The 60049-nt window shown below is 37.6% G+C and overlaps 1 protein-coding gene across 1 annotated transcript; it reads left to right on the forward strand.

The window, feature by feature from the left end:
• Nucleotides 1-677: 677 nt before the first annotated feature.
• LOC139716876 (nuclear receptor subfamily 1 group D member 2-like) lies at nucleotides 678-59693 on the forward strand. The gene is made up of 9 exons (XM_071628403.1): nucleotides 678-792; nucleotides 35035-35126; nucleotides 49421-49565; nucleotides 49772-51076; nucleotides 51820-51825; nucleotides 52435-52568; nucleotides 56285-56414; nucleotides 58293-58403; nucleotides 59500-59693. Exons 1-9 carry the CDS (start codon nucleotides 678-680, stop codon nucleotides 59691-59693), a joined length of 2232 nt encoding a protein of 743 aa, XP_071484504.1.
• The last annotated feature ends 356 nt before the right edge of the window (nucleotides 59694-60049 follow it).

Here is a 60049-nt window from a genome sequence, read left to right on the forward strand (position 1 = left end):
TTTTCAGCAAATGTAAAGTGATTTTTTTTAAGCCGTCCATTGTTGCAAGATATGCAATAACTGAATGGCAGTTAGAAATGTGGGACATAGTCTGCTTCTTGCTTTGTACAATTGAATTAATCAGTGATAATGTGGACTTAACTATTAAACTCACTTTGCTGGAGCGGAGAGATTGTAGAATTTGAATGGGGGGATCTCTTCCTAATGGAACCATACAGCTACATGTATATAACCATGAATGATCACAGTCATAGTGACAATCAAATGGAATGTTCACATTTAACTCACATACAATGTAAATCATGTTGATTGTCATCCATTAGTAACATGTTTATATAAAACGTGTCAATATATTTCATATAAATTTGTTTTACAGGAGTTAGTGTTCAAGTATCCCAATAACTGAAAAGTGACAGCAGCTAGGTATTTGTCTTTATATCCATAGTATAACTTCACATTACTTTAGTCTTGCTTCACAAAGAAAACCAAAGGAGAAATTTTCTGCAAGTACATCTCTTGCTTGTTTGTCTTGTTACATTGTGTCTGGCCTTCACAAACTTCAAATATAATTCTTCTTTTGACAGTCTTTTACATCTGAGGACCATCGACTGTGACTGAAGAGAAAGGGTTGCTCTACAGTTCTCACATTAGGAGCATTTTGCATTGCCATCATTACCATGGCGATGATGGAGGGATCTCTGGCAGGGCCATCCACGTCTTCATCTCTTGGAGCCAAACGCAAGCTGCCGGTGGAATGGGAGCTGCGAGACAGGACAGAACCAGGTGCTCTGGGTGAGTTGTAGCATAATTTCCAATGTGCATCTCTGATTATTCATGTTTAGCAGCAAATTCTTAATGCTGGGTACAATTGTACCATTGCTTGCTGGTGGGGCCCAAGGCAGTAGAAATATGGATACTGGGTCAGAGTTGTATGTGTGTGTGTTTATTTTTGTATTATTGTTGGGTTTGTATTTCGGCTATTATTCTTAATCATATTGAATTTATGCTTGTACATGTATAGTTTCACAGGTTTGTGACCAGTACATTTAGCATTATGTGGTCTGATGAACAATTTGTACTGCCTCAAATTGCCCCATAAAACTTTTGATCTAAGTAGATACCACTTCTTCTTTTTTGGCTAAATTCCTGGAAAAGATAATGATGATACATTTCAAACCAAACAGTATCATAAAGAGACATCATCAAGAAAACCATTGATCAGCTTCCACAAGTTTCTAACCTCAGCTTGAGCTGAAATTAGCTCCTACAGTGTAGGTTTGAAGTGACAAATTATGTCTTAACCTACATATAGTGTACAAGTATGACAATTTGATTCACAGCTAAAATCTAATGTATGAATGAAAAAATCATGATGTGGTTTATATTTGTCTTTCCTAATGATGCCAATGACACTAAATGAAACTGCAAGTCCTTTCCTATCATATTTTGATTTGAGATCCACTTGTGAAGGAGTAGTGTCACTGTGAGATGACATTTTGAGATAGATCTGTAATTCTGATACAACATTGAACATTAGTGAAGGAAGGTTTACAGTGAAACTTCCATCCATTCCCAAATTGACTTCATATTTAGAAAACTAACCAAAAAGGTACATTTATCATATTTCATTAAAATTAGGTATCAATGAGAAGTCATATAATGGATGATTATCATATTTTGCCACAAAACAGTGATACATGCACTGGTGGTGCCCACATACATGTACTTAATGTATACTGTAATTGGAAATAAACTGATAATGTTGCTGCCTGCCTCTGTTGGTTTGCATGCATATGATTGTAAGTACGATATGTTTGTATTAAGTGACTCAACAACTACAACCCCTCCACTTGGAAGTCATGATTGCTGTGTGTACGAAAATGCAGTGATCTGGTGGGAATGATGCAATTTCTGTGTTTGGCGGTGGTAAGGCCACACTATGTTTAACAGAAAAAAGCAACGTTGAGTTCAACAATAAATGGAGGGTGCAGCCTACCTGTGGGTTTATCGACTCTCTTCTGGTATAGAAACGAATTTCAGGGATACTTGGGCAGTTGATAAATGAAAAGCTGTTTTTATTATGGAGTTAGAAATGCCTTTCTAAAATGCCGAAATAAAGTGTGACCTCAAACGCGTTTGAGCCAGAAATGCATTTCTGTGGAGATGATTAACACACAGAGTCAATATGAAATGTGTTTTATACCTCAGACCTACCCATGCCAACTACATGATCTCTACTCTTCGGGTCATACGTTGGAATAAAGCTGTGCAGTGACAAGGCCTTCCTCTTGACTTGCCATAGAGATGATAAATCCAACAACTCAAGAAATGCGATGTGCAAACACATTTTGATAGTGGTATTGAAACATGCTTCAAACATGGGAAAGATAATAAACGCAGCCTGTAATGCCACCACAGCCAAATCTGGTCTTTCCAACCCAGCAAATCACCTGCTTAACCAACACATGTAGTCAAGTATGGTACCATGCAATGTGCAAAGCTTTTAATGTCAACTACTACTGTAAAACAAGGAATGTTCGCATGCATTTTAATTTCGCAAATTTCGCAAGAGCCAAGATTTGTGAAATTAAAATGCATGCAAAAGTTCTTGTTTATACTATATGCATTGAATATGTTAGAGGCAACTCGCGAAAAAGGCCGTTGGCTCCGATTCACAAAAATTTCATGCCGCGAAAATATTGTGTTTTACAGTAATTGCTGTTGTTTCCATGTCAATTTTGAGGAGATTAAAAGTCTTAAACACAGAGTGTACCAGGAACAAGTGAGTTTGCATAGCCATAGTGGCGATTGTAAGACTATAGCCTATGTACCTTGCATGCATCATACATAACACTATCTCATGCAATTCATTGCAGTGTTTCCAGTCCAACTATGATTGCATGCATGGTCTTTTTCATACAAGTATTTTTCTCAAGTTTGATACTCAACAATTTCATCAACATTTTGTGCACACGTGCTCAATTATCCTTCACATTTCAAGCTCAATTCATCAAAATCCTGACTGGAAACTTTCATCATTACCCACGCCGATGAAAATCGGCAGGGGGTTATGTAAAGGGTTCCGTATGTTTGTTTGTTTGTTTGTTTGTTTGTTTGTTTGTTTTTTTGTTTTTTTGTTTGTTTGTTTGTTTGTTTGTTTGTATGTTTGTTTGTTTGTTTGTTTGTTTGTTTGTTTGTGTACAAGATAACAAGAGAACGGGTAAACGGATTTGCACGAAATGTTCAGGGAATGTTTGGATAATGACAGGAAAGAATCGATTAGATTTTGGTGATAATCGGTTGACCCTTGCAAATTCTGTGTGACCTGGAAGTTTTGACCCCATGGTATAGTGACCATTCCGAAAATTTCCCGTTTCTCACTTTGCGATTTTCCGCTACCATACGAAGACATAAACTCCCCAACGATCCGACTTCGCTGCTCAAATGTTCGTAAGAATTCCGAAATTTACGTTTAGGCCTATTTGATTGACTATGTCCTTCTAGCTTTATGAAAGTTCGTTCTCCGTCATCACAAACTGGCCCGTATTTTGATGATTTTTCAAATTAACATTGATTGTTTTTTTCGTTGGAGGAGCATTTTGCTCGGTCGCAGTCACACTGCACGATATGCGTGCTCAATGTCAATGCGTGTGCAAGGCCGCTGAAAATGCATCGCGCTCTACACTGTTGGTGCAAAATTGCACCGGGGACGTTGCGGCGCTCGTTGGTGGCCGAATACTGGTGCAGTAGACATTTGCATTCAACCCTTGCATTGAATAATTCCCGTAGACACTAATCATAGGGGTAATTGCCTAGGGGGTACGTAAATTTTGTTTTTCTTTTTTGCTTTTGTGGATACCATCAAAGATCGTACAGTCATACGACCTTTGATATTTGATGATTTTTCAAATTAACATTGATTGTTTTTTTCGTTGGAGGAGCATTTTGCTCGGTCGCAGTCACACTGCACGATAAGCGTGCTCAATGTCAATGCGTGTGCAAGGCCGCTGAAAATGCATCGCGCTCTACACTGTTGGTGCAAAATTGCACCGGGGACGTTGCGGCGCTCGTTGGTGGCCGAATACTGGTGCAGTAGACATTTACATTCAACCCTTGCATTGAATAATTCCCGTAGACACTAATCATAGGGGTAATTGCCTAGGGGGTACGTAAATTTTGTTTTTCTTTTTTGCTTTTGTGGATACCATCAAAGATCGTACACTCATACGACCTTTGATATTTGATGATTTTTCAAATTAACATTGATTGTTTTTTTCGTTGGAGGAGCATTTTGCTCGGTCGCAGTCACACTGCACGATATGCGTGCTCAATGTCAATGCGTGTGCAAGGCCGCTGAAAATGCATCGCGCTCTACACTGTTGGTGCAAAATTGCACCGGGGACGTTGCGGCGCTCGTTGGTGGCCGAATACTGGTGCAGTAGACATTTGCATTCAACCCTTGCATTGAATAATTCCCGTAGACACTAATCATAGGGGTAATTGCCTAGGGGGTACGTAAATTTTGTTTTTCTTTTTTGCTTTTGTGGATACCATCAAAGATCGTACACTCATACGACCTTTGATATCATCACACTCTCGGCTTGCTATAATCAAAATATCCCGCAAGAAAACGGCGTATTTCTCGATTTTTAGCGCTTTTTCCGCGACCCGTCGCGTAGACAATACTCTTAAAACTGGACTTAATTCGCGCGCGCTTGGAAAAGTTCCGATTCTGCACTTTTGACGGTGGAATTTGGGATTTTCGATGGATTTTTGGAGGAGACTTAAGGACTTTCCTGTACGTGAATGAGTGTTAATACCGTATGTGTAATTATGTGATTTGCGTGTGATGTGACTGTAGAACCAAAGATCGTACACTTCAGTGTACGATCTTTGGTAGAACTCACTGGCTGGTGATAAAGCACACTGGCAATTAAGTGGCCGAATTCTGGTAGATGACCGAATGCACATTATGTTTACCCCGACTTTGTACTTAGGCGTGGGTCTGCCGCCTTTGACGGCCCCTCTCTAGTTTGGTTTGTACCCGGTAGGCCTAAAACTTCTAAGGAAACACACAAGATGTACATAAAAAGTCAACAAGCTAAACATGCAGAAATACAAATTAAGTTTGTTGTCAAAATCCAGGAAAGTGAAGAAAGTATTGATTGGAATAATTCTTTGTTTAGTCTCCTTGTACAATGTGTGAACATTGAATGACATTTCACCTATAGAGATTACTGTTCATATCCCCTACCCCCAAAAAAAGAAACAGCAATAACCTGTTCCAGTAGGCATGCCAGGTCCCAGTTCATTCTCCACTGTGAAGATGAAACAAAATCTGTTGTACATCATGACGTGGGCAGCTCTTAGTCTCTTGCGTCACCATGATGGCATGTTTGGCTCCAGTGTTGCCCCCTGGGTGCTCCTCTGTGCTTGTGCCAATTTGAATGGTACATTCTTGGGACTGGAGCATTCAATGAATATTACTACTGTAACTGTATGGCAGAAAATGAGTGATAAAAGGTGTACTTCTTTGATGTACAATGTAGGTTTTCTTTGGTAAAGGAATCAGAAAAAATGTTTCTTCACTCTGTGTATCTATCATTGTATCTGCAACATATCATACAATTGATGAATAAATGGTGGTGGTGATGGAAATTGTCTTAAAAAAACCAACAACTTTTGACAGGAGTGTGGTGTTGCATGCAACCTCTGTTTCACCATGGAGCTACAAGTGTAGCTCCATGGTTTCACAGAGGCCCCATTCAAAATCTTTCTGTTCTATCAATAATAACAATGATAAAGGTCATGGTTATGATGATTATAAGATAATTATAGATAAAATAAGCATTTTTATAATCTAAGTTATCGTTAAGATTGTAGCCGAAAACATTCAGGCTTCTTGCTACCTTGTTGACTAAAAGCTGTGAAATGTCTTTAATCTCCTCTTGAAATTACCTTTTGTCAGCTGATTAAAGGTACTATTACCGAAATCACTTTACACTTTTGATCTCAAAATATTCCAAAAACAATTATTATCCTGGCAAATCATGTCAACCAGACAAGTTTCTTGGTAAACCTTTTCAATAAATTGTATATTGCAAGCAAATCCCAAATGATGGAAGACAGGCCTAAATTGAGCCCTTCTGAGAAAGTCCTATACAGTGTTTTACATTTAAAAAATAGATTAGACTAGACCATGTTTGCCAATATACAGTAAATGTACTGACAGAGCTCAAGACCATTTAACAGTACAGGTGTACAGTACAAATGTATGTTTCATCTGTAAAGTTACAGTTATACACTCTTGTAGTGAAGCAGACTTCCCTCAAAGTGGAATTTATTAAACATTGTGGGTATACTAGTATGTATGTTACAGTATACAATGAATGATTCTGTATCCTACACTCAACATTATGGGACTTAGTTACAAATTTGCAAATCTGAAAATTGTCTCTTTTTTTTCAGGGGATGATGTAATTTTTGAAACCTTACTAGTTTCTATTCATTGCAATGTACAGGTACAAATGTGCAATAAACATCAAAATCATGATCTCCATTCATCAACTGTGTCTCCAACCCAGTGCCATGTTGAAAATGTGTTGTGGATTCATATTACTGAACACTGAAAGACATCCTACTGCCATTCCAACTCTCTCTCTCTCTCTTTCTCTCTCTCTCTATCATCATCATCATCAGCTTCCTGTTCAATCAGGAGCGGAATTCTGCATGTTTTCGTGGACTTCCTCTGCCATCTCAGTGAAAATATGATACATGTTCCTGTGCAAATCTTTTTCCAACCAGCAGCTATTCTCATCATGTTACCACTGCTGCTTTTGGACCCCCACTATGCTTTACAGGTGCATGAATGTATTTGTAATAACCCACGGTTGGAGTGTCATTGGTATGTAGGCTATGATATTCTGCAAAGCATATCAAAGATATTGACGTTTAGTCCTATTGTAATGCAAGTGCTTCATCTGGTGTCTTGAGTTACAAGAATGAAAGAAACAAATGGAAAAATGAAAACATATGTTGTTATAGTTACATACATTGTAGCTTGAAGAGAGAGAATAGTTTTGGCTTCAAGTTTCCAACTTTTTGTGAGATGATAAGAAACCTCATACGGAATATAAAAGAGCATACAATTCTAAGAGGAATCTAAAGTTTATTTGATGAAAATCAGTTTTGAAATAACTGAGATACATGTGTATCATAACACAAGCAATCATGAAAGATGGGACCACCTCTTGATCACTTCGTTTAACTTTTTTTTGCATATATTAGCCATTTCAAAACCAACTTTTATCAAATAATCTTTTAATATCTCCTCGAATTGTATGCTCTTTGATATTTCATATTAAAGTGGTTTATAATTGTTTCACAGAAAGTTAAAATCTAAATCCCCCATCTCAACCAAAACTATACCATCCCTTTAAACTCAATTCTTGTTGGAAACTCTTCTCATAATTTGTACAAGTTCGTGTTTACAGTGCATTGATATGTTGTGCAATGTTCAGTGTACTGTGTAGGGCCTACATATGTAGTATACTCCATGCAATTTTCATGCATTTCGTGAGATGTTATTTGAACTATTGAAAAAAAACATGGTCATGATTAAGCTTCCATGGAAATTCATGACAGAATCTGGCATTCATGACAGAATCTGGCACCAACTGTCAGTTGGTATCTTTGGGTAAAGAGTTTTGTTGCAGATAAATATATTTTCATGTTCTGGAAAAGGGTTCCTACCCCAAAAGTGATAATTTAATGGGAGAGGAATGTTTGAAGAAATTCCGGAATGCTTGTTTTTAGTTGTGTTTCATGGAACTCTTAGAATATTGAACAGGATATACAGTGTATGTACAAGTATGATAAAGTGTACATAGACTGATTTAGACACACTTTAGTTCATTATATCACCTTGAACTTGGGTGATATATATTGTAGATATGTAATCACATGATGACGGTTTATGAGAGCCAATGCATAGTACGTTTGTACATGTACAGTGTATTTTTGTTATATGGTCCCTCTGAACGTACTGTAGCTCAAAGGAGGGAGAACCCTTGCTCAGGCTGTATACAGTATATGAATAGATATACAGCAATGTGCTTGTAGTATCGCAAGTGTTATTTGTTTAATTTGTATTGTTGTTTTTAACGATACCATACCATGTATGCACACAACCCAGTCATGTATGCACACGACTCTGTAATGTATCGCTATGTTCAGTAGAAGCTAACAACATGGAGACCGTGTTTGGTCAGTCACAGTAAACGTGAACCAGAAATTCAGCTGATGTGTGATCAGTGTTGTTTATTGTGAACATTCAAACATTATATTGGCGACGAGCAGAGTGAGGATGAATCTTCCACAGTTTGAGCGATTTTCTGTGCACGATGAGCCGGCAACTGTTGGAAAACGATGGGCAAAGTATGTCAAAAGACTGGATAATTTGTTCACGGCATTTGCTGTTACAGATGCCAAGCAGCAACGAGCGCTTCTCCTCCACTACGCTGGGCCGGAGGTTTCAGATATTTTTGACACGTTACCTAATACAGGTGAGAACTATGAATCAGCCAAAGCAGCACTTGGAAAGCATTTCTGTCCATCAGTAAACGTTGAATACGAACGTTTTGTGTTCAGGCAGTGTAGACAAACTGAAGATGAGACTGTTGATCAGTATTGTCACAGATTACAAAAACTTGCAGTTTCATGTGAATTTGCCGACAACAATGCTGAAATTAAGTCGCAGATTATTCTTGGATGTCGGTCACAAAAGCTACGCCGACATGCATTGCGTGATACAATCTCGCTGGACAAACTCCTTAGTACAGCACGGGCATATGAGCAAGCAGATCGCCATGCTGCAGTAATGGAAGGTGCAGAAGCTACCGCTACAACCGTCCAAGCAGTCGGGACTCGTAGTCGTACTCGCCCAGTGCACCACCAGAGACAGTCATAACAACAACATGCAGCAAAGACTGAACACTGTACATGCCGCAACTGTGGAGGTGTGTTTCCACACCGGAACAAACCTTGTCCAGCCAAGGGCCAGACATGTCATGCGTGTGGTAAGCAAAATCATTTTGCTAAGTACTGTTTGACTAGTAAGAAGAACAAAGGTAACGTTGCTAAGCATGTCCAAGCTACTACCACTATCAGCAGTGATACAAACCCCCCATCCATGACTACAGACCCAGAACCTCCCAGTCATGCCAGTACAGGCCAGTATGAACACTACCAGTTTCATATCGAGGCAAAGCCACTGCCTAAACCGATTGTAACTGTACACGTCAACGACACCCCCATCAGTGCTGTCATCGATACAGGGGCATCGGTCATGATGATGTCTCAGCGGACATTCACACAGCTCAGGCCGCAGCCACCTTTGGTTGCGCATTCTATTCCTGTGTATGGATATGGCAATTCAACTCCCCTTCATGTTAAAGGTACCTTCACAGCAACGATCAGCTACAAGTCGTCATCTGCTACCACTGAAGTTTATGTTACCTCCCACGATGGTGACACGCTATTGAACTTTGCAACGGCCACTGCACTCGGTCTTGTAGAACTCGCATATGCCACATCATCAGCTTCGCCTAAGTCGGTCTATCCAGATCGTTTTACTGGCATAGGCAAACTGAACAATTATCGCTATCACATACAGGCGGACACATCAGTAACTCCTACAGCCATTCCTCATCGTCGGATCCCGTTCCACATGCGCGGTAAAGTGGTACAGGAGCTTGATCGATTGTTGGAGAACGATATCATCGAGAAAGTCGAGAACTCACCAACGCCGTGGGTCTCGCCCATCACAGTCGTACCCAAGCGTAATAGCGAGGCCATTCGCATCTGCGTTGATATGAGAAATGTCAACACCGCCATCAAACGCGAACGTCACATCATTCCAACTGTTGATGATCTTATCGCAGCCCTCAATGGAGCAACAACATTCAGCACGTTAGACTTAAATTCAGGTTATCACCAAATAGAGCTTGATGAAGAGTCGCGTCAGTACACAGTCTTTTCTACACATGTTGGGCTGTTCCGGTACAAACGTCTCAATTTCGGTCTTTGTTCGGCGGCCGAGGTTTTTCAGCACGCAATACAGTCTACTTTTCAGGACCTACCAGGTGTGCTGAATATCAGTGATGATCTCCTTGTTTTCGGTCGCAGTCAAGCAGAACATGACGCCCGACTTGATGCTGTCATGCAACGTCTTCGCAAGGTGAACTTGACTCTCAACCCCGCAAAGTGTGTCTTTAGCACAGATCGCGTAGTGTACTTTGGGCATGTCTTCACGGCCAATGGTATCAGCCCTGATCCGCGAAAGGTTGACGCAATCAACGCTGTCACAGAGCCACAGAACGTCTCAGAGGTACGCAGTTTTCTAGGCATGGTGACATACTGTGCTCGTTTCATTCCAGACCTTGCGTCCATCTCTGCTCCTCTACGACAACTAACAAAGGCTGACGTGCCATGGTCTTGGGGACCATCTCAAACATCAGCCTTCAATCGCATCAAGGAACTTGTCTCCAAACATTGTACTATGGGCTATTTCAACCCAGCAAATCCCACAGAGGTTATCGTGGATGCAGGCCCCCTTGGCCTTGGGGCCATTCTTGTCCAGCATGACTCGCGAACACAGTCGGTCATCCCTATCGCACTGGCTAGTCGGTCATTGACGCCAACAGAGCAACGCTATTCGCAAACAGAAAGGGAGGCACTTGCCATAACATGGGCTGTCAGACACTTCCACATTTATCTGTATGGTGGATCATTTGTTGTTACCACAGATCACAAGCCACTGTTGGCAATGTTCAACAACGCCAATTCAAAGCCACCCATACGCATAGAACGCTGGTTATTGCGGCTCCAAGCGTACAACTTCCAGGTCCAATACCATCCTGGAAAACTGAACCCAGCTGACTATATGTCGCGTCACCCACGTATCGCCCAGAGCACAGGATCATCAGCAGAAGAAGAAATCGCTGAACAACAAGTCTTGTTCATTGCAGCACACGCGATTCCCAAGACGGTCACGTATGAGGACTTAGTATCTGCAACAAGCACAGATGATGTCCTTCAAAACTGTATTCGTGCCATCCAGAAGGACAGCTGGAGTGACCTAGCGTCTGCAGATGCGTCATTACAGTCTGAATATAGAAGCCTGCATGAAGTACGAGATCAACTCACAGTATCGGATGGCGGTAGCATGCTTCTTCGTGATCATCGTATCGTCATCCCACGCTCTCTTCGACAGCGTATCATTGACATAGCACACGAGGGCCATCAAGGCATAACCAAGACAAAGGCTCTGTTGCGTGAGAAGGTGTGGTTCCCTTCCATAGATCGTATGACTGAACACACAGTTCGCGATTGTTTGTCTTGTCAGATGAATACAGTTGAGCATGCCAAGGAACCCCTTAGAATGACTGAGCTTCCGCAACAACCTTGGACAGAAGTCAGCGTAGACTTCGCCGACCTTCCTAGCGGTGACCACATGTTAGTCGTCATTGATGATTACTCGCGTTTCGTTGAGGTAGAGATTGTTTCCTCTACTGCAGCAAGTCTGGTCATTCCGAAACTTGACCGGATCTTCTCAAGCTTTGGAGTTCCCACTGTGGTCCGTACTGATAACGGCCCACCGTTCAACGGAGCGGAATTCAGCCAGTTTGCCCACTATTTGGGGTTCAGACACAGGAAAGTTACACCGCGTTGGCCTCAAGCAAATGGTGAGGTCGAACGATTCATGAAGACACTCAAGAAAGTCTATCGCTGTGCTATCGCGGAACGCAAATGTTGGAAGCAAGAAATATACAAGTTCTTGCGTAACTATCGTGCAACACCACACTCTACTACAGGGGTCCCCCCAGCGACCCTTCTCTTCGGACGACCGCTACGCATGCGTCTTCCAGAAGCACCATCCAAACAGCATCGCACTGACCTCGATGCTTCTGTTCGCGATCGCGATGGAGACAAGAAACAACGCATGAAGAACTATGCAGACAGCCGCGGCAAGACTCAAACATCTCAAATCGCTGTTGGCGATACGGTGCTTGTTCGTAGAGATGGAATAGTTCCAAAGCACCAGTCGCCATATCTTCCGCAGCCATACAAAGTTGTGAGAAAGCGTGGATCTCGCATTACAGTTCGTTGTGCCAATCATTACATCACACGCAACTGTTCGCGTTTCAAGCTGTATAGCGGTTCAGTCCCTTCCAATCGTCATGATGATGATGATGATGACATCGAAACTGATATTGCTCCAAACGCACGTGATGTTCCATTGCCAGCAGGTCATTCACCACCTGCTGTACCACGGCGCAATCCCCGTCGTGAGCGCCGTCCTCCATTACGCTTTCGTGATTTTGTGTATTGACTTTTGTCAAAAAGTGAAATAACGCTTACCTGATGATACAAAATTGACACTAAGAAGACAAAAGTGTATTCTACTGCTTATTCAAATTGTTTTTTTTTTCGATGATTTTGAAAGTGTCTAAGAGTGGCAGACACATAATGAGATGATTTTTAACTTTGTTTGATTTTTATGTTACTCCACAATCATATTTTGTATAAATTGTGTATATCTCACGAAAATCACAATTCGGATGACATTGTGTGACCAACCATTTTATTTTTTTTTGAAGTATGTTTACCAGAACATATAGTCACATTTTTTTATTGACAGACCACATTATTGCAAAAGTTATCATTGACAGTATAATATTGAAAAAGAGTAATGTGTTTTACTGAATGGATATTAAGATGTGCATAAAGCAACTATGCAAGTTTATTTTTCTTCACACAGTTATAAAGCAACTCGGTGTTAGTCCACTCATGGTGATGATAATAACCTAACCACCTTTCACATTGCATTTTGTTATTTTTTTCACAAGGTGTACCCATACTGTGATTTTTTTTTGCGCACTGTTATACATGTAGATGAAAAGTTTATTGGCAGTACAGCCATATATTATTTCTGTCAGTCACTCATATCAGAGACCAGATGTATTGTACATGCATGGATTTTCATATCTTGTGGGTTTCCATCATTATACTAGTGAATGATATATGGATTGTTATGTGCCAAATGGTTTTAAATAGTTTTCCAGTGTTCATGGTTCTTACGTTACATTTGTCAACTTGACAAAGAAATTTCATCTGTGTTTTGTAAGGTCAGTAGATTAGATGACAAATACATACCTGTTTTGTATGATTAAAAAAAAAAAAAAAAAAAAAAAAGGAAGGAGAAGTAGCAGAGAACTATACTATGAGTGAAAGGATAAAGGTCCCACTGTAAAATTAGTTGGTGATATGTTTTATTTGGAGTTTTGAAAGAAACCTGTTTATGCAGCCTTGAGTTTGCATGAGGTTGACTTTTGTATTGTGCATTGTTACTAAGATTTAAAGGAAGAAAACACAGTTCAGTGAGACTCAAGAAGTTAAAAAAAAAAATTATTTATGGTGTATGTGTATTCAAAATACATATTTGGTAATGAACACATATAAAAAGAAAAATAATGACAGGTTGGATGTTTTGATCAGCAGTTTTGGTTTATTTTTGAAAGTGTTTTGTCATTAATTACAAAGACAAAATTATTTGGGTTTTGGTAACTAAATCTGTTGAGTACATTCTGGCAATTAAGGAGTCACAAATAATAGTCAGTTGCTCCTTAGCTAAATTCCTTTTTATAATAAGGTTTAACATTCTATCCAAGGTGAGGAGGAATGTAGTATCGCAAGTGTTATTTGTTTAATTTGTATTGTTGTTTTTAACGATACCATACCATGTATGCACACAACCCAGTCATGTATGCACACGACTCTGTAATGTATCGCTATGTTCAGTAGAAGCTAACAACATGGAGACCGTGTTTGGTCAGTCACAGTAAACGTGAACCAGAAATTCAGCTGATGTGTGATCAGTGTTGTTTATTGTGAACATTCAAACATTATAGTGCTCTAGTTTCATTCTTGACCTACTTCTTCCTCAATTCCAGGTAGTGTTCAGGAATCACATTCCCTCTTAAATTGCATTTGTGGTCAATACGAGCATCACATCCTGTGAGATTGACATTATACATGTACTGCACATTGGTTACTGGGTGACATAATTTAAAGATCAAGATCTTACCTTACAGTCTGTACACAAACATCCAGATATTTAGCAAGAAGTTTATTTTCGCATCAGCATTGACTCTGAGTGGAAAGGGAATGGGACAATTTAACTCTTCATGAACAAATCTGATACATTGTAGCTTGTCTCATACAATGTACAGTACGTGTACAATGTTGACCTACATATAAAACGAGGCTCTAATCATTTGTGACCCGCTGCAACAAAAGGATCCGAAAGTCGAGGGAGGACAATTTTCTGAAAATGACATGACATTTTTCCCTCACTCTTCCACTGTAATGTCATATATTACATGACTCATAAAAGTTCCTGGTTGCGGAGATATGGGTGATTTTATTAGCGTATGTCGAGTGGTTTTAGAAATCAGCATTTCGAGAAAACTGCCTTCAAAGCTTTCCTTATGAACGCTATCATGATCAAGGGACAGCAAGACAGTTTTCACCGTTTGACAATAGAAGGTACACTCCTAGCAACCTCCGCGATGTTCATTCAAGCTTAGCGCCAGTGGTCTATGCATGGCCAATTAGTAACCAGGATGCCATGCACTGACCAATGAGATCACTCCCTCGTTGCTAGGGGCGGAGTCTAGCTGCGGCGCTAAATCCAAATCCTCAGACACATTTCTGTTCTGTTGAAAGTCGGAAAATCATGGCCCAGAAAAATGCTATTTTTTAATCTTTCCTTTGATCATTTAGCTTCGAAATTTCAGCAGATAATAGAAAATACATTCGACTACAAAATTATGTAGAAAACAGAAATCTGAATGTTTTGATGGAATTTGATGATCTGACTTCAAACGCGATTTTCTCGGCTCACCCGTCAGCGACTTTAGGATCCTTTAGCTGTAGCGGGTCACATTTTATGTGTAGAGTTAAACCCATTTTGTTTGTAAGTGATATTCATGGTATATTATGCCACTGACATTGTATTCTTGTGTCAGGGTAGTATTAAACTGTTTTAGATATTGGGATGATCAAAATGTGATAGCACTCTTACCTCTCACACCTATGGTCAGCTTTCAGTGCATATGGTAGCTTTTTCGCTGGAAACAAAAGTGGAGCTCTTCTCTGGCTGACGAAGGCAGTGCTACTTGAAGCACATTTTATGCTTAGAGCAGCTGTCTCACATTGCTGAACAGGGTTTATTTAGTAGAGGCTTAGTGTAAACAGGTATGTAATGTATGTCTTACTGTAGGCAATGATGCTATACAGTGGAGTCCTTGTTCAAATGTACACGTATTTGGACCTACATTGTATGTATACTACACGTACACAGAAATCTATGAAATAGACAGAAGGTGTACAATCTATATTGTAGTGTATCTTGATATCGCTTTATAGCTTTTCTTCATCAATTTTTGTTGAATGGCAAAGAACAGATGTCAGTTACTACAAATTGAGACTTTTTTTAGACTACAGACATCAAAGACTGTTGTAGCTCCTCTTTTTTTTTTGCAGGATGTTTCTAACTCATTGAAATACCTCGTGAAAATTTGCATTTTATTCGAAAACAAAAGAGCATCCTTGTCAAATTTGAAAGCAGAGTGGTTTGGTTGGGAAAAACTTTTCATATATCTTATTCTGTTTCACTGCAAACAGCATCTGATTTCCTTGCATTCATTATCAGTTTGATAGTGAAAAAGTACTTACATTTACTTCGTCTAAAGAATATGGAAATGAGAAATTATGATTCGCTCATTGTGCTGCATGATGTGTAATTGTATCGATATTCTTAGTAGTAGAAGCAGGGTGGTCCACAACTTGAAATTTTAGCATGTTGCAAGCTCAGAATCTGAGAATATTGCAGAAATTGAATATGCGCGGAGCGCACACGATGAGTACATAGTACGCAATATTTTGCTGCTTATCTCTCTTTGTGCTGCTTACATTCAATGTTCTCTCTCATGTTTTGCACACAAATATCTAAAGTACCTGGTAGTTTGATGTTTCTGATGATATGCACATGTTTTGCACATTTTTGAATACTTTTACTTTGAGCTTGTTGCAAATTCTTGAGGATGTTGCATAGCATGTTGCTGGCTTTTTAGGATGTTGCACAAGAATTTTAGCACGTTGCAGCGACATGCTAAAACCCCTCGTGGACCACCCTGGTAGAAGTTGTGGTGCTAACAACATTTAATACATGTACATGATCATTTAGTGATAATGGTTATCATCAGTTTTTATGCCTCCGCCACGAAGTGGTGCTGGAGGCATTATGTTTTCGGGTTGTCCGTCCGTCCGTCCGTCCGTCCGTCCGTCCTTCCGTCCGTCCGTCCGTCCGTCCGTCCGTCCGTCCTTCCGTCCGTCCGTCCTTCCGTCCGTCCGTAATGAATTTTGTGGACAAGGTAACTATCAAAAGCTGTTGAGGTATCCTAATGAAACTTGGCATGTATGTGTATTAGGGGGTGAAGTTGTGCCTATCAACTTTTGGGTGCACGTGCTCAAGGTCAAAGGTCAAAAGGTCAAGGTCAAATACATAAAATTTCACTATTTCCACCATATCTATGCAATGCCTGAAGATATTTTCTTGAAACTTAGTGTATACATGTATTACCCAATTTAGATTCTCTGGTGAAAGTTTGGGTCATGAGGTCAAAGGTCAAAGGTCAAAAGGTCAAGTAAAAGTATTAAAACTTCTTTTTTTCTCTGTAAATTGGAAAATTGTTCAAGGTATCTTCATGGAACATAGTATATATACATGTACTGACTGGCACTAGAGAATGTAGGGTTCATGGGGTCAAAGGTCAGGGGTCAAAGGTCAAGTGCAACACTTCAAAATTTTACTATTTCCCTCATGTTCATGCAATGCCAGCAGGATTAGTATTTTTTTTTTTACACTTGGTGTTAGCATGTGTAACCTAATAGAAATTCTCTGGAGAGTTTTTTTTCTTTTTCTTTTTTTATTGCCTCAAAGGTCAAAAGGTCAAAGATCAAGTGAAAGTGCTGAACTAACTTTTTCCTCCATATCTCGGAAGTGGCTCAATTTATCGTGAAACTTACTGCATATCTATGCATGTTCTACCTGAAAGTGATTATCTTATGAATTTTAGGGTCGAAGGCCAGATGAACATGGTAACAATTTACTATTCAGTACAGAAATTGCACTTTATCTCCATACTGGTACCATGAAAATTACTCAATGCATAAATGTATGAATGGGTCAAAGTCAAGTTAAAGTCCTTAAATCCCCAAATACATGCTCTCCTATTCATCCAATTAAACCAAGTTCAAGGAAGGTGAACATTCAACACATTTCTGACAAACTTGTCATTTCAATATTTTGCCAGTTTTGTGAAAATGTAATCACACATTGTCCACATGTACTATCTAGACCTATTAGGAGAATCATGCATTATGGCGGAGGCATACCAGTCGCCATAGCGACATTTCTAGTTCTTATTTACAATTTGAAATTATATTTGGTCAGTCATTTGGTGTGCCAGTTTGTCTTTTTTTTCAATCTTTTTAGTGAATACTAAAAGATGCACATGTCAGATTTTTTTTCCTCTAAATTTGTGCTTACATTGTGGATTATTGTCCCCAGTCTATTATTATGAATAGTTTCTTGGCTGAAATATTCTTATTTTGATAACATTGAAATACACATTTAATGATTAGGAAATGTGCATGTAATATAGCTTTAGTGCAGATTTTATTAAAAAGTGAAAGAACACCTGCAATGTGATATGTGTAGTGTTTGGGTATACTTTCAGTAAACTAAAGGTGATGACAGTTTTTTATCTGTGTCCATAGGTGTATCTTTGTGTGTGTGTGTGTGTGTGTGTGTGTGTGTGTGTGAGTCACCATCACTATCATTATTACCATGACAGCATTTCTGCAAAATACTGTCATATTTTTTGTCTGTTTTATTTTTTTATTCAGTCTTCTAGTGCATATTTATATTCTAAGTGACATGACTTGCAGTATGCTGTAAAAGTATAATGTAAACCGTGTATGATTGAGGTACAGTCAAACCTGTCTATAGCGGCCATTCAAATGAAACAACAAAAGTGGCTGCTATAGACAGGTGGCCGCTATAGACAGGTTGACGGCCATTTTGAATGTCAATACTTGCACTTTGTAATAGCAGAAAATACCACGTGCTATTCTTAAAAAAAAAAAAAACCAACAACAACCAACAAATAAGTTATTGCATGTGCAGCTTTTATGGGTATTTTTGTTACAATTCACTTCTTTTTATTTTTTATTTTTTGCCTGCTTCTGTTTTTTTTTTTAACTTTAAAAACAACATTTTGTGCCTGAGGAACTGCTCTGGTTCGTACCGGTTTGCATGAACGGGATTCACGTGTGCTGAGTTCGATGGAGATTGATAATGTGTAAAACTTACATAAACAACAAGCAATACCCAGATAAGTGCAAGTAGCATACTGTCCTTATTCAAAGAGACTTAAACAATAATTAGTAGGCATTTTAGTAAAATATTCTGAGATGTTATTAGGAGTTGTCTTTGCCTTAGTAGCATCTATTCAGGGTGGCATAACTAAGCCTCGATCTAATCTAGTCAAGTTAGTGGTAAGACAGCTCTTCATGGCAAAAAGCTGCATTAATTTTGTCAATCGTGTCTGTGTGATTGCGACTGCGCTAGGCACAGTAGAATTCACGCAATAAATGTTAAATCAAAGCAATGAACCATTAAATCATGGCCGATACAACGGTTCAGCTAAATTTTTGTGGCCGCTATACGCAGGTAGATATTCACCAGGGGATACAAAATGAGTGGCTGCTGGCCGCGTTAGGCAGGTGGACGCTATAGAAAGGGTTCATAACTGTACAGGAATTTCGTGCGGGGGATTTTTCAGTGGCCGCTATAAGCAGGTGGCCGCTATAGAGAGGTGGCCGCTAAGACAGGTTTGACTGTACTAACTCGCCAAAATCTTTTGCCCTCGTGGCCTAATTTGCATAAAGTAAACAACTTGTTGACACAGAGCCACTGAGAAGTGATGCAAGACAATTGCAATATCTCACCACATCTAAGCCACTAAATGAGAAAAATATTACTGCAAATTGAAGGAGAAGCTATTCTCTAATTCGAAATTATAGTTATTTTTGGTTTTATTGAGAATAAACCTGTAAATGTAACCTTGAAACCTAGCTTACAAAAAAAAAATTTGGTCTGTAAAAAACTTTTATTTTGCCCAAAAATGAAACTTTAGTATAAAATATGGCTTGTTGTAGTACAGTTGTATGTCCATAATATGTTCCAATATCTTTTCTGAAATCTATGTCACATGGTTATGTCACGAAAAAAAAAAGATCAATGTCATTCAGTACCCATCAAATCTTCGCGGCACGCACATGTAAAATCCATCTAGTGTAAGTGTCACACAGTCCGATGTTTAAGTTTCCGCTGATACTTGATTGGCTAAGTTTGCTGTGACCAACAGAGAACGCATGCGTAGAAGGAAGATCTACAACTGTAGGTGTGTATGTCTAGCATAATTGCACCGTATCGCTGAGCCTGTATAGTTTCAGTGAACAGGTGTTGCCATATCCCCTACAAATCCCTCTACAAATGCAAATTTTGTATTTCCCTAGTTATGTACGGTGTACATGTACATTGTCTTGTCCTTAAAATATAATGCTGATGTGATTGGATTGGATTTCACCTTGACAGAAGTATAAGGTTTAAACTACTGTATATGCCATATGTTTTTGGGGGGTTTTATTTTTGCAGATTTTGCAAATCACTTTTTGTGATGTGACGTGCATGCGTACATCCCTCCTTTCAGTACTGTCCCCCACGTTTGCGAATTTAACCACTCATGAAATTTTCCAGAAATCCCAATTCACACACACACACAAAATAGACTCGCTATATATATGGCATATACAGTAGGAACTACATTTTCTAGATAGAGTACACTATTTATTGTTTTTAGGTGATATTTGAAAGGGACTATTACTTTTAGCTTGTTCATGAACTTCTCTTTAAGTTAATTGATGCTCACTTTCTATAGTTTTGTATTCCAAGAAAACAGTTTACATACAAGTCAATACGGGAATACAGTAGTCAAGTAGGACAGGGGATAGCTAGTGGAAATGTGCTTTGAAATAATACTTATAAATGTTTAATTTCAGCAGCTGTGATAGATGATGGCAGCATTTTTTTTCTTCTAGGATGTGGCAGATTTATCTCATTTTCAACCCGATAGTTGAGGGGAAGATCGAGGGGAGGGAAGTAATGAATAGTTGACGAGCAAGGAATCATTTGGTGTAATTTTCAGGGCATGTGCTACAGAGAATGAGTCAATTTGACTTACAAATTATGAGTTATTTACCTATGCCCAAAGGGCTGATGGAATCTTCAAAGCTGTGTGCATATATAACAAGAATACACAAACAAGATACAGCCAGCCAACCTTCCTCCTTTCTTTCCACTGTAATTGTGATAAGAAGCAAGACGGAAAGCTCGGAACGAGATACCGCAGGCAGGGAACAAAATATCTCTTTGTTTGTGGGTCAATGATATTGTTTTGAATTAGGTCATAATTTTCATGTTTTCTCTTGAGTCAGACTCTGCCGCAGGCATCCAGGAATGAAGTCATAGTGACTGGCTGAAGTTGCACGAACGCTTCGCCTCATGCGGTAGATTTCAATGCATCTTAGATGTTCTTCCAATTTTAGGTCATGTAATGCATATTTCTGTTTCATCTTCAACCACTTTGTGAGCTCATATCTATTTCTTTTGTCAGTACATAGACTTCAATTTCCATTGATCTTCATTTCTGGGTCAAAGTCTGTGATGATGAATCAGACAGAAATCAAATGTTGAAAGATTGTTGATTCAAAAGGGAGGTAAAATGAGACAAATCTTTCTTCTATTTCTGTGGGGTTGGGGCAAAAAAAAGAATGTTGGTTTGAAGGATACAGTCTAAAGGTTTCCATCAGCATTCAAATGGTCTGGAAGAAAGTGGCAAGTGTATGTAGTCATGCTAGTACATGTATTCATTTCTTCATTTCTTTCATATGCAAGATAGCATCATGTACAGAAACCAAGATCCTCATTTCAGTTGATCAGGATTTGCTATCATACAGCATGATACTGTAAAACACAATATTTTTGTGGCATGAAATTTCATGAATTGGAGCTGATGGCCTTTTTTGTGGCATGAAATTTCGTTTGCATTTTAATTTCACGAATTTGGCTCTCACAAAATTCACAAAATTAAAATGCATCCACACATTCCTTGTTTTAAGTATTAGCATTAAATGCCTCATGTTGTGTTAGATGGCTATCAATAGAAGACCATTGATGAAATGATGTTTGGTCAAAATGAAGCAACAGCCAAATTGATAGTGGGTGATTTCAAAACTGTTGCTAGTGCTGGTGCCGATGTTACAATGCATCTCCCAAACAACTGCCCTAGAACAAGCTCCAACACTGATAGTCTGATTAACACTGTAAGCAATGCCAATCATAATCATTGATCCCTACACTGTGTTCTTCACATTAACGCTGAGTTGTGTGGAAATTGCACGACAAAAAAAAAAAAGTGAATGTGTCTGGTTATAGTAAAATATTCAAATATGAAAAGATGGAGCCATGAATGCTTTGCTGTAATATACGAATGTTTGAGAAGGCGTTAAATAAATATTGGTTATTATTGTTATTATCATTATGTACACTCAAGACTGATAGGACAATCTATGAACCTTAGGGCACTTTTTTGTAGTTGATGTTAAATAACTCTCTAAAAGACTGCTCTCTGTAGGACCCTGAAGGGCTTTTTACACTTGCAAATTTTTGCACAGTCCCGTACCAATGGTGGGGCTAAGGGGGGGGGGGGGGGGGGCCTTAGCCCCACCGTTGGTACCGGACTTTCCGAAGCCCACTTTCTGTTTACACTTGTTTTTGCGAAAGTGGGCTAGCCCCACCGATACTCCCGTACTATCTGGCCCCGCAAAATAGCAGGGTTAGCACCGCAATTGCGGTGCCAAGCAAGCGAGTGTAAACAGAACGAAGAAATAATCCGGGGCTGAGTGACGGAGATGAAGTTCGACCCCCCACTGACCAATTAGAAATGAGGTAATCAAGTGCTGGTGATGCGTGCGTGTACTTGTACAGTGCATAGCGTAATCATGAATATTCATGTGGTTTGGAAAGTATGGGGCTGAGAAATACGAGTGTAAAAAGGTCAGTTTTCTCCTTAGCCCAGGACAAGAGCTTAGTACGGGATTTATTGGCTAGTTTTAAAAGCTGAAAAAATTGGTACAGGACTAACGATAGTCCTGGGTCAGAGAAATTACGGGGTTAAGAATCACAAGTGTAAAAAGAGCTTGAGTGATCTTGCAATTTACCCCCAGTTGTATGAAAGTGATCAAAGATGCTCTATAGGTTTATAAATATTGTATTATTAATCAGTTATATAAATTCCTGGAACAGGACTTGCAGTGTACATGATGCACAACAAAGACAGCTACATTAATACATGTTGTACAACGGCAAGTAGGAAATATGGTTATCAAGAGGGCCTAAAAACAAACAACCCCCCCCAAAAAAAAAAAAAAGTACTGGGTGACTAATTCCCCCATTTTAAAGCCTTATAATTCTTCTTCTTCTTCTTCTTCTTCTTCTTCTTCTTTTCGCTGAATGTGAGAATATTTCATATTTCAATTAAAGTGGTCAGTCAGAAAGTACTCCATGTTATCACTCACACATTGCTACACTCCGCTACAATGGATGCAAAAGAATAAAAATCAATCTTGTTTATATAGATTTACAAAGTACATTGTAGTTGGATATGCACTACCAATCACTGGTAAGGTGTATCTCTTACTGAAATATCAAATATCTTGCTTGACAGAGCGTATAGAATACAGTGTGGGTATCACAAAAGTTCTGGTGAACCTCTTGTCATGGAGTTTGACTTTCCAATTGTATTCTTGTAGAACATTCTCCACTCCCACCCCCTATTTTCCTGTTTTTGTTATTTACAGTATACATGTAGCTTGCAATTATTCTTGGTATGGACTCTTTAGATATTAACCTACTTTGCCTGATGGAGCCATATGTTTTGGGTAGTTTATGTGTAGATAGTAGATGCTCTGAAACCATTTTCCCTAAATGTAATCTGTCATTTCAATGTGCTGATTACATAACTGTACAAGTACACTTTTGTACCTTGTTTCAGTCCACGAAACATGTTATTAGTGTACAACTGTAACTCTTATCAGAGCGTGCAATGTGGTTGCTGGAATACAGGAGGTTTATAACTACAGCTATCAATCTGGGGTAATGCTGTCAATCTAGGGTAATGCTGCAGGGCAGAGGTTCATAACTGCAGCTACACATATCAATCTGACCAGAGTAGGTGTGTACAAATTGCACTGTGCCATTTCTTGCAGGCTATGGAGTTTAGTCGATATTGCAGAAATTGTAGGCATTAAGTACTTAAAATTGGACCATGTACAAGAATGTACAAGTAGGTATCAATAATACCATTTCTTTGTGGAAAAGTATAGCCTGTTTGACTTAAAGATAACCACACTAAAACCCTGTTTTAATAGACCTTACTGCAGCAAACATCTGGAGAACAAAATTCCTGTAAAATTCCAGTAAAACTGCATGAGAGAGTAAGGGGTACCATTTTAACAGACACACACCGAAAACCTTACACGGATGGTTTTCGCAACTTAGGAGAAGTGTCTACTACGACTAGCACGCCTACTGGCCAGTGCCACCTATTGTTCCGGACATTGCTGCGGTACAAGTTGTAACTCTAGTTTGAAAGCCTCTAATAAAATGGGGCTTTATATTCCTCTATATAAAACAAAGTACCTATACATGTAATCCACTGATGGTAGCCTCCCAATAGCAGAAAACAGTAAGTAATGGCCTTTTTATTTACTCACAATGCAGGTACAATTGTACATATGTAATTGGTGTCATAGAAGCTGACAGTGATGGAAACAAAGGTTATTTTGCCATTTCCCATTACAATTAGACTGAGTTGCACTGTTGGTGTTCTGTTGCTGGTGTTGAAATCCTGATACATGTAGTTGTGGGAACTACATGTATTTATGGGCTTCATGTCTAATGATGAAGGTGTGATATACATTGTATGAGAGTGTTACCAAACTTGGAATACTCTTAATGATCTTATTACAATTATTTGGCTCATATTAGTGACAGAAATATTTTTTGCCTCAGGAGAAACATCAACCAATTGACTTTTTATGGAAAGAAGAATCAGAGTTTGGCACTGTACTTGCTTGCTCTCTGAGTGAACTACAGGCACAGGTTGAAGCTTGTTTTTATTGTGTCAATATATGGGTCATTATGATGCGAGGAAATGGGTCAGAATACTTTACTGTCTCTTCCTGGCTCTAGTGACCCAATTAAACTGCTTTGTTGGACTGAATATCCAAATAGATTGTTTCCTAGAAGGAAGGAGATATGAGACAGAGGGGGCCTCAACAGAGAGTCTGACATGAAACAATATTGATTAAATCCTCTTCGCTGGAGCTACGTGTATAGTATCATCAAATGATAGTTGAAACATGGTAAGGCCTGGTCTTTAAAGGAAAAATCCACTCTATTTGCAAGTTGCCTTTAATAAGACATCCCACATAAAACAATAGAAATTTAATTATTGTGAGACAAGAAGTTATGCTCACAATCATACAAATACCACGTTATGGGTGATACAAAAAAACTTTCATCAGTTACAGAAAGAGGAAAGTTTGTTGAAACATATGTGTTATGGCATATTATGAGTACTGATCTTGTCTCGTTTCTGGTATACTGTCTTGATTCCGCGGAATCAAAAACATGCGAAACTCTTCTTACCCCGCTGAGCGCGAAAAATTAGTCACGCAAAAATATCCACTTTTACAGTATTCGGAAAGATATGCAAGGATTGTTTTTGTCAATGACACAGCTATTATGTAGAGACTCCCATTTTAAGAAGTCAGCATTGCTGAATCGTTGCAACTTTAGAATGTAGCAAAGTTGGTTTGTTTTTCCCCGTTTGAAGATTAATTCGAACCTCAGCAAAAGGGAATTAAACGATTTCTGTACCAGTAAATTGGAGACTTGGGAAGCTAAAATTATCACCACATCTAATTTCCATACTATAATCATGAGTTTTTTTCATCATTAAAATATCAAATTCTTCAAATCCTTGATGTTTCATACTGTAAATGTGAACATTTTTGCAGTGTTGAAATTTTCTTGCATTTTGCGCAACCAGAAACTAGCGCGAAAATAAAAACACACAATATTTGTGTTTGCCATTTGTCCCAGTTATTGATGTCTCGATTCTGCGGAATCAAAAACATGTGAAAACTCATCTTACCCAGCCGAGCCTGAAAAATGACTCACGCTAAAATATTCACTTTTACAGTAGTCTTTGTCTGATTTGAATGTTATGGTTTTGAGTTCCATTCTGTTTGCATCATCTTAATTTTCAGTGGTAGTTAAAATCATGAGAGTGGAGTTTACATTACAATGTATCTTTAGTGCTGGTGAGGACATCTTCTCAACACTTGTCTCAGAAACAATTTATTAACAAGTCTGTTTTCTTATGTATCAAACATCAGTACACATACATCAAAACAGTGATCCCTTCAAGCAATTTTATGAGGTCAGTTCAAACAAAGTGGATTGCAGTAATCACCCATTGTCGCCTGTGATCTCTCATATTGTCTTCAGAATTTATGCTTGATATGGTGGTAGAAAAAACAACTGATGGATAGTTTGTCTTAGTACTCTCTAAAAAAAATCGAGTGAAAATATTCACTCTTAAGTGAGTGAATACAAAAAAGAGTGAATTTAGAGTGAAATTGGAGTGAATTTTGAGTGAAAATGTTCATTTTCACTCGTTTTAGAGTGACCTCAGGGATCACGTCAAAATCTTCCAGTGATCCCTGAGGTCACTCCAAAATGAGTGAAAATGAACATTTTCACTCAAAATTCACTCCAATTTCACTCTAAATTCACTCTTTTTTTGGTTTCACTCTCTTAAGAGTGAATATTTTCACTCAATTTTTTTTAGAGAGTAAGTTTTATGACATTTCAAAATGCATAATTAGGGGTAGCTCTAACATTCTATAATTGTGACTTTTTACCTAATAAATGTTTGAGTAAATGTGTCTCATGATTTCATACATTGTATTTGTGAGAGACAAAGTGATTCCACTTATTCTCTTCTGCTCTTACTTTGAAGAAGGAACTATCAGAGATTACCTGATCATTTCCGTCTGATCAAGGGAAGCTACCTACTGAATCACTCGAATTGTTGCCCCAATGTCATTCTTGACTACAGCTGTATGAAAGCCATGAACACAAAAGTATAAAAACATTTTTGACAATCTATAGGCAAGGAAGTTTACCGGTATTTGTTTTTCAACATCTAAGTTCATTGGGACTTTGAATTAAGATGTTTTGAAAATTGTACTACAGTATCATAGGTTAAAAAGGTAACAAAAAGCTTTTGCAAAGCTAAGAAAAGCGTCTTCCACTAAAGTTCCTGTAATAATGATTGATACGATTATTAAGCTTATCATAAGGGAGTTAGAGGAAATTCCCTGTTGGTGGATCCCTTACTGACTACCATGAACACCTTCACAAGTAGATTAAGGCATACAATAGTGTTAAAGGGATGGTACAGTTTCGGTTGAGATGGGACTTGGTGTTTCCAACAATTTTTGATGATGATTTTTTTAGATAATGAGGAACCCTTTATTAAATATGAAAGAGCATAAACTTTTAAGAGGAATTCAATATTTATTTGATGAAAATTGGTTTTGAAAATGCTGAAATATGCAAAACAAAGCAATCCTTATCACAGGTGGGACCCACCTTTTTGTAAGGATCACTTTGTTTTACTATGTTTTTAGATATCTCAGCCATTTCAGAACCGAACTTCATCAAATAAACACTGAATTCCATTTAGAATTGTATGCTTTTAAGCATTTTATAAAGTGGTTTCTTTTTGTAAGTATCTCGCAAAAAGGTAAAAGCTGAATTCTCACCTCAACCAATACTATACCATCCCTTTAATCGGTGATTGTTGTCTGTTTTAATGCTTAATATACTGCAGGTCTTATACAAATACACTATATACCAAAAGTTTTGTTGTGTGCATCTACACTGACCAGAAAGGCAGTGCCAGTGGAAAACATTCCTGTTCCATATCATCAAATGGAAAAATAAGAGTAGCATAGATTTGACATTTTTAGACTCCCTTTCTTAGCTTTATATAGTTGGGGAGAATGTACGTAGTTTTGATGTTTGTATGTCAAGTCACCAATTTGCATATATTGTACATACATTGCCATATAGTTTTTGCTCTTTAATTGTGCTACAAAAGTGGAAATATGTTGAATTTCATATTTTTTTCATATTGTTTGTCATGTTATTTTTGTGTTAGTCTTCTCATCCAGCAGTGGCTGTACCAAAACTTTAAAAATTCATAACTTTTGCACAGATTGTCCAATTTTCCTTGAACTTTCACTGATGTATTCTGCTAACATTGCTGCATTCACTCAATCCATGTCTGTATTGGGTATCATTCTCCTATATAAAAGACAATTCCATTACAAAAAGAAGCACAGGAATAGAATGAAAATTTTAATATTATCCCTTGTCAAAGGAAAAACTATACCAAATTTCCCACCTTTGCAGTTTTTATCATTGCATTTCTCTATCGCAAAACAATATTTGTGCAATTCGTTCACTTTGTGAATACCAGTCGCAAACTTCGTGAAATAAAAACTTTGCAAATTTTATGCCAATAAACAGTCGGAATTATCTTTTTCAGCATCATGAAATGTGTATTTCAACTTATTTTACTTGAAAGATGTGTTTACTTTACTTATTAAAGGACAAGTTCACCTTTATAAACATAAGGATTGAGAGAATGTAGCAATATTAGTAGAACACATCATTGAAAGTTTGAGGAAAATCAGGCAATCCGTTCAAAAGTTATGAATTTTTAAAATCTTTGTGCAGCAACCGCTGGATGAGAAGACTACTGCAGTGTATGAATAACTTGCGTACAACAATATAAGGAAAATATAAGGAGAATTTCACAAAATTCCATCTTTTGAAAAAAGTACACATTCCCCTGACTCGTTACCGACAAATATTATGGGCAATATTATTCCCCCTGCCTTTAGAAAGAGGCAAGTCAAGAGCTCTTTTATTATTCGAAAAAAGTGAAAATAGGTTGAATTTTCTTTTATATTTTCTTTATACTGTTGTACGCATATGACTCACAAGCTGTGGTAGTCTCCTCATCCAGCGGTTCCAACACAAAAATTTTAAAAATTCATAACTTTTGCATCGATTGTCCAATTTTCCTCAAACTTTCACTGATGTGTTCTACTAATATTGTTGCATTCTCTCAATCCTTATGTTTATGAAGGTGAACTTGTCCTTTAAAGATGCCTTGAAAGATAGGATACTGCCTGACTGTGAGCTAGCAGTTATCTTATTATGTATGTTTAGTCTCTTCCTTTCATGCAAAGGTCTATTCTATATTTTCCAATTTCACTAAGTCAACTTTTCAGAACATGGAATGTCATTCACAGACCTGTTATATAGACCACAACTGATAACATGTGCAACATTGAATTTATAATTTACAAGCACAAGTGTAGATACAAACTAAAACCTGGATCATGCCACCATGACGAGTCAATTCGTCACACTCAATGACATCTGTTACTTACTACCAATTATGTCATGCCATTTAACAGTGCTTGTCTGAAACCCAATTACAACAAAGGCTTGGTAATTTCAAATTATTCATGGGCTTCCCCACAACTGGAGCAGACAAAATAGAGCAAACTGGAACGAGTAAAACATATCCCGTGAAGAGGATACAAATGGCCAATTGACACATTTACAGCCTCCCTTTCCATCCTTCAAAATAATCCTAGTGTCTTTTCATCAACACTGAGAAAGAGGCCAATGTAATCATTAAATTGAATGTCTGGACAGCTAGCCGAGTATGGCATGGGGAGTTTAATCGCAGAATGTTTCCAGAGATTGATATATTTGAAGATCATCGTGGAGGGGGGAAGAGGTTTGTCTGCCAAAACAAGAGCCTTTTATGGATGTTCCAGATACCACAGAGTCAGATGGGGAACAAAAGGCAAAGTGAGCCTGAGATGGAGGGATGGGAGGAATCGGCAAGCAACGCTGCTTTTGCCATGCAGGCTGCAGATTGCCGCCAAAGAGTATACAAGACCTAGTTCAATTTTGAACGGTAATAAAAAAAATAAGGATGAAAAAAACGAAATTGTTCGTAGGACTGGAAACAGGTTAACAAGCTCTCACACCGTCTCAAGCCTGATTTCACGGGATGAATCGAAAGTGGGTCAGAGAAAAATGCGACCCAGTTAATAATACAGACAGGCAGTGCCCCGACCCAAATACGCCACTCTGCGACCCACATATTGCAGGAGACGAGAAGAGAACACTAAAGCATGTCTCTGCTCCCTCCCTCCCTCCTTCTGTGCATGACAGCCAGAAAAGAGTAAACAAAGGGGGCGGTTCCACACTGCGAGGAACCCTACCTAGCTCCAACATCCATATCACTAGTATAATGTCAGGCACAGCCAATGATTTTGTGATGAGTCTCTTGTGTGGATGCAACCGCTTTGGCTGGATTGGTTTCTCAATGCGTGCCTCGTTGATGATTGAGCCACTTAGCGAGCGTTGAAAACAAAAACTTGATTGAAATCAGATCACTGTAACAAATTGCCTTTTTCATTACCTCATAACCTAAATTAGTTCTCAGTGTAATGTCATACTAAGAAATCAAACTTGACGTGCTTCAATTTTGTCAGTATTTGCATCATGTCTGTTACATCTCTTAAGATATCTTGTCATGCATACAAAATTTCACATTAGCAATTTGTCAGAATGAAATTTCCCTTGCCAATTGGAATATGCCACTAGTTTAGCTTCAAGTAGGATACATATGATACATACCAATTGTAGGTTGGTGATATTTCTTATCAATATTAGTCATAAGTTTGCCATGAATGTTCATATTTTGTGAAAGCTTTCTCAACACTTTTTAAAGAGCTATAGTGCCCTTTAATGATGTAGATTGTAGCAGACTCCTCATACGGTCATCGGTTCTTTCAAGCGACTGCTCATAATTGAAACTGTAAAATTGAGATGAGAGCAAGATGAATGATAGGTTTTATAGTGGTTGAGTCATCTTTTTCTTCATGCCATGATTTTGAATTTATGGTAAACTGACAGTCTGTTCAGTAGTACATTTCTCTTAAACTCATTTCATTTAACACAAACTGGGGGATTTCAAATCATATTGCAGAAGGGCTAGTAGTATGTAGGTTCTGCATCCTTGTTCCTATGAACAAATATTGCATTTGTACCCACATCATTAACAAATTGTAGAATTGACTGCTCTTTTGAATCAGTTGTGAGATATTGGCACATGTCATGGTGATATCAGATACAAGTTTATGTGCGAACAAATGCTTTTCAAGTATCCAGTGTCATCAGTTGTTTGGGGAAAATATTCATTTGTTTGTTGGACCAAGCATGTTCATGGTAGCTGCCTACAAATGTAGTTATAGATTGTTTAATTATTGATATTTCTGATGTTAATAATTTTTAATATAATTTTTTCCTATTAAAGTATATAGTGAAGATGGACATGGTGAACTGTAGGTCTAACTGTAGAGATCAAGATAATTTCAGTCACTTGCACTTTTCTCAGAAAATATATACCACATCAAGAGCACTATGGTATCATTTCAGAGCTACATGTAGATATTTACAATGCTTCAGACAAAGGATACATGATGGAAATCAGATTGAAGGTGAAAGAGAGATTTAAAAAAGGGATTGATTTGAAAGAAGCCATTATGTGGGAAGAGACACATTACAATTGTAGGTGTAGAATATAAGAGTCTACTAGTATCTCAAAGTGATTATCAAGGGTAGAGAGCGATGTTATGTGTGTGGTGTGCAACATGGCTTTGAACACATGCACATGTACATGTATGTATGACTTACTGTAAAACGAGAAATGTTCGCGTGCATTTTAATTTCGCGAATTTTGCGAGCGCCAAGATTCGCGAAATTAAAATGCATGCGAAATTTCTTATCTACACTATATGCATTGAACGCAAGAGGCAATTCGCGAAAATTTCTTGCCACGAAAAAGGCCAACGGCTCCAATTCCCGAAAATTTTGTGCCGCGAATATATCATGTTTTACAGTATTTCTTACAAATTATATCTTTCTCAGTATTTTGCTGCTGAAGATGTGAAAATATTGTCTGTGTTATCATTCAGTGGGTTTGTAATCTAGATTGCTTTTTTCTTGTCTTCTGTGTTGCCAAGTATAGCTAAGTGCATTACTACAGCAGAAGCAATGTAATTATTTTCTTGGCCATACATATTTTTGTGTGCAATTGCCCCATTTCTTTTGTGAGTACCTACAACTCCGTAGGGTCTTACTTTAGATGGCATATTATCACACATATTCCTGTACATCATAGCTCCATAGACATAAATCAACCTTCCAGCCCCCTTATCTTCCTCATATTCTAGGATACAGTGATCTATTTCAAAGACTTCATGACTATCTGTTTGTAACCATACTTACATTAATTGTAATTTCAAAGACTTGGGAAAATTGTGAATACTTGTAGTATAGAGTGAAGTTTAGATTGTATTGCTCATCAGGAATTATAACTGCTATATATCGATCCTTATCCCTGATTATCCATTAATGAGTGTCACATATTGATATGCAATATGTACTGTATACCTTTGACATGCATTGATATACACATCAAGATTTGGAATTTAGAAAGGCTGCCAGCCTGTCTCTGGTGACCATGTGTGCATTGAGGTTATAGTTATTGTAATTGTGATTCACAAGATTGTAATTCACATGAGAGACAATATAGACAACTATGTTGGTCATTTCTTTTCATTATTATTATTATTATTATTATTATTATTATTATTATTATTATTATTATTATTGTTATTAATATCATTATTATTATTATTATCATTATTCATTATTATTATTATTTTTTTTTTTTTACACAACCTCGTCTACCATACTGCATTCCTTTATATCACAGCACGTTGTAAATACATGTGCACATGGTGATCAAAGAGTGGCTGTAACGCAAAGACCATAGTACAACTTACAGCATAGTTTGTCTTGGAAAGTTTACGATGCCAAAGCACTACATTTTTAGAACCTGATCAATCTCACCTTTCTCTCTTTCTTTTTTTTTCTCTATATCTGTTTAGTGCATGCTATTAGTTCTGATATATTTTTCATGGTCACTGTACTTTATATTCTGTCATATGAATATCAGAGTGATTACAAGTAAACCTTCACTACCCTGGCTTACAATTGAAGTTTATAATCGGCTTCCCACATTTTACAAATACTTCTTTTTTGTTTTCCTAATACTTGAATTTTATTCAAAGGATAGCATATCTGTCAAAGTCAGTTCCCTGTTTGATGCTTATTCTCCTAAGTTGACCCCTCAACATTTTTTTTTTCATGAAGGTTGCATTTTTTCATGATATATGAGTTTATTTCTTTCTTTCTCCTTGGAACCGTCCTCATTTACATGTATACTACATTAGTACTCTACACCTGTAGGTATGCCATGACCACACAACAAAGGTGAAGTGGCAGAAGAATGACATTACAAAAATTAGGCACAGACCATGAGAACATGGGCTTTAAGTAGGACACACACTATTTGCATGAAAGGGTATTAAAAACCACAGGATGGCAAGAGAGAAAAGAGATTGGAAAATTAGAACAAATTCATCTGACAAAAATGAAAGATATGTGATTGCTCTCACAGTTGCCTGGTGAAGAGAGATAAGGACCAATCTACTGATTCAATAATGGAATGGAAAAAGGCACAGGCAGGCCAGAAAAGTTTTTAAGCATAATTCTAGCTTCAGTACTATGGAGTGACTTAAAGTAAAAACCCATTACGCATACAAGATGACTTTACTAACAAGAATATTATATCACACACATATAATCATAATGGTGTAAATTTAATAGAAAAATAGACATAAGATATATTATGGAATGTCAAAATCTATTAAATGTTTTCAGAGAATATTGACATTGATCACAATCCACTGACTCACAAGTGTCCTGTTTTCCTGCTCAAAAATACTAACCTTTCCTTTATTAAAATAAAATTAATCGAAAGTAATGCATAATAGTTGCTGAAGAAACCTACTGTAACGTACAAATTTTATTTTTTTCCTTTTTTCTTTAAAGGGGATATGGTTATAGTTGCGAAATGATTAACCAAGACATGATTGATTGTTGGTTTTCAACCTTGGTAGGACCCTTAATAGATGATTAGAATCCTCTTATGAAATATGAAATAGCATACAATTCTTAGAGGAATTCAACATGTATTTGGTGAAAATTGGTTTTGAAATGGCTGAGGTATCCACAAACAAAGTGGTCCTAGTAAAAGGTGGGATGCACCTTTTATTAGGACCACTTTGTTTTACTTAGTTTTTGGATATCTTAGCCACTTCAAACCCGATTTTCATCAAATATTTTTTGAATACCTCTTAGAATTGTAGGCTCTTTAATATATCGTAAGTGGTATCTAATTATCTCGCAAAAGTTAAATCAGAATTCCTCATCTCAACCAAAACTGTACCGTTCATTTAACCAGGATTTCCTCGAATTTAATCCTTCATTGCATACGGTACATCCTTGGACAAGAAGTTTTATGTTCACTTATTTTCTTGTAGACCTGGGTTTTTAACCAGAATTTGGCAATTTTGGGATGATGATAATGTTATAGGGCAGACTGGAAGAACAGCCTGATTTTGAAAGAACCTACTGTACCTCAGCTTTAATACTTTAAGACCACTAGAAATTCTTGCACAAATAATTTTTTTTTTTTTAAAGAGCCAAGGTTCACAAAAGTAAAATGCACTCTAAAGTGTATGTGTACACCGTGTGTTGAATGCCAGTGGCCATTCGATATCATTAATATTTGGTACATCAGTTGCAAAACCTTTTGTGATATGGTAAGCAATTAGTAAAGAGCATAACAGTTTAGAACAGTCCACTGGAATATTTTCTACTGTAGGCATACATATCCAGATGCTCTTTGTGCTACTGGACAGGCAAATGATTTTGAGACGGTATCGAGGGAATGCATGGTTTTAGTTGAAAATAACTTGGTTGTTAATCCAGATTTTCAGGTAGTCGGGGGAAATGCCTTACGGTGGCACTACTCCAGCTTTTGTAGTGGAGTGGCAAAGTGGCTCAATTGCACGGTTAACCTCATAAACCTGTCCTGGCCTAATTTCTGAAGGGATATCAAAAAAGAATACTAGGATATGGACAGCATTTGACACCAGTGATATGGCACAGGAGACATGCTGGCCTGAGCCACCCACAGGTGGTACCTTTTCCTGTCTTAGCCATCATCTCATTTGCTGTTACACTTGGTAGCTATTTCTTAGAGATTTTAAAGTAGTATTTTGAGTCTGTTAGTATTTGCCAAATTGCTGTCAGTCTTCCTTATTTCAAAGCCTCAGGAAGTATGATATACATATAGAATTAGAAAGCATTAGAGGGTACTCATCAAAGAGACTTTGTGTGGCTGTCAGGTAAGTGAATTTTTGCATACATCAACACAATTTGGAATTACTTCAAGTTGTCATGAAGTTTCTCGTATCTGACATGCACTGGAATCATGAGTATCCTCTGTTGACTTTGTATGTGTGAAATTAATATGTACACTCTGACAGAGATGCAGTTAATGTTGTTATCCTAGGTTTGATGGTAGTACACATAGAAATGCTCATCATATTGTTCTTTCTCCCTTTCTCCACTCTTTGCAGATTTTGATAAAGACATGAACATTCTGTGCCAAGTATGCGGAGACAAGGCATCTGGGTTTCATTATGGTGTCCACTCATGTGAAGGATGCAAGGTACTGTATGACGGGTGCAATATGTCACGACATCACATTTTTGAAGAAAGTTCACTTGACAGCATAATTTTACATGAATGAAAAACTGCAAACCAGAGAAAGCCCAAAGAAAAACAGGATGGTATCTCAAGAGAGTTTAGATAGTTGTTGTTTTTTTCTTATTGTAGTTGACAAGTGTTGTATACTCTTGTGATATGGTTTTATATTAATTCCTTAGTTCCTTTGTGGAATGTTGTTAGTGTCACATGTAGTTCCCTATTCTTGGAAACTAAGAATTGTTTACTTCAATATATCTTGTTTTCGTCTTCCAAAATCAAACTGTAACATAAAGATGAGATTTTGAAAATGAAAATCAAAGTGATTGTAATTGTCATGGTTGCTTATTAAAAGTCATCCATTCCCTATGGAAGTAAAGTTTGTTTGGAGGAAAAGTCACATGAAATACAAAGAAATGGATGTCCAACATAATGTATATGAGAGAGTAGTTAATCATCAGACTCATGCCAGTCAAATAGAACATGTCATTAATCATCATGAGTTTGTGTAAGAGTATGGATTATGAGAGTGAGTCATGTCTTTCATCAGTTTAAAGGGGTGATACAGTTTTGGTTGAGATGGGGATTCAGGTTTTAACTTCCTGCGAGATAGTTGTACTAACCACTTACTGTAAAACACAATATTTTTGCAGCATGAAATTTTCATGAATTGGAGCCGACGGCCTTATTCGCGGGAAATTTTTGTGAGTTGCCTCTAACATTCGATGCATATAGTGTAGACAAGATCTTTAACATGCATTTTAATTTCACGAAAGTCTGCTCTAGCAAAATTCATGAAATTAGAATGCATGCAAACATTCTTCGTTTTACAATAGTTTATATGAAATATAGAAGAGCCTACAATTCTAAGAGGAATTCAACGTTTATCTGTTTAAAATTGGTTTTGAAATGTCTGAGATATCCAAAAACAAAGTGGTCCTAAAAAAAGTAGCTCACACCTTTTATTAGGATAACTTTGTTTTACTTTGTTTTGGATATCTCAGCCATTTCAAAACTGATTTTCATCAGATGAACTTTGAACTCCTCTTAGAATTGTATGCTCTTCTATATTTCATATAAATGGTTACTAATTATCTTGCAAAAAGTTAAAGTCTGAGTTCCCTCCTCAACTAAAACTATACCATCCCTTTAAAAGGCACAAAGCAGTTGATAAAAATCATTATCAATGATTCATATAGAGTGTAGACATCTTTACAAGCATTTTTCTTGTGTGTGTGATTATACCCACCCGAGATGTTCCAGTGGTAGAACATCAGGTTAAAAAAAAAAGTGATTCAGCAGTACTTGATGCATGTGGACATGCAGTACATACATGGAGCAATAAACACAAATCTATTACTAGTATTTGCCAACGTGGTGTTAGAAGTGTCATTTATATTCAGAGAAACTATCAAGATATTCATCTCAAATGACTGGTAAAGCAGGAAGTGTAAATCTCCATTATTTGATGGATCAGTATAGATCAGCAAAAACAAATACAAAAACTAGATGAAGACAGAATCTAGAAACAGAAAGAAAAGCTTGCTTGAAAAGAATGTCATAATAGAGTGTAATGTGATTGCAGATAGGTAAGATTTACCAAGTGGGATTTTTTATTTTTATTTATTTCCAGGGAGGGAGTAGGGGATGAAGGGTCAATAGTGCATAATGTTTCTTTAATATCGATGAATGTTTAAAAAAAAAAAGGAAAAGAAAATCAATATCAGCAGGTAAGACATTTTCTAAAGTAGGCATGGCCTGAAAGGGTCTACAGATAATCACTGTACTATGTTGGTGGAGGTGAATTTTAATGAGCACATGACTTGTAAAGGGTACTGGCACAGAGAAAGTACGTCAGCACAATTGACATTTTCCAGCCATGACTCTTCAAAAGTGAACTCTCTGTTAGAAGCATAGCAATGCCACAGTTATTAATATCAACTTTTCCTGGTCCTGACGTAAAACTGTTCGTGTTGTCGACTCTTTCGTGATGTCGCCAGCAGAGTCGACACCAGGTGGAAGTGTGGTTTGTTATTCCGCAAAATTGGCACACTATTAACCCAATTAGTGCTGAACAGTTAGAGAATATTTACTTTTGTCCACAATCTCTCATTAAATTTCACTGACGAAACTGGGTCAGTAGCCCAATTCTTCCTTCCCCACGCAAGCTGCATCCTATCTCATCCACACCGCCAGGCCCCACCCGAGCAAGCCAGCCTACCCTGCCCCAGTAAAGATGCTGTGGTATTGGCAAGTTGGCTTCGGTGGCTGTCGATAGTGTTTGGTTGTTCTGATTTCTCTTTCTATTTTATCTTCTCTCCCTCTCTTGCTGTCCCTCCCTCTTCCTTGCTCTCTCTCTCTCTCTCTCTCTCTCTCTCTCACTATTTATCTGTCTCTCTTGTATTCACATAAATAGAAATGACATTGCATTTCCTCCTATCCAAGGATGCGATGCTTTGTTGTTCTTTAGGAAAGCATTTTATTTTTTTAAAGTGCACCCTCAGGCAAATTCAGAGGGGACTGGTATAGATTACATGTAGCATATTTGGTAGCCTGAGTATAGCAACCACTGCAGGAAACTTCTTTAAGTTCATTCACATTGTCATATTGAGACTATTCTTTCAAATGATGTCATGATGATGTCAAGTTGTTGATGTTACAAACAAATGATATCAAGTCACAAATAACACAAATGTCACAAATGATGTCAAGTTTGATGTAAAGATTACAGGAAATGTTCTATTGTATACTATTTTAGCAGAAGTAGTAGATTGTCGAGAAATTAAAAAAAAATCAGAGCTTCATTGATCTGTATCCCTTATAATTGCCATGAACACTTTGAAACAGTTAACATCATCCTTTTACCTCATTTGTCATTGATGCCATAGTGTTTATGAATGAAGAACAGATCATATTCAGTGAAATTATTTGATATGTATGATTATAGTGGGAGGGACTATAATCATGTTTACATCAATGATATTAATGTTTTAATGTATGTTCTTCAATCAAACATTTTCATCTTCTACTTATCATTTCCACTCATATTGTACAACAATTGTTTTATTTCGATCTTTGCATTCTGTTTTTTTTTTTTACCCTATGGTCAAAATTCAACGAGTAATTACTTAGGTAGACATTGATTTAAACAAAAACAGACCATGGAGCTCATTCTGAATGATGGCCATATGGAGACTTTGCTAAAAAAAAAAGAACTGAACTGAACTGGAGGTTTGGTAGAATACATTCATTGTTGGAATTGTCAAGAAATTTGTGACTCTTAAGAGTCTTAATATGTATGCTAGCGAGCCATGTAATGTGACGTCCTATCCTGTTCTATGATCTTAGTCCTGGTCCCATGACCTGAACCAGAGTAGATGTAATGGAGAACAACTCCATCATATAATATAGCCCCTTGGTTGAAAAAGTATTCATAAGTTGTTGTTGTTTTTTTTCTCAAAATCCTTTTTCCATAATTTGCTGGGAATGAAACAGAAGTAAGCAGTCAGTGACATTCTTGTACATTTCACAAGACAAAAGGATGGTAGTTGGTGTAACAAAGGATGCCAATCTCTTAATGTTGTTTTTCTGTATACAAAACAACTGAAAAGCCTGAAGATGTCATGGTCATTATGGAAGTGAGACAATGCCATGTTATCACTGCCCTCTGTCATTGTCCTCCTATCATACTGCTTGAAATCACAATCTATCTATTATGTGTCCTTCACTGCAAATAATGAAACAATTCTCTTATTGGGTGAATTCAATGAAATCAGTGTGGCAGTGTTGACCCATGCATACAGGTATTACCCAGCAAGGTGCATGTACAGTGTACTGTATGTATTCACAATGAAGAGGGGGATTTAGGAGGCTGTAAATCCGCTTTACTACATGTACAGTAAAAATGAGTTTTTCTCTTGGTATAGCATGTCATTCTAATAATTATCGTATTGTGGAATATCTAGGGCTATAAAGATTCAGTATGTGGAAAAGTAAGTCAAATCAAGTATAGGACACCTTGCATCTTCACTGAAACACATGTCCAGGTCTGACAGGGTATTGAGCAAGGCTTCTTCAGCAGCCTTTTAATGGGTCAGAAGAAAACAACATTAAAAGCTTTCAGAAATATCAAGAGGACAGGATTCTGCATAAAAGTTTTTTCTTTTTTTTTTAACAAGAGGGTATCTGCACATTCTGCCCCACTGGTGTGAAATGGGGGGGGGGGGGGGATTGGAGGCAGAACAGTGTGTCTGTGATCAGGATTCTTGCGTGACATACTTGACCTGAGAGAATTAAACCCTCACCATGTGAGCATCACTGAACACAACATACACACACATGCACACACTTGCACGCACACACACACACACACACACACACGCACACATGCAATTAAAAAAAAAGGCCAAGAAGAGACCATAAAAAGACTGAGAGAGAGAAGACAGAACAGGGTGCTGGTTCCGTGTGGTGCACTTAGATCCCATCTTAAGAGAGTAGGAGGAAATAATATCTAGGTTTCTATTATCGGAAATGATTTGAATGTCAGATCTTTTTTGGAAGTAAAACTGGAGTATCTGGGTCATGAACTAGTTCAGTAACAACATGACATGTTATCCTTTTTCTCTCCGTCAATTGCCCCCCCCCCCCCCTGTCATGCACTACATCACATCTCTGCTGAGCCTAAGTGGTAGTTGTTGAATGCTTGAGTGGGGTTCCTGAATAGAGTAAATTGAAAGCGCTTAATAGCCACAAATTTTTGCCAGCGTTTTTTGCAAGATGAATTGAATAATCACATAGTGTTTTGTCCATGCTCTATTTTTTCAAATTGGATTTTTTTTTTCCATTCCGCTGTTACCTCTTTTGTCAGCTGTAACTGTTTCCTTTACAGACAATAAGATGATTGTTATTAGAGTTCCAGTTTGTTGGTGGATACAATTCAGTTTTATGTACCTAATTTCAGACACGCTTCTGCCCTTTTCAGACAAAATGACTTTGAGTACTTTGAATTATAGCAGATTTTTTTCTCTCTTTTTCATGAATAGCAGCATACATGTCATATGAAGTTGAATGGCTCTTAAAAGGATGTACTTCCTTATTTTTGTGTTGATGAATCGGAAATTATCTACCTTTAGGAAATAGCTCCTTTTTCATCTGAGCATGATTTATTTGAGTGGCTAATAGCCATTTAACCTACTTTTAGTTTGACGCATAATGATTGTAGGTGCCTTATTTGTTGCTTTTTCAGCAGTGATACAAGCATATATATTATCAAAGGAAGCTGCGGATTAGGTTTAGAATAACATTTTAATGCAGTTGGGTCCAAGGTAAGGACCAAATTCTGAAATGTATCTGTGCAAATTATTATCAACTCATAATGCAGAAAAGAAATACAGTATCAGTGGCAGTTTCTTGCTGTTGATAGGGTTGTGCAGATGTTGAAAAGTGATTGACTGATTCCGTACTAGCTGCAGCACAGATGCAAAAAAAAAATTATGTACTTTATGGAGGATGCAGTGATACTTCATGCATTTGGACGTTTTTATGTCAATGTACCACATTTCAAGGTTAAATTTTGAAAGTTATAATCGGTGGAGACATGTCTGATTTATTTCTTTTTTTACTATTGCATGTGTTGCCTCTGCCAAATGCAATTATTATTTTTTTCATATGAGACTTACAAATGAATTCAACACTCTTTTCCAAAACAGTTCATATTCCATGCCAAAATTTGCCATCAATCAAACTATTTGATAAGAGGCTATGAAAAGGAAACATTGAGAGGCATATACATGCACATAAGTGCACACATAAAACAAATTGATGGTTCTTGTAGAGTGCATTGGTAGACAGATTTGACATATTGTCTCCCTTTATGTTGTTTCTTTGTGCTGTGTTAGGTTGCTCTTTGCTGTACTTCGCTCTTTCCTCCTCACCACCCCCCCCCCCCCATCATTTTTTTTGTATCCCTTTTGTGATGTATTGAGGTTAATAGGCCCAGGAATATGCTGAGAATATGGGGCATGTAATCTAGTTCACTCTTAGCTGGGTAATGTTGTGAACAAACCACACTCAAATATTGATAGATGTTTGTGGGAAGGGATCTGGTGGTTAAGCAGGGAAAAAATGAAAAAAAAAAGAGAAAATGCATTCATTGACACAGAAAGGCAGCTTAAGACAGATAGCTAGTATCTGTGTCCCACTGCTTTTTTCAGCACTGTGTTCCTATACACTCTTGTTCTTCATAGTATCTATTGAAAGGTGTTTTGGTATGTGTACTCTTTACTGGCATGATCTTCTTTTTAATACTTAAAAAAAAAATCTACCTTGATACCCAGTGATAAGTTGAAACTCAGAAAGGATTACTTCTCTATGCATTCTAAAAAAAAAGACTCAAATGAATCCATCTTTTAGTTTATTCCAGGATGGAAAGTTTAGATCCACTTCAGAGCCCACCCTTCTCATTGTTATGAAAGGTTTCTTTGAATGAAACCCGTTTCTCACGTCATCCAGTGGGAAACCTGTCTTTAACCCATTGAGGACCGACTGATTTTCTATAGACACCTGCCCGAGTATTCTTAGGACTCGTCTTCAATGGGTTAATAGTGATATGAGTGTGATAACCATAAACCTGTATATTTTTGTGCTGGTATATCTGCTATTATATTTAGTGTATGCTCGCCCATCCTGGTACTGTTGTATCGCCAATCTTTGTAGATGGTGAAATGGGAGATCAAAAAGAAAGGAAAGAAAAGTACAGTTAAAAATATGATACTCTCAACACATTCATGATCACATGCACACAAACACATGAGTCCTCAAATAGCTCTTTTTAGGAATATTTATTTATTTATTTTGTTTTATTCATGCTATACTGCAAGGCTGGCTTGTTCAGTTTTGTAAAACTACTCTCCAAAGGTGCCATGCAGTAATAACAGACGTCATTCTATGGTGTACATGAAAATACAAAATACATAACAGTAGATATAGGTACACTTGTAACATTGTAAAATACAAACATGGAGAGCAGATTAATGGTAAATAAGTACACTTATATACATGGATATATAGCATTGTTATAAATCAATTCAATCAATAAGGGTTTGCATCATTTTTCAAATCTATAAAGGGATCTACATGTTTGAACATTTACAGGGAGTGTTATGCATCAAACAAACTGGTGTTGACATATATACAAAAAGAATTTCTTTTAAACTTAGTCCTTGGTTTGGGAAAAAATTTATATAACAGAATATATATATATTCCGAGAGCTTTGTTTGAAAGTGCTATGATATCTTTATTTCAGTTACACCAGCGTGAACTCGGTCCAGAGGTCAGTGACTGCTAATCATAATTATGAACTGATATTATAGAGCTCATTGCATGTGTCCCCATTTCCTCTACATCCTACCAGCATAAGTGTTTCTGATTTTGCATTAGAAGAAAAATGAACAATATCATAAAACATATAGATAAGATGTGTTATGAGTGGGTGAGCTTGAATTGTAATCAAACCATAATACATTGTGAGAAGATATGCGTGTAGTGTCTTTTTTTTTCAGTAGGAGAAAAAAACAAGAATCACAAGATTGTATTCATCGCTCTCACCTATTTCTTTTTGATTACTTGACCAGGCAGAAGTAGCCCTCTTTTGCCACAGCCACAATCTCTATCACTTTTCAACTCCTGGTGGTGATTTATATCAATTCGTCAAGTGTCAAATTCTTATTTTTTTTTATAGAATAAATAAACACACAGTGACAATGCCAAAGTCATGTTGCATCCCACTGGGGATGATCCATATGTACTCATTGGGGAGGAAGAAACTATTTTTTAAAAGTTCCTATTAAAGTGTTTTTGTGAGCATATAAACCCAAGTCACAAGTATTAATTAGGGTTAAGTAATGGATAATAGTGGAATAAAGGTTAATCTTGCATTCTTGAATTCAAAGCAGTGACTGCCAACACAATTTACAGATTGTATTTTGAATGATTTTAGAGTCTTCATGTTACAGAGGCTGTGCATTATGCAGCATTTATTTTTCCTTTCCTTTTTTTGTAAGCTAAATGTGCTTGCTCACCATCCGGCAACTGTCGTGCAGTGTTGGTTGTACCTAAAATTGTTCACATTTACATCTTCTTCTTGAAAACAGATGGCTAGATTTTGACCAAACTTTGTAAGAATTAGCAATGGAGAAAGGGGCTCATAGATCGTACAAATGGTGGTAATGCCCCAGGGGCCTGAGGATGGGCCGAAATATCCCAAATTTGCAAATTTTTATGATTTTGTACATTTTTATGTTCATGATAACTGGGAGGGGGGCGGATTTTGAACAGACTTGGTGGGAATCATCAACAGGCATGTCTTCATCAGCCTGAAGTTCAAACTAGCGGGACAGTTTGTGGTCTGGGAAAATGGCTCAATATTGCAATTGTGCATCTTCATCAGCTCAAAACAGCCCACTTGGGGTAATTAGCCCGAAATTTGACGTATGCATACTTTGCATCACTCTTTAGTTCGAAAGTGGATTTCCCTGTGCAAATCCCCTGTATCACCGTATGTACGATACACAACGGACTGGTATGGACACGTGTTTCAGGGCAGTAGGTAGGCCTACACTTGTATCGGAAAAGTAACAAGCTCGATCACTCACGTTCGTCACGTTGATCTCGATCGCATACACAATACATGTAATGAGCTTTCAGGTCTATTTTCTAACATTCTGTTGGCACATTAGTGTGCAAATCATTTCAACATTGACAGTTTACGGGACACCGTATCCGCGATAAGTAGACAGGGCCTTTGCCGGGAAGCAAAATGAAGGGAACAGTTCGTAACATCTGTTGTTTACGTGCACCAGCCAGTGCTTCCCCGGAATGCATTGGATTAAGAAATTTTGGGGCTGATGGAGACACACAGGAACGAGCCCAAGATTTTAAGGAAAATTTTCCCCATCAAATGGCGTGCTACGTGTATTTGCGTCTTCACTACACAAATAGCGCGCTATTTTGACATCGGGCTAGTTTCATAACCGCAAAATAGCAGGCTATATTTATTGTGCTTTACTCTCCACAAAATAGAATGACTTTGTTTCCATTTTTAACATTGATTTGATCTTCAGTTTCAGCATAATTTTTAGTTCATAAGTGACTTTGGGATACAAATTTGAGTCATTTGCATTTTTATTAAATAACATTTTTTATATGGGAAGATTTTTTTAAGTGAGCTAAAATGATGTCAAGGCATGGGTTCAGAATACAAATATCAGAAGGATCAGAAAAATCTGCCAGAAAAAAAGAAGAAAGAAATAAAGTTGTGACGTAGATAGGAACATTTTTAGCTGCTAAGTGCTTTCAGAATATTGCCCCTGGTAACCAGGCCTGCATCAGTTCATGGATAACCATCTGCCTTGATTTTCCCTATGCAGTCACTAAAGTTTCTCCTGGTATGAACTGTACATGGCTTCATGTTTGGGATAAAGAAAAGATCAGAAAATGGATAGACAAAAAACACATTGCAGCCCAAAAGTCTGACTATCTCCACCTTCTTGTCGCTTTCAAGCTTGTTTCCTGACCTACAGTTGATCTCTAAAATCTGACTGCTATCACCACACAATACTGTGTGACAGTATGAAGACCAGGATGGTATGTTATAACCAACCAAATCTGCTCTGGAATCAGGAGGCTTTTGAAAATGAAAAATGTAAATGAAAACATATAACATTATGTTCAATGATATGCAACTTTCTTAAAACAATGCCAAAAATCATTGACGAGCATAAAATCAGAAACTTTCAAATGAGTTAAATATGTCAGCAAATGTAATGCTCCCTGAAGAATTTTATCCTGGTATTACAGCTAATTTGCTCTGTCCAAATATAAATCTTGTCAAGGGTAGCAACAAGGTATGAGACTTGGCACTTCACACACATACATTCACACTCACTCTCAAGATTTTTTTTTCCTTCCTTCCAACATGCTAAAATTTCAAGTTGTAGACAACCTTGCAGTTCTATCATTAAAATTTTGCAGTGCACCTTATAATCATTTCTCTGATGATTTGGAAAGAATGTTAATTCATGTGCAGAAAGTATTTATTCCTCAATTCCATCACTTGTTCATTGATAAAACTTTAGCACATACTGAATTGAATTTATTTCTGATACATGTACTTCATAAGAAAAACAATGCATACCACTGAACAAAAAGAAGAAATGAAACTGCAGTTCCAAACTGATTATAAGAATAGATGCAATGATGCATGAAGAGGTAAACAACACACCAGATATATTTAGATAAATGATGGAGCCGAAGCTATACCTGTCCATAATAGATAAAACTGAAATATGTTTTAACCAAATAAATGTAATGTTTTCTCATCCCTGCAGAGATGGGTGAGGGGTAGGAGCTATAAGATGTACATGTATCTCTTTGTAACTATGAGCTTCTGAAATGATAGTACCATTTTCAATTTAATGATGTTTTTCAGGGATGAAGAAGTTGATAAAAAAGTATGGTGTAGGAAAGTGTGCATGGAAATTTGCTTTGATCAGTTGACCTGGGAGCACAATCGAACAAAAGATAGAGGCATTGTGTGTGAAGAGGAAGCAAGCTGTGCTGATGGGGGTTGAGATGGGGGAACACATTCCTGGAAGCATTCTACCACAGTAATGAAACCATCCTTGACCCATAGCTGTGGTGTGGTCAAGGGACCCTTGGAGTGAGTAACAAGTGTGCCCCCATATGCCCAATGTCTACACTACTGTATACTAGTACAACATTGTTCTTTATCCATCTTTTTCTTTTGAAGTCAAAATATGCATGCCCTCTTAAAGCAAGCCACTACCCCTCTGTTTTTGTCATTCTAATATGCAGAATGGTGGGGTCAATCTTCTGAGAAAGTTGGGAGTATTTCTGTTGGTGTGCATTTTTTTGTTTTGTCTAGCCATCAGTCATGCTCGTATGCCTCTCACATCTGTTAACCAGTGAAAGAGAGAGGTCAGGCCCACACTGATTTCTATGTGGTCAGTGGTGGTATGAATGGACAATTGGCCAGTTGTAAGAGAATTGGTTTTCAGGCATTTGTAGTTTGATAGAAAGTAATTTTATAATTGCCAGGAAAGAAGTAATTTGTTTCCTCAGAAAAGCTGTAAATGGTACTTGAAAGCCTTTTAAACTTATTTCTGCTGCTATGTAATCGTATACTAGGTTTGTGTTGAAAGTTCCAGCCCTTTAAGTTGAAAACATATGCAGGAATTGGCCTATTGAAGCATAATTGCAACTCAAGTGAACCCTTTCTGTGCTTTGTTCACAGATTGCCATATGCACACTGGGGTATGTGCTTTCTTAGGCAATTGGCACAGATGTCTGGAAATTAATAATCAATAAATATATGAGATATTACATTTGTATTTAACCCTTGTAATCCCCATTGTATCACCATGTCTTTCCTGTTTGACTGAGGCACATTGCTACTCCTGAATGGGTTTGCTAATCTACAACTACATGTAGGCCTATATCAAGCTTGGACAAACTACTAAATGCTGAAGACGACATTTGGCTGGTTTAAGCTTAAGTGTCTGTGCACATAAAGGGTTGATTTATCAACAGCAGACAAATTCACCATAAGTGATCAAAGTGCTCAAATGCTTCCTTGACATTACAGATGCAAGGAAAATTTATCAAAGCTTGTATGTATTTGTACTTTTCTTTTTAATTTCTTCAAAGACATTCCGATTTACCCAGCTGTTTGTGTGTAATGAGATGGTGCTCTTTGAAAAACATGAGGACTTGTTAAAAAAAAAATGATTATGATATGAAAATAAAACTACATAAGATAGTTAAACAGCTGAGAGAGTGAGTTGCATATAGGCTTGAACATTTGACATGCTAAAAAAGTGCAAGTAGCATACAGTATAAAACAACCTGCCTTGAACCAACAAAATATCTGTACATATATGAAAAATAAAAATTGATATTCTGTGTGATAAAAGCAATGCTCTGTAGCTGCTAATGCATCTCAATATGAGGTAACTCGAACTACATTAACATTTAGATCAAGTTTATTGCCGTCAAATACATTTATAGTGAGGTTGAGACTAGAAATACTGGAAATAAAGTACAATACAATTATGACAAACACAGATACAACAAAATGTCATTAATTGCAAGAAGATTTTCCTAGCGCAAATTTTTGACACACACACATACAGTTCGTCAGCTGAGAATGAGAAGGGCGTTAAGGTGTCTTGAACACTATGGCTTTAGAGGCAACTTAACGCCCTTAGACCATTCTCAGCCAACATACTGTAATAGCACAATTCACTTAATAAAGCAAGGTAATTTTGAAAAATATGTATTTTTTTTCTTAGTGCCAGAGGATTTTACTGCTAAGTGTCACTGTTTCTCTCATTTGTTTGTCCATTGCAAGAAGATTGAAAGGGGGGGGGGGGAATGCTCAACTTCCCTTAAATATACTGTAAAGATCCTGTTTTATCTTTGGGAACAGTGATTTAAAAGATATTCAAGATATCGCATTTGATGTATATGTGTAGGTCTGTTGCATCACAAAACATCCTACCGTATTAAGTTTTTGCAATAAAGCCTAAAATATAAGGAGATATCAGTATTTTTCTCATTAAACCATAACTGTAGACGGTTTAGTCTGGAAACATTTTATTATAACTATTGTTCATATTTTGTGTATCTAACAATACTTAACATCTATTATACGGATTCAAATCTTTACAGTGGTTGTTTCTATCCCAAACTCACATTGTAGAACTAATGCAGGGTTTTTGTTTCATCTGCAAATGGTAAATTAAAATGTATGCCTTTAAGGATATACAATCAGACGCACAGCTTGTACACATTACAAGTACCTGCACGTAATCATGTGGCGCACATTGCAGCTATCGTGCACAGTGGAGAGGTACTAATAATTGTGCAGTGTACATAAGTTTTGCATCTGCAGTATGCAGTACAGGCCTATATATACAGCATGCTATCTACTGATATATGCGTGAGGTGGAAGAAGGGGGTTTGTAGGCTATGACCAGTGGATATTTCCACTATCATATTGAAGGAAGGAAAGAAGGGCCAGAGTTTGTCATCAAAACTTTCTATTCCCTCCCCTCCCCCTCCCATCTCTCTTGACATGATGTTTGCACTTTGCAGACCCACAAAATGAATATTCATACAAAATAGTCAGGTGGTGGAGAACTCTTCCACTCCCCCCCCCCCCCCCCTTGTGAGTTTTCTGCCACCTGCAAGTGAGGTTTAATGTGTCGAGACCATCTGTAGTTCTACATGTGTGTATTATGGAATTTTGTTTTGTTGCAGAGCCAAATACAATGTAGGCCTATCTTGTGATAACAGGGTATGCCTGTATTTCAGTTGTGCAATTCTCATATGTATATTATGTTAACTCCTACCTCAAAATGCTAGTTTTCATGGCCTGAATTACTGTGAGATAATCTTTGTGAGACAACAAGTTTCCCCACATTCAGAAAAAAAAAAAAATGAAAAAGGTACAGATATTTTTGTGATATGATCTAAACAACTATTTTTTCAGCACTTCAGTAATATACAACATACTGAGAGAATCATAGAATGAACGGCACTTTACAGCGAAGCATCAGAATTACTGTGTACATACTGATCATTTTAATGGAAGAATTACACAAGTTCTTGGAATATTGAGAGTGATTGAATTGTCCTCTTACATTGTATGCCCCAATCACCTGAGACTTGTTCTGCAGTCACTATCTTTTCTTTGCTTCTATTATGTCAGTGGTCACAGGTGGTAGCTTTCATTTTGGTAGAAGTACATGACATGAATTTCAAAATGGATACTCATACCAAAAACAAGAAGAAAAATACTTGATACAGTAATGTAACATTTTCAGTGGAAACCCACCATCCCTGATGATTTCAGAAGTAGTTGAAAACCCACCAGTACTCCAGGAAGAAAGTTTTCCTTCTATCATCAAATTAACCGGTCGTTTTCATCTCTAACTTCAATTGTAACTGTTATGTTGAATTCCATGGCCTTTAAAAAAAAAATCATGTAGAAGCACACATGTGAAAGTTAGACTGGGTAAACTTACTGAGCAAAACTTGTTTCCTGCTCCCTTTACCCGCAAACATAGACTGCATACATGAAGGGGCTTTCCACAGACTCGAGACTATCACTCCCACTTTGATTTGATACATTTTTCCTTGTCTTTTTTTAAAGTCATTTCACTTTTGTGTCATCCTAGGGCTTCTTCAGGAGAACTGTCCAGCACAATCTAGCCTACCGACCCTGCCCCAATGGAGGAAAGTGTGTCATCCAACGGAAGAATAGGAACCAGTGCCAGTCCTGCAGGCTTAGGAAGTGCATTGTCATGGGAATGTCCAAGAATGGTTAGTGTTGTCATTGACTCAAGAAATTAATTTTAGCTGAAAATAGAACCAGTGAAGCATATGTCAGTATGTCAGTATTTTAGGTTTCCCTGTGTTTTTGCAATGATGCATGTCTGATTTTGAATAAGAATGATATCTAGGAATGAAAATTTCAACTGCAATATTTGTTAGAATCATGATTCTTTTCATTCTTTTGTTTATACTAGCTGTGCGGTTTGGAAGGATGTCTAAGCGAGAAAAGATGAAGCTCACACAAGTCATGAAGGAAATTGCAAATAAGACTGAAGATGGTACTGGTCGAGATGAAAAGCCGCTTGACCTGAGCCGACCCCCAAGCCAAGAAGCAATGGTCACCAGTGATGATGCAATTGCAGCTGCCAAAACTCACCAAAGTGCAATATCTGAGCTCCTCCTGGATAGTGGGGACCTGAAGGACAGGAGACAGGGACTCAATGAAAGTAGTGATGGCTTGCACAACATCCCTCCCAAATGGTCTGTTTCCAAAGTTAGCCTACCCAACGTGTCTGGCATCACTCATGATGGATGGATGGAATGTAATGGAAGGAATGGTTTCAGGAATAGTGTGCAAGATGCTCAGGTAGTTGAGAAAAAGCCAGGAATACATGACCTGCTATTGACACAATACTGTAGTGGACAGATGAATGGATATTTACCGAGCAATGGATTAAATAAGTTTCATAATGGAATGGTTAGTAACAACATTAAACTTGAGCAGGATTTACCAAGTGACTATAAAAGTATGAGAATTAACAACACTAACATACCGCAGCATGCAGACTTGCATGAGAGATCACCATTTTTTGTCAAAAAAGAAGAACCCACTGCCCATCACATACAAAATGCCCCCCACTCTGGACCAGAAGAGAAGCAATATCTCCTGCCACGACGCAAACAAATTGCACGACTCCATCATGAGGAAGAAGCAAGAAAGATTAATAAAAAGAAGAGTACTGTGATAAATGGACATCTCATGAGTTCCATTGACTCGAACCACTCAAACCATGTGACACAAGCCCTCCAAAGTACCACCCATACCCCATCAGCTACCCAAACATCGTCATCAAATAATTGGTACAGGTATAATGTGCCCCACAGTCTAGACACTGCTTCTGTGGAATCTAAGACTTTCTGTGAATTCAAGAGTGGATGCCACCACTCCAGAAGGCAGACAGCAGTGGAGACGAGGCAGAATGGAAGGACGTTCAGTGACAGAGTGTCAGACCAGCGGCAGTCATCAGACAGTGCTGTGCCTCATCCCAAGCAACAGCTCACTCTGCCAAAGGAGCCAGCCAATGGGCAGCATCCACATATGCTTCACCTTTTGCAAGGCATGGGATTGGTGGATTCACTGAGTAAGGCCTACTGTACTGAAATTGATGCCCAGTTTGCCAGCCTAGAGGAGATTCTGTTGGTAGCCATCAGAAAACACCTCCGATCAAGCAAGCCTGCAAGATGGGTAGGTGAAAAGGTTACAGTTCATTATTGCGAAGGTTCATTAATCCAAAAATGAAATAAGGTGTGCCATTACGAGGTTCATTCATCAGAACACGAAATAAGGTTCGTAATTCTGAAGGTTTATTTAATACAGTTGAACCTCTCGTATCCGGAAAAGTCGGGACCGGGGCTCATCCGGATAAGGGATTTGGCCGGATACGGGTGACTCAATGCTTTATACATGTACATATACATACACATGTACTGATGTAGCCCATTGTAGTACCACATGTAGTAATGTGTATACTGCAACCTTTTCATTGTTACACTCAGTAACAGACCCCAAAATAGAGGTTCGTGTTTGCAAGAATGAAATCATTTTCTTTTATAAATTCTTGGGATGATTTACCTAAATAATTATTAAGAAATGTATCAAGTATATGTAATTCATTGTGTTTGTGTAGGAGATCTCAAGGAGTTGGGAATCCCCCTTTCCTCCCGTAATCATTAAAAAAAATCACGGCGATATTGCGTCCGTATAATAGAGAGATCCGGATAAAGGGAGGCCGGATAAGAGAGGTTCAACTGTATAAGTACACACTGTCTTGACATTTTTGGATCAACAAATCTTATTTCATTTTCGGATTAACAAATCTTATTTCATTTTCAGAATGACAAAACTTTGGAATAACACACCTTAGGAATAACACCACAAATGCTTGGATTAACAAACCCTTTTTCATTTTCCGGATTAACTAACCCATATGTATAGGGATTTTAACTAACTCATATGTATGAGGAATTTGTGTATTTTGGAATGACGAACCTTCGAAATAATTAACCTTGTTTCATCTTTGGATTAATGAACCTTTAATGGTGAACATCACAGGGTAATACTGATTGAAGGATTAATGGTAAATATCAGATTTTCTGATTTGGACGTAAGCCGTACAGATCTGAGAACCAAGCACCAAAAGTGAAAGTTCATTGAGCAGACTTTTTAACTTTTCTGTGGATACACTGTACCTTGGCCTGTGGAAGCCCATAGAGAGGACCCAGTGTAAAAATGAAAATACTTCCAAGTTTCCAAAACTACTAGAGCCAAGCTGATATGGTGTGTTAATTGGTCACTAGGTCGGGAAGGTAAACAGTTGGCCAGAGCCATTGACAAAAATCTGGTTTAACATTTGTAAACGATAACTGAAAAATACAATATTCCTTACCCTTATTTTGAATGCTCAATTCTCAAATTTAAAAAATATTTATATATTCTCTAGGAAAGTACAGTGTATATTGAAAGTTTGGAGTGTGATTACTTTCTCACAGGTAAAGATTCATGGATACAAATATTTAGGTATTAAAAAGATGATGATACTGAACTTCACTCAGCAGGTCACTGAGCTATCAAAGCCAGGTGGAATTCCTCAGGAGATATCTGCTGATGACAAGGACAGTGCCTTCTGTGACCGTTTTGCTCCCATCATCAGTCGTATCGTTAGCTTTGCCAAGGCCGTGGAAGGGTTTGAAGACATTCCTCATGAAGATCAGGTTGGTTGCAGATTGGGTATGAAACACATGGTACCAATAGACTATCAGGAATTCAATTCAATATGCAGTCAATTTCAATGTTTTGAATAAAGAATGAGAACTTTGTGACCTTGCATCACAAAAGTCACTAATTAGTCGTTGATGGAACAATATTATCATTACTGGTGGAGTGAAAGTATGCATTTTGGGTCATGAAAACCCTTAAAGAACTTTTCAAACAATCAACGATAGAGGTGATATTTTTAGAAAGTCGTTGATAGAACATATTTAAGGAGTATACCAAGTTTCAAATGTCCTTATAGTGCCATGATAGTGCTTGCTATCAAAGGGATGGTATAGTATCGGTGGGGATGAGGATTGGGCTTTTTACTTTTTGCGAGATACCAAGAAAACACTTAATAGTACAGAGCATACCACTCTAAGAGTAATTCAAAGTTTATTTGATGAAAATTTGTTTTGGAATAAATGAGACTTTCAAAAACAAAGTAAAACATAGCAGTCATAATGAAAGGTAAATCCCACCTTTTATTACCTTTTATTATGCATTGCTCTATTTTAGATATCTCAGTCTTTTCAAAACCAATTTTCATCCAATAAATGTTGAATTCCTCTTGGAATGACATGCTCTTTCATATATCATAACTATACGATCCCTTTAAGGCATTGCCAAATTCTGTTTTGGTGTGCACACAATTAATAGTGACTTGAGGCAGTTCAATTAATCCTGAAATACAAAATTCCTGTTTCTCAAAACTCAAGCTCCTAGAGTTTGAGTTCCTTAATGCTTATTTCAGTTGGATAAAAAATATCCACTGGAGGAGTTCTAAAGCTGAGAATCTCTTCTTTCATCACTTGATCTTAATGAAAAATGCTATTTACAGACTTTTTATGGTTTTATGATGCAAGGTCATATTTTAGGCAGCCGTACACCTGCCAAATGTCTTAGTTTAGAAAAATACTGGTACAAAATGATGATGTTCACATTTATAGGCTGATTTTACCTCTAACATTTGTAGAACTATTCCAGATGTAAACCATGTTTTGGATGCAAGATAGAACTCACTGTTGCTTTTATCTTCTTAAGGGTTGATTTCATGGAGCACATGAACGATTTTCAAAAAATGCAAATGTTGCAAAATTGACAAAGTCTGACATTTGTATTTCAGTCTGCAAAAGATCACCAAACCAGCAGTGGTTTGGAAGGGTCAACTGCTTGTGGTTGTAGTTTTTAGTTCACCAGTAATTTCAAAAAATTTTTACGTTTCGTTCAAACGTTTTCCTCACACTGGGTCTTGATTGGCTCATGATTTGCTCTTGAAAGCCTCATCATATGCGCGCGACCTACGCAAGATGTGCGCAATATTTGCAAAATCTTTGTGAAACCCCAAACAGGTCCCAACAGTTATCGAGAGAATGTCTCACATTTGTTTGGCAAAATCCCTGACACAACTGCGGACTGTTCGCTTACTTTTTGGAACATTCTCACGAAAGTTTGCTGCATGTTTGGGGGGCAAATCTGCATTACATGATGTCTGACCTCTATAAAGCACATGGCCAAGGATTCTGACTTTGTGTCTGAGGTTTTTTGACTGCATTGTCAGAATGCAATTTGGAGAAAAGTTTTGAATGTTAGACTTTGTCATTTTTCGACATTCACTTCCTTCGCAAATCATTTGCGTGCTCAGCAAAACCAGCCTTTTATGAGACGCAATTATAGTTTTGAACATGTTTGAAAATCAGGTCAAAGAAAAAAACTTAATATCTGTATTTTCATTATTCTCATATGAATGTGGATTTAACTGCTCATTCAGGAATAGTATCTCAAATCAGGCAAATATGTAAGAATATGGCTTGACTGGAAGGGAATCCATTTATTCTACTTTGACAGAGACATCAGTTTGAAATGTTCCGTTCATTATACCCCCGCCAAACGAAGTTTGAAGGGGGTATATAGGAATCAGCGGACGGTCGGTCGGGCGGTCGGGCGGTCGGTCGGGCGGTCGGGCGGGCGGTCGGTCGGGCGGTCGGTCCGTTGCAAATCTTGCGTCGCGAACTACTTCCTCAGTTTTCAACCGATTCCCATAAAACTTGGCACAGATGTTTGCCTTGGGTTGTAGATGTGCAAGACGTATTTTTTGACAGTACCCAAAAGTATGTTGCCATGGTAACGGCATATTATGGGCAAAAATGGGTACAAATCTTGCGTCGCGAACTCCTCCCACAGTTTTTGATCAATTTTTATGAAATTAGGTACAGATGTTCGTCTGAATATGTTAATGTGCAAGACACATATTTCCGCAGTGGCAAAAAGTGTGTTGCCATGGTAACGGCATGTTATTGGTAAAATATAGGGCAAAATGCTTCATGGCAAAACTGCTTCATCAGTGTTCTTCCAATTCTCATGGAATTCATATTGAATGTTTGTCTTAGGATATAGGTCAGCATGACACATTTCTTGACAGTGACAAAAAGTATGTTGCCATGGTAACAGCTCACATATTATGAGCCAAAATGATGGAAAATTTTGTGTTGCAAACTACTTCCTCAGTTTTTGCCCAATTTCCATGAAACTTGGTACAGATGTGTGCCTTTGGTTGTAGATGTGCAAGACGCATTTTTCGACAGTACCCGAAAGTACGTTGCCATGGTAACGGCATATTAATGGCAGAAGATCAAGGAAAGATCTTGCGGATTTAACTACTTCCTCAGTTTTTTGACCAAAGCTTATGAAATGTGGCACACACCTTGATCTTGGTGGGAAGATGTGGAAGACATATTTTTCGGACGTGTCGGAAGCTGCGTTGCCATGGTAACGACATATAAATGGCAGAAGATCAAGGAAAGATCTTGCGGATTGAACTACTTCCTCTGTATTCAACTGAAGCTCATGAAATGTGGCACACACATTGGTCTTGGTGGGAAGATGTGCAAGACATATTTTTTGGACATGTCGGAAGCTGCGTTGCCATGGTAACAGCATATTAATGGTGGAAGATCAAGGAAAGATCTTGTGGATTGAACTACTTCCTCAGTTTTTGACAAAAGCTTATGAAATGTGGCACACACAATAGTCTTGGTGGGAAGATGTGCAAGACATATTTTTCGGACGTGTCGGAAGCTGCGTTGCCATGGTAATGGCATTTAAATGGCAGAAGATCAAGGAAAGATCATTCCTTGGGTAAGACTGTCGTCACGGGGCGGGGGTATTAATCACCTTAAGTGATATTTCTAGTATTGTATTTTTCCTCATGGAAATTCAGTAGTTCAGCAGAAGGTGACAGTTGAGTCAGTTTTAAAGGAAATATTTAAAGGTCATTCAACAAACAGAAATCAGATTATAATACAGATACTACACATCAGGCTTGGGGATCAGGTTCTACTGATATTTGTGTCATGTTATCTGTGTATGCCAATATCCAGCATCAGGTGTTCTATGTTTTTTGTTTTTTGTTTTTTATTCATCAGTGGTTCTGCATAAATTGTTAGGGTTCAAAAGGCTACATTGTCTGTTTGCTGTTTAGTCACATCCTTTAACTCTGAAATGATAACTTCCTTCTTTACCAAAGTTGTACAAGTTCTGTTACATTGGTTTACTATAGTATTATTTCTTTGTTCTACATTTGCTGTGAAATATATTGCAGGAGAAGAGACATAGCAGGAAATTTTTTTTTAATCCCATGTGACTCTGTAATTAATTTGAGGAATTTGTTTTCCAGCTGACACTCCTGAAAGCCGGATGCTTTGAGGTCCTCCTCCTCCAACTCAGCCAGATTTTGGACCCTGAGAGTGACCGTGTTACATTTTCAAATCAAGAGCAATACCCCAAAAACCTCCTCGAGAACTCAGGTTGGTAGACTTGAGTAAAAACATCATAACATGAAAGTATATATTGCACTATTGCCTTAGACAACTTTCTGCGCCTCCACAATAAAGGATGGCTAAGACATTTTGTCTTTTAGTTATTCATCTGTTTGTCTGTCCTTCTATTTGTCCATCCATCTTTCCTCGATCTCACTCGTACAATTTGATTTTGCTTCTTCTGCACTGGATGTAGATGCACTGTATACATAATTAGATATTAGGTAAAATCCTTATAGGTAAGAAGTCATTGAATTTTGGTTAAAAAAGGGCAGCATTCTGTGGATTAGAAAGAAATGTGGGTAGACTTAAGTCAGTCTTATGATTTGATACTGGTCAACAGTCAAAGTCAAATTTCACAATACTTCATTGTAATTCCAGCCATTACTAAGCATCCATTGTCCAGTGGTATTATAATTTGGCAGACAGCAGATAAAGAAGTAAACAGTTGTTTGGGATATTACTATGTTATAAGCTAAAATTAAAGGTCAGTGTCAAAGGTCAGAGAGTCTGGTCACTTTCAAATTTGTTTAGGTTGCAGATGTCCTTTGGAAGTATAGATATGCTGGAAAGGTATAAAGGAAAAGATATTACTTGTATGAACATGAAAGTGATGCTGGGTCAAAGTCAAAGGTCTCTGTGGTTAAGTTAAAAATGTCAGTTCCAGCCATGACATCAGTTACAAAAGTCTCAGTAGAAATAAGTACACATATATTTCTGTGGGAGAAAAGAAAACAAAAATTCACAGTGCATCCTCATGGTCAATTATCTAGGTCAGTGCACTTTGACTATGTGTAAATGTGAATACAGGGCTGAACTTTATGCAGTACATAGTGAAAGTGTGAGAAAACTGAGGCATCCCATTCCACTATGCACTGCAGTCAAATTGCTCTCGTGTAATCTGTAGTTTCTTTTAATCAAGTACACATTTTGTCATGTGCCATGTCAATGCAATTGTATCTACAACCTTCAAGTTTATTTGTACTTATGTTGCTGAAAACTCTTATCCCATAACAATTATCCAAGTAAATATGTGTACATATATGCATTTGTGTATTATACATTCATATTTGTGTGTTTGTGCACATTTATATGTGTTTTTGTATGTCCATTTAAAGCGTGTACATTGATTCTGCTCGAAGATTCCACTAACTTTCAAGAATACGAGCCTATGCACCAAACAAAAAGTCCCAATGCCCTATTTTTGCATTAATCCGTCTGATCTTTCACATGTTTTTCATACCTTCATTTTGTTAGTTTTTTTTTTCTAGTAGTGTTTGTTAGTCCCATTTGTCTGTGTGTGTTATTCTTCCAGGGCTCTGCTGTTAATCCCGTCACAGTTGACTTTTGTGAAAAAGGGCTGACAAAACAGAGTTTTAGATATCCATTTAAGGCACAGTCATTGAAATTCTTATTCAGGGTAGGAGAATAATTGATCCATGCATATTGTTATGAAACATATGTGTAAATGGATGATTGCACAAACAGTTACAAAGACTCTTACCAGTCATGTTTTGAGTATGAAAAAAAACCACATATTATTTATAATCTGAAAATGGTAATAAAAAATAAAATTAAAAATGGTGCAAAGTAACAGGAAATGAAAGAGAACCAGCTGATAATCTGTGTCTAATTTGTAATATAGAATTCTGTAATACTTTTTCTCTAATGTTGACATTGAGAGAATATTTCATCATTGCATGATTGATCATTTTCTAAACCCTCAATGTCCAGAGATTTTGTTTTCTACCAGGAAATATGTGTTAATCTTGTACAAGAGCAAGATTTGTAGAAACATGAACACTGTTTGTAACTAAAAAAATTCAGTCTACCTTTGACTGTGCTTTTCATGATTGCTTCAAACAGATGTAGGCGATCTCGTCACAGCCCTTGCCAAGGTTGCCTTGCAGCTCAACCAACTCAACTTATCCTTGCCTGAGAGGGCGCTGTTACAGGCATCTGTGCTGGTTGCATTTGGTAAGTCTGCTGGTGTTTTGCAGGGATATGATACAGACTTATGTGCAGTGTAACTCACTGTCTGGTGCTTGTTGTGTAAACTTTCTTCATTCTGACCATCTTGACAAGGCAAAAAAGGTAGATTTCAGCTACCTTGATTTATTTCAGGAAACCAAATCAGAGGTTGTTCAGGTGGAAACACTGACCCTACAAGCCCATGAATATCATTTTGGGTAGAAAGCATCTGAAATTTTGAAAAGCTTCAAGTTATTTCTCTAATAAGCAGCATTTCGTTGCTGGTATGGATTTCTTTTGGCTTAAACTAGTACCTTTTGGGATATCTCTCAATTCATGATCACAATGTTATTTCAGATAATACTTTGCACGTATGTTATTGAAGTCTCGCCTGTGATGTGCCACAAAAGAAGGCTACAAGCATTCATCTTCTCTTATAAATGCTCTTATGGAGGTGTATGCATTTTAAAATTCATATATGATAGATGTATGGTCAAATGTATGTTATGTGTTTACTAACCAAGTCATTTTAAACTAGAAAGATCCATTTCTACTTGCAGACCCCACCTCAGCCAAAACATTGCTTAAAGGGGCATTCCAGATGATTTTCATAATTTCACATCACGTAGTACATAAATCAACAGCTCCATGTATAGATTTGTGGAATTTATTGTGGTTCTTGAGCAGAGAAACAATACTTTGAAAAACCTTAAATAGATTACACTGAACAAGGATGATGACATCGGAGGGTTACATATTTCAGAAATGTAGTAGTGTAATTCCATTACAATACCGCTTGCTTGCGAGTTACCTGTGTATAATCTATGCATGCCTTCTTCTTTTGTTCTGCTTCCTTGAGCCCCAACTCACGCATTCTTATGATGACCCTGCCATGTCATCATCCTTGTTCATGGCAATTTGTTATAAAGTTCGAAAATATTCTTATTCTTTATCCCGATTATCATAAATTCTGAAACTGTCCTCAGTATAAGTAGTTTATCAATGTTCAAATGTAACAATCTGACAATCATCCGGAGGTCTCCTTAAACACATACAGGCTACAATCTTTAATCTCCTCCATATTTCTTGCCTCCTCTATTAGATCGCAAAGGAATCCAAAATGTGGATGCTGTGAGGAGTCTTCAGACACACCTCTTGGAGGTCCTAGAGAACTTTCTCTATGCTACCCATGCCCCAGACAACCTAGTGTTCCACAAGTGTCTGCAGGTAGTAGTTGATCTACGTGTCCTCAACCACAAGTATTCTGAGAAGCTGCTGGCCCATCAAAAGGATTAGTATTACTAGGGATGCCAATGTTCAGAGGTCTTCATGTCCTGGAGCAAAAGGAACACACTAAGGATTGAACAGTTGGAGGAACCAGATGTGTCTCGATTCCTTTGAATATTTCAGGCATCTTCTGGTTGCCTGACTACTAACTCACCTAATTGTCATTGATATGCCATAATGTCTACTGATATGATGTAATTACTGCACAAATTAAACCAGATTATTAATCTTACAAATACACATTTCATGAGTAAACTGCCTAAGGCATTATTGCATTGATGTCTACTACCTTGTTGTGTGGAGAAATAAGGTCAGTGCTAGACTGAATAAAACAATTACTATTTTCAATTGTTGCATCTCATCAT

Source organism: Diadema antillarum, unplaced genomic scaffold (genome assembly GCF_040938485.1).
Source record: "Diadema antillarum isolate AM-2024a unplaced genomic scaffold, OU_Dant_1.0 scf00000071, whole genome shotgun sequence".
NCBI classification, from domain to species: Eukaryota; Metazoa; Echinodermata; class Echinoidea; order Diadematoida; family Diadematidae; genus Diadema; species Diadema antillarum.

Excerpts from the sequence above, each read along its gene's own strand:
- LOC139716876 (XM_071628403.1), top strand. The coding sequence starts at position 678 with ATGGCGATGATGGAGGGATCTCTGGCAGGGCCATCCACGTCTTCATCT. Across the intron at positions 49,566-49,771 it reads CATGGGAATGTCCAAGAATG|CTGTGCGGTTTGGAAGGATG; the intron begins GTTAGTGTTGTC and ends TGTTTATACTAG. Across the intron at positions 56,415-58,292 it reads AAACCTCCTCGAGAACTCAG|ATGTAGGCGATCTCGTCACA; the intron begins GTTGGTAGACTT and ends TGCTTCAAACAG.